Below are 72,089 nucleotides of genomic sequence, written 5' to 3' on the forward strand. Positions count from 1 at the left end.
AGGCTGCTATAAATAGCAGCCTGTGGGTTTGGCCATTGTGGAGGATTATCTGATCGTTGTGTTTCGTGACTGCTTTGCTGACTTTGACCTTTGTGTGCTGATTTTCCCCCGCTTTGAAACTAAACCAGAGCAAAGGTTGTTTCACTCTGTGAAAGAAGAAGGACTGTGAATTGCCTCACAGCTGCAAGCTAAGTATCACAGAACTGATAAGGGACTTGTACAAATTACCAGTTTGTTTGGGGACGAGTGCTCTTTGCTATACCAAAAGAGTGCTTCGTTTATTTGCATTTTCGGTATAAAGAACATTGTTTTGAATTTTCAAACCTGTGTGTGTCTGAAATTGTATATGTGCATTTTCGGGAGGATTCTACCGGAGAGCTCGACAGAACAGTGTGTGGCTACTTATGCACCCTGAAGCACCCATCTGAGATCTAACATGATGAACTGAACAGCCTTAAGGACTGAAAAATCTGATCAGGGTGTCATTTTGGGCTGCCTTTGATGAGAAGTCTTTCAGATAATATGTTCCATGAACTCTATTTGTGCTTCTCTAAAGGATTTGATTTCAAATATTCAGTGTCTGTTTGACCCCGATTTTCTTGGGTTATTTTGAATATACATAAAAGAAAGTAGCTACATAATAATGGTCTATTATTCTGCTGCATAGCTCTCATTTCCATCAGTAAATGGAAAAACCTTCACAATAATGATTTATCTCCTGGACCCATTCATGTCCTGAATAGATGTGCTTTTCTTGGACTGTTTCAGACAGCTACATCTATTGCCATTGAAATCTCTCAGCTCCAGTTTATTAGAGAGCTTTTCCATAAAAATACCCCACATGTGGCATGTCAGGTATATTCTTTCCTTCTATCTAAACTTCCATATCCTTATTCCTTCTTTTGGATGGGGTGGCCACACGAGTACATTTTATGATGGGCAGAAATATATGTTTGTGTGCATTTGCCATGCCACAGGGTATTTGTTCTTGTATATTCATATTAATGGGCATAGAAAGAGTACTTCAGAGCTTATGATAAATAGCTGCTCATCAATATGTAGAAGTGCTGCATAGTATAATGTTTCATTCCTTTAATTTCCCTTTGGTAAATAAATCTGTTCTCTAAGTAGACAGCAGTTCTACAATATTAATGCTGCTATGTGTAAAGGGGGAGGGATTTTCAAGAACTATGCTGGAAATGGCATTTATTCAGCACTCAGAAAAAACTTCTTAGGCAGGAAAGTTTTATTTATCTAAGTAATTTCAAATTCTGGTAAAATTACTGCTTTAAAAACCTCTTGCTAAATTAATTTCAGCTTGTCAAATGTCGTTATACAATAGACTAGTCTTCAAACAATTGCTGCCAACCTGCCTTCCATTGAGGACCTGTATACTGCACGAGTCAAAAAGAGGGTGGGGAAAATATTTACTGACCCCCTCACATCCTGGACACAAATTGTTTCAACTCCTACCCTCAAAACGTCGCTACAGAGCACTGCACACCAAGACAACTAGACACAAGAACAGTTTTTTCCCGAACACCATCACTCTACTAAACAAATAATTCCCTCAACACTGTCAGACTTTCTACTAAATCTGCACTTCTATTCTACTAGTTTTTCTCATCATTCCTATCACCCATTTCCTCCCATGTTGACTGTATGATTGTTGCTTATATCCTAAGATTTTTATTAATATTGCTTCTTCATTGCTTATTTGACCCCTATGACAATCATTAAGTGTACCATATGATTCTTGACAAATGTATATTTTATTTTATTTTATGTACGCTGAGAGCATATGCACCAAGACAAATTCCTTGTGTGTCCAATCTATTCTATTCTATTCTATTCAAACTCAGGGTTTGGATTGCAATATTATTCTTCATCTTTGTTTCACATTATCCATTGTGCTGCTTATTCAGGCTTGTGATCTCCCAATGTCAGGCCCTTGGTGAGAACAGAATGATCAATTTAATTTAATTCAGTACAGTAGATTAGAATAGAATAACAGAGTTGGAGGAAACTTGGAGGTTGTCTAGTCTAACCCCCTGCTTAGGTAGCATATCCTACACCGCTTCAGACAAATAGTTATCCAATCTCTTCTTAAAAGCTTCCAGTGTTGGAGCATTTACAATTTCTGGAGGCAAGTTGTTCCACTGATTAATTTTTTTATCTGTCACGAAATTTCTCCTTAGTTCTAAGTTGCTTCTCTCCTTGATTAGTTTCCACCCATTGCTTCTTGTCCAGCCCTCAGTTGCTTTGGAGAATAGCCTGACTCCCTCTTCTTTGTGGCAGCCCCTGAGATATCGGAACACTGCTATCATGTCACCGCTAGTCTTTCTTTTCATCAAACTAGACATACCCAATTCCAGCACCCGTTCTTTACAATTGTTTTATGTTCATAAACCAAGCCAAATAGCATTTTCTTATACACATCTGATCAGATATTTTCCTATTGAGTTCAATAAGGCTGATTCCCCTGGGTTTCAATATTTATTTACCTCCTGCTTTTCTGTAGTTGCAAAGTAGTTGAAATCAGTTAAAATGAACATAACATTTTAAAAATTAAGGATTTGTAAAAATAATTAACATTAAAAAAAACCCTGCAAAAATGGGATGGTTGCTCTTCTAAAGGAGAATTAAATAGAGGCCCTACCTAGCACCTGATAGTCCATTTGGAGATGCTGTAGGAAAAAAACTCTCTCACCTTCAGTTAAAGCTGCTTAGTACAGCAAGAGGCATTTTCAGAACCAATTCATTTGCTAAACTTAAAAATATAAGCAAGTTTATAAAGGAAAGGCAGCCCCATAGTTAAGTTCCGTAAGCTTAAGGCTGTAAATTTGTGCATATTTTTTCGAGTCGCACTCCTGAATATTTAAGTGCATTGGTTAATAAATATTCATTTATGTTTATAATAAATATTAATAAATATTCTTTAGCTCATATCACATATCTCCATATAGTTGTACGTCTACCTACAAACACCTCTACTTACAAACTTTTCTAGATAAGAACCGGGTATTTAAGATTTTTTTGCCTCTTCTCAAGAACCATTCTTCACTTACAAACCCGAGCCTCCGAAACTGTGTCTAGAAAAGGCAGGGAGAAGCCTCCGTGGGGCCTCTCTAGGAATCTCCTGGGAGGAAACAGGGCCTCCACTCTCCCTGTGCTTTCCCCAATCGCACACATTATTTGCTCTTACATTGATTCCTATGGGAAAAATTGCTTCTTCTTACAAACTTTTCTACTTAAAAACCTGGTCACGGAACAAATTAAGTTTGTAAGTAGAGGTACCACTGTACTTACATTTTGTACATTTATATTCCACAGTGAGAAACATTTCCAATATCTATTCTGAAACAAAGTTGATAGCAGACATGTTTACCGAAATAGGAAATTATTTCCTAATCAATAAGCTTAGGAGGTAACAACTTAGAAGGGGAAAAAAGTTAAAAGTTAGAAAAATACGAATGTGCACAGAAATTCTACACAGAAATCTCAGCTATAAAGAACTACATTGTAAAACCATTCTCAATTCAGATACAGTATTTTGAAATTAGTTCCACTGACATTTATTAAATTACAAAAGAATAAAAAAACCATGTTCTGAGATTTTCCGAAAGACCAGAAAAAGCACTGAGTTTAATGTTCTGGAACTAGTACAAAAATATTGCAAAGCAAAGTTTAAGGGACATGTTAATTATCCAACTTAATTACAGTCAAATGAACAAATATATAAATACAATTTTATTAACACCTTAAATAAGAAGAGAAAAATGAACACAATATAAGTGGGGAAAGAAAAAAAGAAAAAGAATGATCAAAGAAACAACAAAAAGTGCATGAGAAAAGTGAAGAAAAATGAAAACAGATATAAAGAAGTGGGTTCCAAAATTCTTCACATCACTTATAACTACAAATATGTTTTAATCTCCCTCTATAAAATTCTATAATATTACTCTTCTTTCTATAATCTATCCTGTCTAGATTTATCAGAATGATGAATCACATTTTTCATTTTTATGCAAAAACTCTATAAGAGTCTTTCAGTAACCAATAAATGTAGATAATGTCTTTTCTCTAATCAAAGAAACCAATTTATCCACTTCTGCAAAATCGGTCATCTTCACCAAATATTTCTCCGTAGCGGTTGGACAGCCAACTCTTTCCATCTCTGTCATATAATAATCTGGGAAAGGTAATAATATACTGAATTAATCCCAAATGCAGGATAAAAAGCTGAAAATGCAAGCAATGTATTTCTCAAGAACATTAAAGTAACAAAATTTAGAAACGAGTAAAATCATATCTGTGATCCCATACATCAAGTTAATTGATAAACTCTTCCATTTATTTATTTATCTAAGACTGCAATGCTAAATTCACTTTCTTAGAAGGGAAAAATAGTGACTATATTGGAATTCAAGCATATTATGCCATGAAAATATTTGGTAAGATTTGTAGCCTTCCAGAAATTCCTGTGCTAACTTCAACTCATAGCAACATAACTAAGGAAGATGGGCCTTGTAATTCAACATCTGAATGATACATGTTGCTTATTCTGTGGGTCTGTGGGCTATCAGGAACCAGGCCGCGCAAGCACAGGATCTAAGTTGCGGTGAAACCATCCTCACCCCCAGTGTGTGAAAAAAAAATCTTCCACAAAACAGGTCCCTGTTATCAACTTGGGGAGCACTGCTGTACAGTATTATAAGCCAGGGGTCAATGTAATGGACTCTAATGAAAAGTCAACATGGTGTGCTTTGATATTGCATTTATTTATCTAATCATTCTTTCACCTTATGAGGTCACCCAATCAACTAGCAATTGGTAATTCAACTGCTATTTTTTTTTAAAAAATAGCTCCCTTCCTTCTTCTTGGAAAGCATCAGATTGGAAAAGGCGGATGCATCTTAAACATAAATTGGCCTGTTAACTGTGGGCTGTCACGGATGTTCCCCGTGGGGTTAATATCTCTATTGGCAAGATAGCTCCTTGTTACAAAAAGATTGACACTTATATGAAGAATATGAAACATCAGTGATATGCACCTGCCCTCTACATAATTAAAGGAATGGACTTGTCATTCTGGGACTGCAGCGAGCCGCTTTGTTCAATGTGAACTGAAGCAGAAACGGATAATGAGAGTTTTGTAGCTCTCCATCCTCAAAAAATATTCTCGGTCAAGAAAACATTTGGGGGGGGGGAATCCTCAACCATTTTCATTCAGAGATATTGCATTGCATTATAAATTTGTAATCAAATTCCATAAATGTCTTCAAGTGCCTTTAAAATGCCTTCTTAATTCTTATGTTAATGAACAGTCCATTTTTAAAAATGTAATTTTTCCCCAATATTCCTGTAGCAAATTATTGAAAGAAGTGTTTATAAGTAAAAGCCTCTGTATATTTATTCTCTTATAGGGTAACAGAATTTCATGGAAAAATTATTAGCCATTTATTTATTGGCAACAAAATGAGGTGTGCTTTTGTCTTCTTTTGGGATGCTTTTTTTTAACAATTCCTAACTATACCAGTAGTAGGTTTCAAAACCTGTTGCTACAGGTGCGTGCATGTGCTTGTGTGTCCACGCAATGGTTCTGCGCATTCGCCAGAGGTGGTATTTAGCAGGTTGCTAAATACATACCAGGTTGAGTAGTTTGCAGAAGTGGTAAATACCACCTCTGACTGGCCCCGTCCCTATCTATTCTCTGCCTCTCGAGTCCCAGCTGATTAGGAGGAAATGGGGATTTTGTAATAGCCTTCCCCAGGAGAGGGGAGGGAATGGACCATTCATTCATTCATTCATTCATTCATTCATTCATTCATTCATTCATTTGACTTCTATGCCGCCCAATCCCGAAGGACTCAGGGCGGCTTACAACAGCGGTACAAATATAAGAATAAATACAAAACAGTAAAAGAAATCGGAATAGTTGCCTGAGATTAAAATATAACAAACTGTCATCTGGCGGGACCCAGGAGAAGAGCCTTCTCTGTGGCGGCCCCGGCCCTCTAGAATCAACTCCCCCCGGCGATCAGGACTGCCCCACCCTCCTTGCCTTTTGAACTTCTGAAAACCCACCTTTGTCACCAGGCTTGGGAAACTGACATACCCCTAGCTGTTCCACTTCAAGCTCAAACTCAACCCAGACAAGACGGAGTGGCTGTGGATCTTACCTCCCAAGGACAACTCCATCTGTCCGTCCATTATCCTGGGGGGAGAATCACTGGTCCCCTCAGAGAAGGTTCGCAACTTGGGCGTCCTCCTCGATCCACAGCTCACATTAGAGAAACATCTTTCAGCTGTGGCGAGGGGGACGTTTGCCCAGGTTCGCCTTGTGCACCAGTTGCGACCCTACTTGGACCGGGAGTCACTGCTCACGGTCACTCATGCCCTCATAACCTCGAGGCTTGACTACTGTAACGCTCTCTACATGGGGCTACCTTTGAAAAATGTTCGGAAACTTCAGATCGTGCAGAATGCAGCTGCGAGAGCAATCATGGGCTTCCCCAAATATGCCCATGTTACACCAACACTCCGCAATCTGCATTGGTTGCCGATCAGTTTCCGGTCACAATTCAAAGTGTTGGTTATGACCTATAAAGCCCTTCATGGCACCAGACCAGATTACCTCAGGGACCGCCTTCTGCTGCATGAATCCCAGCGACCAGTTAGGTCCCACAGAGTGGATCTTCTCCGGGTCCCGTCAACTAAGCAATGTCGCCTGGCGGGACCCAGGGGAAGAGCCTTCTCTGTGGCGGCCCCGGCCCTCTGGAACCAACTCCCCCCAGAGATTAGAACTGCCCCCACCCTCCTTGCCTTTCGTAAACAACTTAAAACCCACCTCTGCCGCCAGGCATGGGGGAATTGAGATCCACTTTCCCCCTAGGCCTTTACAATTCTATACATGGTATGTATGTATGTATGTTTGGTTTTTATATTAATTGATTTTTAATCATCAATACCAAATTACTATTGTACACTGTTTTATTGTCGCTGTTAGCCGCCCTGAGTCTCTGGAGAGGGGCGGCATACAAATCCAATAAATAAATAAATAAATGTATGGTTTGTCTGAACTGTATGATTGTTTTTTATAAGGGTTTTAAATTGTTTTTAATATTGGATTTGTATCTCATGTACAAATATTGGATTTGTATCTCATGTATTATTTGTTGTGAGCCGCTCCGAGTCCTCAGAGAGGGACGGCATACAAATCTAATAAATAATAATAATAATTATTATTATTATTATTATTATTATCATCATCATCATCATTATTATTATTATTATGTCAGTACAACACAGCAAACGAGATCACTATGCTGGATTTCGTATTTCATCACCAGTCGGGCGCTTCCCAAGCACCTAGGACTGCGTGATGTAGCCGCGAATTATGTTTGCCGATCGCAGTAAAGCGGCCTTTTGCAATTGACAGATGGAGATTTTGTCAATTCCGATGGTTTTCAAATGTCCGCTGAGATCCTTTGGTACTGCGCCCAGCGTGCCAAGTACCACTGGGACCACTTTCACTGGCTTATGCCAGAGTCGTTGCAGCTCGATTTTTAGATCTTCGTATTTCACTAATTTCTCTAGCTGCTTCTCAATTCTGCTGTCTCTTGGGATTGTGATGTTGATGATCCATACTTTCTTTTTCTCCACGATCACAATGTCTGGTGTGTTATGCTTCAGAATTCAGTCAGTCTGAAGTCGGAAGTCCCACAGTAGTTTTGCTTGCTCATTTTCAACCACTTTTTTGGGCTTATAATCCCACCAGTTTTTTGCCTCTGGTAAATGGTAGTTCCGGCACAAGTTCCAGTGGATCGTCTGTGCCAAAGCATCATGTCTATGCTTGTAGTCAGTCTGTGCAATCTTTTTGCAGCAGCTGAGTATGTGATCGATTGTTTCATCTGTTTCTTTACAGAGTCTGCACTGAAATTATTATTATTATTATTATTATTATTATTATTATTATTATTATTAAAAAACCCATAAAAGTTTTAATAAAAAAAATACTTTTACCGTATCCTTTCACTGCTACGCCTACCAAACCATGCCTACCAAGCCACAACACAGAACAGGTAGTAAAAAAAAAATTATCCCACCACTGGCATGCGCAGAAGCATCCCAGATGAATGGGTGGAGCCTGCTGCCATCAGTACTGGTTCGCAAAATCGGGAGCAACCCACCGCTGAACGACACCCTATATGTTTCCCATCTGTTTTTGACCCTACTCAGTTTTTTGTAAATCAGCCAAGATTGAATAAATAGTTCCTTTTAAGTGGCTAGCAAGAAAAAACAACAACACTGCTATTTGGAGTCCACACATCAGATGAGAGCTTCCAGTTTTGCTCACCATTAACCAGGCTGACTGAAGATAGGTTGCACATTCTGAGAAATGGTGAGACAGTAATATAATTAACTTCCCAAATAGCTTTTTCTCTTTGAGTTTTATTAAGGAACTTATTGATTTCTTCTTGATGAAAAATAGTATTTTAACAGAAAGAAACAAAGTGAATATGCTGAACATTCGGGAAATTCTGTGGGTTGTGAATCCATCATAGAGAACATTGAACAAAGATTACATTTTCCAGTTTCTCCAGTTCCTAACAATTTCTCATTCTACCCTTTCAAAATCGACTCTATAGCTTTCTCTTCCTTCCCAATTTAAGCACATAAAGAATACAGCAATCTTTCTGCAGGTGTTGTGGCAGGAAGCCCCCACTGCCATTGCTTTAATTAGAGTATAAAATTGCTTATAGTTGCAAATCATTAGGCTATCCTTGTGTAGTTTCCATTGATCTTAAATAAACTTCAGTAGAACTATGCACAGAATGGAAGCCGACAGTTTTAATTGTTGCCTGGGGTCAGGTCCAGAATTTAACTGTTGCTTATTAACACCAGCAGAATAAACGACTTTGCAGTAGGAAATTCAGCAAAAGAATTCTAATTTCTTTCTCTCCCCCACCCCAACCCCCGTGAAGAATGCTTTTAAATTTAGCCTAGTACAAAAATGGAAACAAGGGGGGCTTGGATGGCATAACTGGGTTACTAATAAAAATACAAATGTTCCACTGTGCCTTTTCCTATTGTTTTAATTGATTCATTATATTTTAGCCAATGCAGAAAAACACTGCAGCTGTGAAACAGATGGTCCTGTTTTGGCTGGGCATGAGACAATAGAGATAATAGAGCTGTAGCCAGCAGCAGATTCAAATGGACTGAATGTATGGCATGAACATGTACAGCAGAATGCATAGATTATGGTAGAAAAGGGGAGATTTAGCACAGCTCACCTCTGGATATTAGTGAACTCTGATTATGCTACTTTATGCTGTTTGAGCACATGGAAGGATGAGGCCAGCACCAAAAAATGTAAGATGTGGAGACTAGTAGAATTAAATTTATTAGAGTTCCCAAGAATGTCCATTTTAGAAGTATGCACTAAATCACTTAGAGTAGGGGTAGGCAAAGCTGGCTCTTCTATGACATGTGGACTTCAACTCTCAGAATTCCTGAGCTAGCATGATTGGAGAAGGAATTCTGGGAGTTGAAGTCCACAAGTCATAGAAGAGCCAACTTTGCCTACCCCTGAGTTAGAGGAACAATGTGAGTTGCAATATAAGCATAGAAAAAGACAGTGATGATGTACCACAGTTGAAATGATTATAGCTTTCTGTGGTATGCAGGTTTTTATAGAAAAATGTTTCATTCTTTTGTATCAATTTGCAGAAATTGTATTTATTTGTCTTCATAAGGATATAAAGGTCTACAATAGCAATAACAATAGCAATCAGACTCGTATACAGGCACTCTGAGAGGTTTACAGAGTCACCATATTGTCCCCTCATTTTACTGACTTTGGAAGGATGGAAGGCTGAGTCAACTTTGAGCCAATCAGGATCAAACTCCTGGCAGTGAGCAGAGTCAACCCGCAATAGTACATTTTAACCCCTGTGCCACAATTGGCTCATAACAAAAATAGAATATACTCTGATCTAGAAACAAAGGTGCTATATTTTTGCTATACCTCATTAAATTTTTGACTCAATAGTGTCTGCAAGTTATGATCAAAAATTCAAGACAGTGGCCAGAATGGTGTGATCAAAACTTTGCTCTACTTTAACAATATGCACGAATCCCAGCGATCGATTAGGTCCCACAGAGTTGGCCTTCTCCGGGTCCCGTTGGCTAAACAGTGTCGTTTGGCGGGTCCCAGTGGAAGAGCCTTCTCTGTGACAGCCCGGACTCTCTGGAACCAGCTCCCCCCAGAGATTAGAACTGCCCCCACCCTCTTTGCCTTCCGTAAACTCCTTAAAACCTACCCGAAGCCGAACGCCAAACCCGAACTTCTGCGTTCGGCGTTCGGAGAATGCTGGGAAGCCGCGCGGCTGTTTTAAAAGGTGACAGCCGGGCTGGGGGGCTTCCCAGCAACCTCTCGAACCCGGAAGTTCGGCAAAAGTTCGGGGTTCGGGAGGCTGCTGGGAAGCCCCCCAGCCTTGCTGTGACCTTTTAAAACAGCCGGGCGGCTTCCCAGCCGTCTCCCGAAGCCGAACGCCAAACCCGAACTTCCGCGTTCAGCATTCGGAGGCTGCTGGGAAGCCCCCCAGCCCGGCTGTCACGTTTTAAAACAGCCGCGCGGCTTCCCAGCAGCCTCCGAACAGTTCAGAAAAAATTTGCCTCTTCTTACGAACTTTTTTCATGTTACGAACGCCAAACCCGAACTTCTGGGTTCGGTGTTCGGAGGCTGCTGGGAAGCCCCGCCGCCCGGCTGTCACCTTTTAAAACAGCCAGGGGGCTTCCCAGCAGCCTCCCGAACGCCGAACCCAGAAGTTCGGGTTTGGCGTTCGTAACACAGAAAAAGTTCGTAAGAAGAGGCACATTTTTTCTGAACCCCGGGTTCGTATCTCGAGTTGTTCGTAAGACGAGGGGTTCGTATCTTGAGGTACCACTTTATATGACGAGGCATTTGTAAGACGAGGTATCACTGTATACTGTAGCATAAACTAAGGGCATGAATATACAGTATATGTACAAACTATTTTTTCGGTTTTCCCTTTGCATAGAGTGAAAGATAACTTTTCATTGGTCTTTGACCTGTGGTGTCTTAAGGAGAACATAATTTCTGCTCCATCTCATAAAGTTGAAGTTCATCATGGATCTTCATTTTATTTTTGAGAGATAAAGTAGTAGAAGTGATGGTAGTGGGGAATGTCCTTCAGCTAAATAAAGCAGCCAGTGTGAGTTTGGTCATGCTAATTGTGTCCTTTTGTTGGTCAAGAAAAGATAGAAACATAGAAACATAGAAGATTGATGGCAGAAAAAAACCTCATGGTCCATCTAGTCTGCCCTTGTATTTTATCTTAGGATGGATTGATGTTTAGCCCAGGCATGTTTAAATTCAGTTACTGTGGATTTACCACTCATGTTTCCAAAGTAAGAAGTTACAAGAAGGAATTGATATGAATAATTAAATAAATACGAAACCTGCAAATAGCTAAATGTGAGCTCTCAACAAGAGCATGGGAATACCCATGGAAAAAGAATCAGTTGTCAGCATAACATGCTTCTTGATAGCTTCACATTTTTAACTAATATTTGTAATGCATATTTTTTAAAATTTATTTCAAAGAAAAACTGACTGGCATTTCAAAAGAGAGGGAGGGAGGGGAGGAAGAGAGAAAGAAAGATAGAAAGAAGGAAGGAATGAAAGAGAGAGAGACGAAGGAAGAAAGAAAGAAAGAAAAACAAAAACAAAACACATTTCCAGTGTTCTTGACTTGGATAAATCTTCCTGAAATATAAAGTAGATCTATCAGCCAGCTGAAAATAAGGTGTGATATTTTCATTCCATGTGTGACAATTAAAGTAACACTGGGAAGAGCCCATCTGCTCAGTGACTGATATCAACTATCGGAAAGGTGTAAATAGACTTCTGGGGCTCAAGCCATGAAATAATATTCTATTGTACCCAGTGAAATATATTCTGAAATCTTGGGTGTTTGGACATAATCTGCTTTACCTGCTGCCATATTATTTGTTTTATATTTTCATTCCTTGATCTATTGCTTTTATTAGAAAATTACAAAGCTAATAAATCAGTTCAGGCTGCAATCCATATTATTAGAAATAAGTCTTTAATTGGGATTATTTTTAAGGAAACATTTAAGATCATGCTGCTAATTATTTTAAATTAATAGATATCATTTTATACCACAGTTCTACTAAAGAATAGGTACCCTTTAGTCATGTCACTTGTTTAGTAGATATGTCACATATTCATCGGTAATGTATAGCAGAGGTCCCCAACCTTTTTTGCACCAGGGACCGGCTTTAAGCTACACCAATTTTCCACGGCCCGGTGGGGGGGGGGCTTTGGTCATATGGGGGTGGGGTTATGGAGGGGTGGAGCTTAGTGACGCAGCCCTCCACACTTCTCCACAGGGCGGGGAGAATCAGGAGGCTCCTTTGGCGGCTGGGGGCTGCCTGGCTTTGTGATTTTGGCTGGGGAGGGAGTTAGGAAGGTCCTACTTCTCCACCCCCCAGCCAAAAATTCAAAGCCTATCTGCTGGATACGGGCGATGAGTGGGACAGAGCGGCGCGGAAGCTTCTTGCAGCAGCTGCTACAGCCACCGGCTTCTGCGCCGCTCGTCCCACCCATCGCCCGTATCCAGCAGAAGCTGCTGCCCGAGTGCTCTTGGACGGCGGGATTCAAAGTGCTGGGGTGGGGGGTGTCCCGACAGCCCCCCCACCCCAGTGCTTCGCCTCCCGCTGGGACAACCCCCACCCCAGCACTTTGAATCCCACCGGCCAAGAGCACTCGGGCAGCAGCTTCTGCTGGATACGGGCAATGGGTGAGACGAGCGGCGCAGAAGCCGGTGGCTGTAGCAGCTGCCACAGCCACCGGCTTCGGCGCCGCTCGTCCCGCTCATTGTCCGTGTCTGGCAGAAGCTGCTGCCCGAGTGCTCTTGGCCGGCGGGATTCAAAGTGCTGGGGTGGGGGGTGTCCCAGCGGGAGGCGAAGCACTGGGGTGGGGGGGCTGTCAGGACACCCCCCACCCCAGCACTTTGAATCCCGCCGGCCAAGAGCACTCGGGCAGCAGCTTCTGCCAGACACGGGGAATGAGCGGGACGAGCGGCGCCGAAGCCGGTGGCTATGGCAGCTGCTGCAAGAGGCTTCCACGCCGCTCTGTCCCGCTCATCGCCCGTATCCAGCAGATAGGGTTTGAGTTTTTGGCTGGGGGGGGGAGAAGTAGGACCTTCCTAACTCCCCCCCAGCCAAAATCACAAAGCCAGGCAGCCCCCAGCCGCCAAAGGAGCCTCCTGATTCTCCTCGCCCTGCCCGACGCCCCACCCTGTCCTGCATAATGTACTCTGCCGGGAGGGCAGCGCCGCCGCGGACCGGCTGGAAAACCCCAACGGCCCGGTCCCGGTCCGCGGACCGGCGGTTGGGGACCTCTGATGTATAGCATATACTATATGGTATTTTATGAGATTAATTTTTTTTGTAAATACATGGAGGTTTTCAGATAAACTATAATAACTTCTGTTGTAAAGAACAATACAAATATATAAACTGCTTGCAGATCCAGAGCCTCCTTTTTCTAGCTGAATTTCAGAATGTGCAGTGCTTTTGTTCTGGTTGAGAAATTTTATTGTAGAATATGGGAGTTCAAACACAAGAGCTACCTATAACTCATTAAAGGAGTCTCAGCTCTAACAAAAACTTTCCTTGGTAGAAAAATTTGAGAGCCTGTTTGCTAGTGTGGTTCGGGCATTGTGCTATAAATGAGGAGATCTTGAGTTCTAGACTGAGGCACACTGGATGACTTTGGGCCATTCACTCTCTCAACCCTAGAAAGAAGGCAGTGCAAACCACTTCTGAAAATGTTGCCAAAAAACTGCAAGGTTTGTCCAAGCAGTTGCCAGAAGGCAACACTTGACTTGACTGTGCGTGTACATTCACATTCAATTCAATTCAATTCAATTTATTAGATTTGTATGCGGCCCCTTTCCGAAGACTCGGGGCGGTTCACAACAATAATAAAAACAGTATAACAATGGAACAAATCTAATAATAAAATTATATTTTAAAAACCCAACAATTTAAAAACCATACAACACATACATACCAAACATAAAATATAGTACAGTATAAGAAAGCCTGGGGGAGATGTCTTAATTCCCCCATGCCTGGCGATATAGGTGGGTCTTGAGTAACTTGCGAAAGACAAGGAGGGTGGGGGCTGTTCTAATCTCCGGGGGGAGTTGATTCCAGAGGGCCGGGGCCGCCACAGAGAAGGCTCTTCCCCTGGGGCCCGCCAAACGACATTGTTTGGTCGACGGGACCCGGAGAAGGCCAACTCTGTGGGACCTTATCGGCCGCTGGGATTCGTGCGGTATCAACATAATGTTGAAATCTCACTATCCAGCTAATTTCTGCATTTTTAAGAGTTTTTCCTGACAAATAAGATATAGATGCCTACAAGTCCTAGGCCAGTGATTGCAAACCTATGGCACACATGTCAAAGGTAAACAACATGATGTTTTGGGTAACACAAAATGATTCACCAACACCTGACATCAACTATTCTCAAAAGCTTGCTCTTTCAGCAGTTCCATGGAAGTTCTGCACCCCAGGACACTAATTTAGAGATGACAGAATTAAATGAAATACTGAAGGAACGGATGAAAGACTAATTTAAAAATTATACAATGTATTTACTTCACATTGACTTAGAATTGAACAAGTGAAAGAAACAATGATAAAATGGGCAAGGAATTTTGGCCACACTATAAAATTAGATAATTGACAGTAACTTTAGGAAAGAAATTATAAATTAACTATGACAACAGCATAGAATATGTATGAAATGTTTTATAGGTGGCACATGTCATCAGAGAGGAGAGCTAAAATGTTTAAATATAAATGTTGGAAATATCAGCAAATACCATGCTCTTTTTATCTTATGTGGTGGACATGTGCAGAAGTCAAAGAGTATTGGAGTCAGATTCAAATATGGATAGAAACAACGCATTGAAATAAAACCAGAGATATTCCTGTTAGGTATTTTACCAGAGAAATTTAACAAAGAAGATATATATTTAATTGATCATGTGGTCACCGCAGCTAGAATTGCATTTGCACAAAAATGGAAAGCAGCAAAAATTCCTTCTGGAGAGGTAATTTAAAAAATCTTGGACTGTGCAGAGATGACAATTAAAGACAAGGAAGATACATATATACATGTATGGGTGAAATTTTATGATTGGATAGAAAATGAATATATACAGAAATTAAGTTTATTTATTTATTTATTTATTACTTAGATTTGTATGCCGCCCCTCTCCGAAGACTCGGGGCGGCTCACAACACGTGGAAACAAATCATAAATAATCTGACAATTTAAAATATTAAAGATTTTAAAAAAGACCCCATATACTAACAGACATACACACAAGCATACCATATATAAATTAAACATGCCCAGGGGAAGATGTTTCAGTTCCCCCATGCCTGACGGCAAAGGTGGGTTTTAAGGAGTTTATGGAAGGCAGGAAGAGTAGGGGCAGTTCTAATCTCCGGGGGGAGTTGGTTCCAGAGGGCCGGTGCCGCCACAGAGAAGGCTCTTCCCCTGGGGCCCGCCAACCGACATTGTTTAGTTGACGGGACCCGGAGAAGGCCCACTCTGTGGGACCTAATCGGTCGCTGGGATTCGTGCGGCAGGAGGCGGTCTCGGAGATATTCTGGTCCAATGCCATGAAGGGCTTTAAAGGTCATAACCAACACTTTGAATTGTGACCGGAAACTGATCGGCAGCCAATGCAGACTGCGGAGTGATGGTGAAACATGGGCATACCTAGGTAAGCCCATGACTGCTCTCGCAGCTGCATTCTGCACGATCTGAAGTTTCCGAACACTTTTCAAAGGTAGCCCCATGTAGAGAGCATTACAGTAGTCGAACCTCGAGGTGATGAGGGCATGAGTGACTGTGAGCAATGAGTCCCGGTCCAGATAGGGCCGCAACTGGTGCACCAGGCGAACCTGGGCAAACGCCCCCCTCGCCACAGCTGAGAGATGTTTTTCTAATGTGAGCTGTGGATCGAGGAGGACGCCCAAGTTGCGGACCCTCTCTGAGGGGGTCAATAATTCCCCCCCCAGGGTGATGGACGGACAGATGGGATTGTCCTTGGGAGGCAAAACCCACAGCCACTCCGTCTTATCCGGGTTGAGCTTGAGTCTGTTGACACCCATCCAGGCCCCAACAGCCTCCAGGCACCGGCACATCACTTACACCGCTTCGTTGACTGGGCATGGGGTGGAGATGTAAAGCTGGGTATCATCCGCATATTGATGATACCTCACCCCATGTCCTTGGATAATCTCGCCCAGAATGAATAACAGTTAGAATGAATAACAAAATTACACCCAGGTGACAAAGTTAGATTTTGAGGAGGCAGCATTAGATTAGCAGTATATACCTAGAATAAAGTGTTATATGTATAAAAAATGAGATTAGAAGGAACACTGAATTAAAAGATGTATGGGAATATGTTATCAGTCTGTTAAATATAAGATGAATTATGATTAGAGTCACTGAGGAAAAGGTTAAGAGGGAGAGAGAGGAAGTAGAAAGGGAAGGGAGAAGAGGAGGAGTGGAGGGAAGTAGGAAGGGGGAGAGAAGGAAAAAGAAGCTACAAGGAAATAGTTATAGTTATAGTTTATAGTTTATTAGATTTGTATGCCACCCCTCTCCGAAGACTCGGGGCGGCTCACAGCATAGCAGTAATACAATACATGGCAAATCTAACAATAAAAAATTAGATCCATTTAAAAGATATTAATAACATAATAAAACCCCTAGCTATGCAATCACACACATTCAACCTAATCTATCATGCAGTAAGGCCAAAAATATAATAAAAAGGGGGAAAGATGGTAATTATCCCCATGCCTGGCGACAAAAGTGGGTCTTGAGCATTTTACGGAAGGCGAGGAGGGTGGGGGCTATTCGAATCTCTGGAGGAAGTTGATTCCAGAGGGCCGGGGCCGCCACAGAGAAGGCTCTTCCCCTGGGTCCCACTAGCCGACATTGTTTGGTCGACGAGACCCGGAGAAGGCCCACTCTGTGGGATCTAATCGGCCTCTGGGATTCGTGCGGCAGGAGGCGGTCTTGGAGATATTCTGGTCCGATGCTTTATAGGTCATAACCAACACTTTGAATTGTGACCGGAAACTGATCGGCAGCCAGTGCAGGCCGCAGAGGTTTGGTGAAATGTGGGCAGATCTTGGAAGCCCCACGGTGGCTCTCGTGGCCGCATTCTGCACGATCTGAAATGGAGACAGAGGGAGGGTAATGTAAAGAAATGAGGAAAAACAGACTGATGAATAGCAGTATATTATTCAGGTTACCCTGAGGCAGTGTGGGTTGCTCCCGGTTCAGACCAATTCTTAGAATTGATAGTGGTGGGGATGGGAGACTCAGCCCACCCACCCGGGATGCTTCTGCGCATGCGCAGAAGTATCGTGTGAGTGAGTACACGATAGCAAAATTATTTACAACCCACCACTGCCTTGATAAACCTCCAAGCAGCCTCAATGACTTTCAGAGAGACAACGAGATGACTACGAGAAATATAAATCTTTTCATTCTCCACCATCTAGTTAAAAATGAAGAAGCTTCTCGGATGAGAATTGAAATGTCTTAAGGTGGGGGGAACCCTCAAAACAAAGTCCAGTTACCTTTTGAAAAAGCACTTTTGGGATAACTATGATCTGGACACCGAGAAGTCCCATAAATAAAAGCATGCTCTATTCTTGCACAATGTTTGGAAGCTGCAAAGGTAATGTGAGAATGGAGAGTGTTTTCATGCAGCCTCAACCTTCCCCCCTCCCCAATGAATTTGTTTTACTCATATTCATTTTTGTAAATGCCATTTCTTTATATAGCACATAGTACCACAAATGGTTGGAATTCATTTTTTTTAATGAATGTGTGAATAATTGTTTCTCTGTTTGGGGGCAACAGTGACACGCCATCATAGTCAAATTAGGCATTTTTCAAATTTTTGACATGCTGAGCCCCAAAAATTTGCCATCATTGTCCTAGGCACTTATTAGGAACATATTTCACTTCCAGCAGCTGTGAGAGAAATAATGTGTGCCTTCTTATGGAACTGTCACCCTTATAATTCTGCCACCCTATTAAAAAAAAGTTCCCATGGCAGAGTTATAGAGGTAGAATATTATAGATATTATGAAACTGCTAGCTGGGCATAACTATAAATAGAGATAATTATTCACATACCCAAAGTAGAATTTGCAAAATAAGAGTCATTTTTATCTACTTGGAACTGACTGGAGAGGAATATTTGGACTTAACTAAGAGGTCACAGCATGTCATCTACCTGTCCATTATTCTTAGCTTGAAGTTTATTAGCTTTTTTTAAAAGTAGAGATGTCAGCATTTGTGTTTTAGGAAAAAAATATTTGCCCAGTCGGTGATGCAAGGCACGTAGGTTATGGCTTAGGGATAAGAAATCAATTTAAGATAAAATAGTATCTCTTATTTTGACAGTAAAGTTTTTATTGTATAATCTTCTCTTTCTCATCAATAGGTGCAATGAAATTCTGCCTCATTCAATGGCTTTCTTTTGGATAGAACAGGGGTTGGCAAAGTTGGCTCTTCTATGACAGATGGACTTCAACTCTCAGAATTCCTGAGCTAGCATGATTAGCTCAGGAATTCTGGGAGTTCACATAACATAGAAGAGTTTACATGTCACATGTCATAGAAGAATCCACGTGTCATAGAAGAGTTGCCTACCCCTGGGTTAGAATGAAACAAACTAATAAGCAAACCCTACATTCTATCTCTCAGATTGAGAAATACAGTAATACCTCGTCTTACGAACTTAATTGGTTCCCGGAGGAGGTTTGTAAGGCGAAAAGTTCATAAGATGAAACATTGTTTCCCATAGGAAACAATGTAAAATGAATTAATGCGTGCAAGAAAAAAAATGCAAAAAAACACCACTGCCTGGCTGTCACCTTTTGAAACAGCCGGGCACTTCTCAGCATTCTCCCAATGCCGAACCCGGAAGTTCAGCAAAGGTTCGGGTTCGGGTGGCCGCCGAGAAGCCCCACCGCCCGGCTGTCGCTTTTTGAAACAGCCAGGGGGCTTCTCGCCGTCCTACCAAACCTGAACGCCAAACCCGAACTTTTGCCGAACTTCTGGGTTCAGCGTTCGGGAGGCCGCCGAGAAGCCTCACTACCCGGCTGTCGCCTTTGAAACAGCCGGGGGGCTTCTCGGCGTTCTCCCGAACGCCGAACCCGGAAGTTCAGCAAAAGTTTGGGGTCAGCATTTGGGTTCAGGAGGACGCTGAGAAGCCCCGCCGCCCAGCTGTTAGCTTTTCAAAAGAGCCGCGGAGCTGTCGGGCCGGTCGGGAGGCTGGAAAGGAGGTGGGGAATCCCAATAGGGAATTCCATGGACGGAGCTTTGACGTCACAAAGACGTCCTTCCTAGCCAGCCGAAACTACTTCCTGACCTGATGGTCTTACTATCCATTTGATGGTATGCTATGGTAGACAATTATGAGTAGTCTCTGGTCATACAAACTAACGATGAATTCAACTATATTTAACCTATATTTTATCACAAGATTAGTTCGTGTATAATTATTTACCCGAGTTATTAGCTCTCTTGATTCCAGGGGACTCTGAGAAAGATTATCCAAAGCTTTGTTGATTCTACTAATCCAAGGATGCAGCAACATGTGTTACCATGGTAGAGATTTTATGATACCTTACAATAATTGTATTCTTCATATTACATTAAGTGAGTTCATTATTAAACCAGTGATTATTGATAAGACTAAAATAATGGATTCTCTCGCCTTTATTCTTAGCCAAACCTTCTCAACACGAATTTTACATTGCGGTTCATAATTTGTTGTTCCAATATTAGGCTTTTTGTGTCTAGTGAAAGATTCTCATTCTCTTTCCTCCCTACCTTCCTCCCTCTGAATGAGCAGTCCTCCCTCCTGACATTATTTTGCCAGTGCCAACCTCCTCCTTTGCTCTGGTACCACTCCATTTATGTCCTACGTTGTTGGCACCAATCCTTAGTAAACATATTCACTTCTGGGTTTCTGCCACCCCACCCATTTGCTCTAATTTACTCTTTATCTGGAGCAGAATTAATTGCTCAGGTCTAAGGGATAATCTTACTTCCACAGCCCTTAGATTTCCATTCATTAACTGATACATGCGTAATAAGAGGAAACAAACTGAGAGCAAGCCAGTGTTTAATGTAATCACGCTAGAGAAGTAATTCCTTTGTATGTGCTCTGAGATAAAGAATTGTCACTTACAAACACACACCCATACCTGCCTACAAAATACAGCATGTGATGGTAGTACTCATCTCTGATAACAGTCTCCTACATGTTTTCCTCCCTAGCTGTAATCCTAAATGACTTTATGTTCTCTGCAGATGCAGTCAGTGACAGAATTTAAAACCTTCGTGAGAATTATAGCTCCATATATTTCTTTTCCCGCCCACATACCATTTCTTTCCCAGAGACAGGGATGTATAGCAGCTTTCCATTGAGAAACAGGTACATAACTGGCTGTCTTTGCCAGATATATAATTGATTAAGGAAAGCAATCCCCTTAATTTCACAGTTTCTTTTTGTTACTTTCATTGCCTCGTTGTGGGATAAATAGGCAAACAAATGATTACTATACATTTTACATGTAATATTTTTTTTAGGAAAACAGCACTTAACATCAGCAGTTGTTCTGTTGAAAAGCCTTCAACTGCATTCGTATTACCATGTTTTCCCAAAATTAAGACCCTGTCTTATATTGTTTGGAACCCTGAAATAAGCCCTTGGCCTTATTGCCATGCACTCAAAAGCCCAATTGGGTTTATTATCAGGGGATGTCTTGTTTTGGGGGAAACAAGGTATTTTTAAAAAAATTATAAAATGCACTTTGTGGCATGGATTTTGCAAATGCAGAAAAAATAATTTCAGCAAAATGTTTCTTATAAATAGGTTCAATAAGTCTTTCCAGAAGTAGACTGACTCTTAATTGAATAAATATATTGTTGCCTGAATTGGAGAAAGAAGTATGTTTTTTCTTAAAATGATGATGATGATAATGATGATAGAAACATAGAAGACTGACGGCAGAAAAAGACTTCATGGTCCATCTAGTCTGCCCTTATACTATTTCCTGTATTTTATCTTACAATGGATATATGTTTATCCCAGGCATGTTTAAATTCAGATACTGTGGATTTACCAACCAGGTCTGCTTGAAGTTTGTTCCAAGCATCTACTACTCTTTCAGTGAAATAATGTTTTCTCAGGTTGCTTTTGATCTTTCCCCCAACTAACTTCAGATTGTGTCCCCTTGATGATGATGATGATGATGATAATAATAATAATTATTAGTAGTAGTAGTAGTAGTATTAATTAGACTTGTTTGCCACCCTTCTCAGAAGACTCGGGGTGACTAAGATGTAAGTCATGATTGCAGGATTCAGCCCACTGTCATCCAGTGCAAATGCCTGTCAACTGAACAGAATTTTTAAAACTAGCAGCGTCAGTGGACTAAAGCAATAATTCCTTTGGAATAATTACTGCTGGATGCAACTGGCGTATCACAACTAAAATGAGCACATCATGTAGCAGTAGACATGTCACGCGAAAAGAAATGAATCAGTTTTCCTGTGTGTGAGAATTTCCAAGGACTTCTAGATATAGAAATAGATGCTACTGATTCTTTGTCTTCTGTAGCTTCTGTTATGTTTGTCTTTAAGGTTTACAGGCTGATTGAGAAGCTAAAGTCTACACATCTTTAATCTGCCAAGGTTGAGAAACACAATTTGTAGAATTTGAAAACCGTGTCCATGTGAATAAATGTATTCAAACACACTCCTATATCTAGATATATTCACATATTCACAAGCAACAAAAACACAATTGTTCATGGCATCTAGATGCAAAATTCATAAAAAGAAAACTATATGAGATGAAATTTGGGTAGATCCATTCCTTCTCAAAACAGGTTCATAGTATAATAATTCTACATCGTTTTCTAACAAAAGAAAGAAAGAAAAGTTCCCATGCAGAGGTTTTGAAGAAAGGTGAGCGTCTATCAACTTAAAATCATGTGACTTGAATGCTTGTAATATTGTCTTCTTCACCTGATTACTCCCCCATCTTATTGCAATTTAAGGGTAATGAAATAATCTCCTCGCTCAGACAATACAGTAAAATAACCAAATACAGTATTTAGTTATTTTGTTTGATCTATACATAGTCTAAAATTCCCAAATCAGCAGAATTTCAATAGAAATAATAGTACTGTAGATTATCAATATGAAATAGAGTAAATCCCTGCCTGGTTCATCTGTGTTTTCCACTGATCACCATGATAGAAGCTGTGCTGCAGATAATCAAGGCACAATATAGTGACCTGCCCAATTGTTTTAGAAACATAGAAACATAGAAGTCTGACTGCAGAAAAAGATCTCATGATCCATCTAGTCTGCCCTTATACTATTTTCTGTATTTTATCTTAGGATGGATATATGTTTATCCCAGGCATGTTTAAATTCAGTTACTGTGGATTTATCTACCACGTCTGCTGGAAGTTTGTTCCAAGGATCTACTACTCTTTCAGTGAAATAATATTTTCTCATGTTGCTTTTGATCTTTCCCCCAACTAACTTCAGATTGTGTCCCCTTGTTCTTGTGTTCACTTTCCTATTAAAAACACTTCCCTCCTGGACCTTATTTAACCCTTTAACATATTTAAATGTTTTGATCATGTCCCCCCTTTTCTTTCTGTCCTCCTTTTAATGAGAGATATGACATACTTCTCATTTTTATTATATTCTGGTAATGTAATTCAGTAATAAATATAGTGAGGGAATAGTTTACACTTTAAAAAAAAAGAAAAGAGCATATGATAATTTTGCTTTTGACCATCTCATGTAAATAATACCAGCTTCCTTAGCTTAATACACTTAATTAATACACTGCTTAGCTTCACGTTTGTTGGTAGATTTTTAAACATTCTGCATGCTCATATTGTCTTCTATCCATATATATAAGGGAAAAGCGCAATCTGCAGAAGAATGGAGATTAGTTTTAATTGTTCTCTAGAGACCCAGAATGTCTTTTCATTTCTACATGTTTGATTTTTCACAAATTAGTTGAAGGCAAACACAGCATCTCATCTTTGCACAAAAAGCATGCACCTCCTGAAGTAAAGTTGTAGCAAGCAGCTTTCTGAAACTATTAATCCTTCCTAATCCTTCATTTTTATCAATAGAATTAATCATTTTCAATTTATTTTATTGGTCAAATTTTGAAATGACCATTTCCCTCCCAATGACTCTTGTAGACATCTGTTAATAGAAACATAGAAGACTGACGGCAGAAACAGGTCTGTTAATAGAAACATAGAAGACTAACGGCAGAAAAAGATCTCATGGTCCATCTAGTCTGCCCTTATACTATTTCCTGTATTTTATCTTACAATGGATATATGTTTATCCCAGGCATGTTTAAATTCAGTTACTGTGGATTTACCAACCACGTCTGCTGGAAGTTTGTTCCAAGGATCTACTACTCTTTCAGTAAAATAATATTTTCTCATGTTGCTTTTGATCTTTCCCCCAACTAACTTCAGATAGTGCCCCCTTGTTCTTGTGTTCACTTTCCTATTAAAAATACTTCCCTCCTGAACCTTATTTAACCCTTTAACATATTTAAATGTTTCGATCATGTCCCCCCTTTTCCTTCTGTCCTCCAGACTATACAGATTGAGTTCATTAAGTCTTTCCTGATACGTTTTATGCTTAAGACCTTCCACCATTCTTGTAGCCCGTCTTTGGACCCGTTCAATTTTGTCAATATCTTTTTGTAGGTGAGGTCTCCAGAACTGAACACAGTATTCCAAATGTGGTCTCACCAGCGCTCTATATAGCGGGATCCCAATCTCCCTCTTCCTGCTTGTTATACCTCTAGCTATGCAGCCAAGCATCCTACTTGCTTTTCCTACCGCCTGACCACACTGCTCACCCATTTTGAGACTGTCAGAAATCACTACCCCTAAATCCTTCTCTTCTGAAGTTTTTGCTAACAAATTAATATTAATAATGAAAGCAAAACTGGAATCAAATTCAGATACATGTGTTCTTCTAAAAGTATGGGTTGAACTAATTAACAGACAATAAATATGTGCTGTTGGGGGTCATATATATTAATTTTCTGCTAGGGTAAAAGGGTTCCAAAAGTTCTATTTTATGACGTAAACAAGTTTGGCTTACTCAGTCTATCATACAATTTACAGACATAGCAAATTCTGCAATTAATAAGTAGATAAGTATTTTTTTAGCCTGCTTCAATAAGTAGCCCTGATATTCATTCTTTTATCAAGTTCAAAATGCTTGAAGCCGTCCCCATTTTGGGCAAATTGAGATGAAAACAGCAAGGATGGTAGACCTTTTAAAGAACAGTATACCTGCCAGGTTTGAAATCAGTGCTGATAAGGATTATACTGCAATACTTATTTACACCCTATGACAAGGAGTGGGTTCCACTTACCTTTTGCTACCAATGCGCATCACACTTCCACGCATGCACAGAAGGACATTTGAAGCCTAAACACAGCTGAGGAGCTACTCAGCACTGCTTTGGATGAAGAAATAAAGGTCGGTATTAGCACAGGAGTGGGTGGGAGGGCTTTTTTAAAAAGAACATGACGAGGAGAAGCCCTCCAAACCAGGAGAAAAGCGCCAAAAATTACAAAAAAGGATGGCAGTGTACATGGACTGGGAAAGACGATACCAGAGCCGTCACACCTAAATTACATCATCACCGGGCTGCTATCAGACCGCCTGCACTGGACTGCACTATTAGGAACCCAACCCTGCCCTATGACAATCATTAAGGGTTATAATAATTTATAATAATAATAATAATAATAATAATAATAATAATAATAATAATATATTAGATTTGTATGCCGCCCCTCTCTGAGGACTCGGGTTGTACTTCATGATTCTTGATCAACATATCTTTTACTTTATCTACACTGAGAGTATATACACCAATGACAAATTACTTTTGTGTCCAAAGAAGTCTAGTCTATACTTTTTTTAAAAAAAAAAAGCTTATTAAATGAACTTATTTTAAGATGTATATATAGCTAGATTGAGCTGGAGGTTCCATTTATCAGCCGCTACCGATACACTCTCCGGGATCGTTGTTGGTGCGCACGCGTCCGGCGGGCATGCGCATGCCCATCGGTGTAAGATTTGGCTTCTGTGCATGCGCAGCAAGTGAAATTTCCTGCAAAGACACTCGCATGCACAAAATTTCACTGATTTTTGGCGCTTTCTTTGCTTCGGCACATGCGGAATGTATGCGCATGGAGATGTATGCGGCTGCAACCCATTACTGGCTAGATTAAGGAAAATAATTCAACCTCTCTAAATCAAGGTATGACTACAGAGAAATGGTCAAATCAATGAATGTCATTAAAAATCCGATATAAATTTGAGATAGAGGAAAGATTTCAGTTTGTATAAAAGTAAAATTCAACCCAAGCATTAATACTACTGAACCGGTTAGCCTTAAATCCATATTGAGAAGTGAATTAACTCCCAGTTAAATCATAAGACCCAACAGTGAGATCTATTATTTCCATTAATGCAAGAGAACAGCGAGTTAAAATTTGTGTTTAGCTGTATCAAAGAGCTGAGAAAATGAATAACACCCAAAGCATTTCTACTCTTCTTGCCATCCCATTTGCAGCCTGGCTCAGCAATTCACACAGACAACAAAAATCCTGGCCAATGATTTATACATATAATAAATCCTAGGTTGACATCCTGACATCAGTAGTTTGTGTGGACATACAGTATAGGCTACTTCATATGGCTCCCAGGAAGATGCAGCTCTCAGACATAATAAATGAGAATGCCCTTAAACCCCAAAACTGCAATTGGTAGAAATGGAATAACTGGCCTTTTAGGAGATAAAAATCTGTTACAATCATGTAAAATCAGTGTTGCAGAATTTGCACTGGTTACTATTCTGTCGGGCTCTCTGGTAGAATCCTCCCAAAAATTCACAGGTACAAATTTCAGACACACACGCGTTTGAAAATTCAAAACAATGTTCTTTATAATGAAAATTCACTTAAACTAAGCCCTCTTTTGGTATAGCAAAGAGCACTCCTCTCCAAACAAACTGCTAATTTATACAAGTCCATTATCAGTCCTGTGATACTTGGCTTGCAGCTGTGAGGCAATTCAAAGTCCTTTCACAAAGTGAAACACACTTTGCTCTGGTTTAGTTTCAAAGCAGGGAAAAATCAGCACACACAACAAGTCAGTCAGTAAAGCAGTCATGAAACACAACGATCAGATAATCCTCCATAATGGCCAAACCCACAGGCTGCTATTTATGGCAGCCTCACTAATTACCACAGCCCCACCCAACCACAGGTGGCCTCATTTTCTTTGATAATAATCTCTTAGTTGTTGTTGCCTATGCATCGCTCTCCGCATGCGTGGCTGTATCATTAACTCTTGTTCCGAATCCAAGGAGGAGCTAGATAATTGATCTCCTTCTGAGCTGTCTGCCACACTCTCCTCCTCCCTGTCACTCATGTCTTCTTGGTCAGAGGAGCCTTCATCAGCAGATTCCACCAGGGGCAAAACAGGCCTGCAGCATGTGGATGTCTCCCCCACATCCACAGTCCTTGGGGCAGGAGCTGGGCCAGAGCTAACCACAACAGTTTCCAGTAGGCTTCTTGGGTACAATCCAAAGACTGATTCTAAGTTATACATTGCTCAGCTCCCACGACTCCAGGATTTTCTACTTTTCTTTTAGTAATCACCACCTTTTTGCCTTATCTACACATTCCAAATGAGATCACAAAACTCATAAACAAGCGTGTAGATTCACTGGACATGCTATTCATTATGTTTGTCTATTTTCCGCTTATCTTAGCTGAAAGCTAGTTTATCTTAACTGTATTCTGTTGTGGAAAATGCCTCAGAGAAAACACCAACATTAGGTTGTACTGCATTAAAAGTACTTCTATGTAATTAAGTTTTAGAACTGATTTCATTAATAATTTTTATGAGATATTCTGTCTGAGCTTAATAACCGTCTTCATTTTTAAATTAATAAGCAGTCTGAAATAAACTTCATCTTTATGCCTGCATTTAATAGTCCATGCACAGATTACGATTTCAATTATGGGAATAGGGACTATCAGTAAACAGTCATAATTATTTAAAACATCACCTTCATAAAGGGCATATTTGCATCTTATGTTGGTTGGATTATCTGAGCAAGCAAATGCTACATGAAAAATAGAGAGAAAGACAGGCATTACAGCACCAAATCACTCTTGCCCTGCCATTCATAAACAAATGAGAGGCTGCTTATTTGAAGTGACACTTCATCAGAAAAAGAAAGGAAGACACAAAACAAATGACATCGCCTCTACACATGCAATGCTGAAAACACAGACCCATTCTCTCTCACACACACACAGATTGAAATGTGCAAATTTAGAATTGTTTCCAGGATTTTTTTTAAAGTAACTGCTAACTGCTAATTACTTCCATGCCTAGTCTGTAAAAAAAAGAAATGAAAGAAAAGCAAATAGGATATGCCTAAGCAACTCAATATTATAGCTGTGCAAATCTTTGCTTATTCTGATGGCATTCAAGTCAAGTGTTCCTTTGTCACCAAGGAACCCCCAAAGATAGACATCTAGGTAGGAATATACTGTAAATACGTAACTTACCATATTTTTGAGATTATAAAAAACACTGGAGTATAAGACGCATCTTAATTTTGGGGGAGGAAATAAAGGGGGAGGGAATGTGCTCCTGCCTCCCAGCAATTTGCCTCCTAGCAAACGGCAAACGGCACAGATGATATACACTGTTTGCTCTGTATTTCTGTGCATGTGTGACTGTACATTATGGCAGTATATTAATGCCAGAACATTTTCTTAAATGTCGTCACACTAACTCTTCCTAATTATTTAAATAAATCTACTCTAAACATGACTAAGTCAGGGTTTAATCCAGCTGCCTTACCTTAATATTAAATAGGACACTGCTACATTATACTTGTGGAGATGGGGCTATAAGACACAACCAAGTTTTCACCCTCTTTTGGGGGTTAAAAAGGAGTGTCTTATACTCTGAAAAATGCAGTAATTTTTATTCATTTATTAATTTATATGCAGCCTATCTTATGGTTCAAGGTAATTCTGGGCAGCAAGTAAATACTGTAGGAGTGTAAGTAGATAGATAGTAGAAGATTGAAGGTGAGAATGAGTGAATGGAAGATGGATAAGCAGTTTAGACAGTAGATAATTATCAGGAGAGACAGGTGTGACTACAGCATTGATTTTCAGCCCCTACTTCCAGGCAAACCTATTTCAGAATTATTTCTCAGGGCTTCAAGGGTGTCAGTATCCATGTAAATAAATCTAGTTCAGAAACATGTCTGTTTATTTTTTATTATTTGCATCTCTCCCAAAGAAGAGAAAGCCTTAACATGGTTTGGGTGATTTGGACTTAACAAATAGGAATCTACCCATTGTGTTTTTTAAAACAATATAGCTTGTTTAAATAAACCACTATTAAAAAAAATAGCATGAAATATTAGAGCCAAGTTTTATTATTGATCACTTATGAGATATCACATATGAAGAAAAAACTCACGAACAGCCTCTTAGAAATATGTGTTGGTGCCATTATTTTTTATGTGTCTATAAATGTTTGAGAGTGGAGATGAAGCCCAAGACAGGGTATAAATTTCTCAATCTCTCCCTCTGCCCCTCTCCCTCCCTCCCTCTCTCTCTCCCTCCCTCTCTCTCTCCCTCTGCCCCCTCTCTTAACTTCCATGTTTCCAGTATCTTTTTCCTCACTTGGAACTGAACCTAGATGGACAATTCTTCCAGCAGTACTCATTTAGCAACTACATTTGGGACCCACATGCTGGTCATTAGATGAAGTGATCTCTAAGTAAAACCATGACTGTATTTATAATCTTACTTCAGTTTTTCTTTGCTTTATAGACCTGTACAAACCTTTGAAAGTTATAAATACAAAGATTAGTCAAAGATTAGTCAAGGATTTTCATCATCATCATCATACAGTAACTGCGATCAGTTACTAATTGAGGCAGTCACTAAACATGGGCTGGAAATAAATCCAATGTAACTGCCAACAGTTTCATAGCCTATATATATGCAGGCTATGATAAGGTTATCCTCTGCATGCCGAAAAAACTGTATTAGTGAGACATGTTTGGTAAAATCTTTCCTGTGGATGTTAACAGTGAATACAGTTAGTCTTCAACTTATAACCACAACTGAACCCAAAATTTCTGTTACTAAGCAAGACAGTTGTTAAGTTTTGCCCCATTCTATGACTTTTCTTGCCAAAATTATTAAGTGAATCATTGCAATTGTTAAATTAGTAACACAATTCTTAAGTGAATCTAGGCTCCCTATTAACTTTGGTTGACAGAAAGTCACAAAAGGAGATAACATAACCCCGGGACAGCTATCATAAATATGAACCAGTTATCAAGCATTTGAATTTTGATCACATGACCACAGGGATGCTGCAACGGTTATAAGTGTGAAAAAGGGTCATAAGTCATTTCTAAAGTGCCATTGCAACTTCGAATGGTCACTAAACAAATGGTGGGAAGTCACAAACTACCTGTATCTGGTTATTCTTAATGAAAATGGCAGTCTGTCATATAGTCAATTCCTCAGCTGCTTAAAGCTTTAATAGTCAGTAGTATTGCTTGTCTGTCATCTTCAATAAAAATAAAGGAAATGGAAAGGGAATGAAAATGAAGAGGATTTAATTTTCCGGGTATTTTAAGAACTACTCAGAATTACAAGTTTATAGACTTGAGGATAAAAATTGTCCTATTGGGAAAGGTAATAGAAGGCCAAAAAAACCCCATTAAGTAGTTTAATTAAAACTTTCCAATAAAAAGAGGGGTTTTTTTATCTTCTTAAATGAAAAAATATATTTTTAAAATTACAGTTTTAAATGTAAATATATTTACATTTTAAATATATTTAAAATTAAATAAAGAGGTTTAAATAAACTACATCAGCATTTCCCAACCGGTGTGCCGCGGCACACTAGTGTGCCGCGAGACACGGTCAGGTGTGCCGCGAAGCTACTAGGGAAGCTCCAGCTGGGCGGGGCGCTGCCGGTGCTTCCGACCTCCCGGCTCCTGCCCGATGCCGTGGTTTCTGGCGCTCTCCTGCTGGGCCCCAAAGAAGGAAGGCAAGAAGAAGGAGAGCTTCATTCTTCACGCCTTTTTCCCACCTTCCTTCTTTGGGGCCCAGCAGGAGAGCGCCAGAAACCGCGGCATCGGGCAGGAGCCGGGAGGTCGGAGGCACCGGCAGCGCCCTGCCCAGCTGGAGCTTCCCTGGCGTCGGCGGCAAGTGTCCTTTGGGGCCCGGCGGGAGGGCACTGGCGGTGGGAGCGGGGTGGGTGGGTGGCGGCTGCAGCGGCACAGGCAGTCACGGGGAGATGGCGGTGGGAGCGGGGTGGTGGCGGCTGCAGCGGCGCAGGCAGTCGCGGGGAGATGGCGGTGGGGGTGGGGGGGGTGGCTGCAGCGGCCGCAGGCAGTCGCGGGCAGATGGCGGGGAGATGGCAGCAGCCGCAGGCAGTCGCGGGGAGAGCTCCAGGGTGCAGGCACCGATGGTGGCAGTTGGACGTGCTGCTGGACGCTGCGTCCAGCAGCACGTCCAGCTGCCGCCGTCAGGGCTCCTGCTTGCAGTCAGCTGAGAGAGAGAGAAAGAAAGAGAGACATATAAGAGAGGCACAGAGAGAGAGAGAAAGAGACATAGCAAGAGAGGCAGAGAGAGACAGAGTGAGAGACATAGCAAGAGAGGCAGAGAGAGAGAGAAAGAGAGACATAGCAAGAGTGGCAGAGAGAGAGAGAAAGAAAGAAAGAGAGACATAGCAAGAGAGAGAGACATAGCAAGAGAGGCAGAGAGAGAGAGAAAGAGAGAGAGAAAGAAAGAGAGAGAAAGAAAGAGAGATAGCAAGAGAGGCAAAGAGAAAGAAAAAGACATATAGCAAAAGACAGTGAAAGAGAGAGAGAGAGCAAGAAAGAGAGAAAAAAGCAAGAAAGATAGCAAGAGAGAGAGAGAGAGAGCAAGGGAGAGAGAAAGACATAGAGGAAGGGAAGGAGGGAGAGAGAAAGAGAGCAAAAAAGAGAGGAAGAAAGAAAGAAAGAGGGATGGAGAGAGAGAAAGAAGGGAAGGAAGAAAAAGAGAGAAAGAGGGAGAAATGGAGCGAAAGGGAGGAAGAGAGAGGGGTTTTTTGTCCAAACTTTTCTTTAGCCCGCCCCCCCCCGCCCCCCCCTTCGATGTTCCCCAGGATTTTGAAAATATGAATAATGTGCCGCGGCTCAAAAAAGGTTGGGAAACACTGAACTACATGGAATGCATTGTTGGAAAAAGATCACAGAACTATGTAAGATAATAGTTGTAGAGAGAGAGTTTGAAGAGCTGAAATAAAGACGATTTGCAAAAAAGAAAAAAATTCTACACTTTGAGTGCACTCTTTGAGGAAAATTGCGATATTTAAATAATATTAAAATGCTAGTGATAATGCGAGCAACAGCAACCGCCTACTGACAAATCAGAATCAAACAATCACTCTGGAGTGTTCTCCAAGAATTCAAGTATAAAATTGTAACACCTGAAGACACTGAACATCTAACAAATGGATAACTAAAATTAGCTGTGTACTGAAAAGGGCCCAATATACATGTACGTATGTCACTAGCTACGTTGACGTCCATGAATTGATGGAAAGTGTGATTACATTAATAGTCAGCTGTTGTTATGTATCTCATGGATTCATGGCAGGCAAGGGTTCCCCCTTGCCTGTGCTCCCAGTAAACGGCAATTCAGCGATTCCCCCTAAAATGCCAAAAATCAGCGAAATCTCGCATGCGTGAGAGTACTTGTGCAAAATTTGGCTTTCTGCACATGTGCAGAAGCCAAATCTTGCACACACGCGCCCACCCACCAGTCACACGGAACTGCATGTGCAGCCTCCATTTTGGCTACCACTCTATAGAGTGGCCAATACGGGCTGGAACCCATTACTGATTCATGGTTTTGTCAATGATTTGTTGAGCATGAAAGTGGTAATTGGTATTAAATATATCAGGACAGAACAGAGCTGTAAGGGAAGGGAGAAAACTCCAACCCACTTTAAACTACCTTAGCTGGAGAAGAAGAGTGGGGAAGAACATTTTATAAATGTTTCTACATGGAGGTTAATAAGAAAAGGATTCTTAAATCTGGAAAGATTTAAGGATTTTAAAAATGTAATAATCATAATAAACTAAAGTGTACAATTCAAATTTATATTATGTAATTTAAATATGATATATTATACTGTATAATTATGTATAAATTAAAACAATTATATCATATAATTTAATCTAACCTTATCCATACAGGCTCACTATGAACAGATAACCTCTCTCTCAGACTAGCCTCAAGCCTCCCATAGGGCTTCCAGTATTGGAATAAAATGAATCTAGGTCTCAGTATCAGCAACTACAAAAAAGTTTGGATATAAATCTAGTACACAATAAAGATAATTCCAATTCTAATGTTCATTCTTTGTGGGATGTGTATATCAAATGACAGTAATATCAAATAACTGCTAAATTTACAAAATGGACCTACATGGACTTTATTTTGTTAATGGGCTAAATGTTTCCTTACAAGTGATAACGTTTATAGTCAAAACTCTTATAAATTAAGATTATCAATCAATAAAAAGAGTGTGGTTGACTGTTAGAAGAATTTTCTGCATCTCATTGCTGTCATCTAGTGCTAGGATACCCAACCTGTGGGCTGTGGCCCACTACAGGGCCACGGCCTATTTGGGCTAGTCTTGTGCAAGGGGTGAGTGTCTGTGCTTGCAACTCCACTTGGATATGCCCATCACACACACAAATCAAGCTGTGTGCATATGGGCCTGCCCCTGGCACTCAACCCCTCTCTTCCCCCCTCTCTTCCTATGCCAGCCCCCAATGTGGAAAGTTGACCATCACCAACTTTTATTCCATTGTCCCTACCATCCCTGCCCTACTGTTCTATTGTCTTCTATCATTACTTTTTATCATTATCATTTAGAGCCGGGGTGGTGCAGCAGGTAGAGTACTGTACTGCAGGCCACTGAAGCTGACTGTAGATCTGTAGGTCAGCGGTTCAAATCTCATCACCGGCTCAAGGTTGACTCAGCCTTCCATCCTTCCGAGGTGGGTAAAATGAGGACCCGGATTGTTGGGGCAATATTCTGGCTCTGTTAAAAAGTGCTATTGCTAACATGTTGTAAGCCGCCCTGAGTCTAAGGAGAAGGGCGGCATAAAAATCGAATGAATGAATGAATGAATGAATAAATAAATAAATAAATAAATAAATAAATAAATAACTTTTCTAATGTTTTATTTATACAATTTACCATCCTATAATTGTTTGACAAATAGAAAGAAAGAAAGAAAGAAAGAAAGAAAGAAAGAAAGAAAGAAAGAAAGAAAGAAAGAAAATTTGAGGGATGCTTATCTAATGGTCATCTGGATCTTTGCAGAGAAGATTGGGAAGCCCAATCTGAGCTATATAAAGGAGAAGCACACACAGACCCTCAAAGACTTTTAAAATTATTTATAGCGTGACTGGATAGAGTGGGCCTGGGATACCCCTTTTTTCTACTTGAATGGATAATATCTGCAAGGATGGAGCACCAATTTGATTCATTACTGAGCAGTTGAATGTTTCCACACTACCTGACTTTAAGAATCCTAATAAGGTGGTTTTGTTGACAGTATAATCAAACACACACACATATACACCATCTCATCCTGAAATAAAAGAAAAATGAGCACACTACTGGGAAAGAAAGAACCAGGAAAAAGGTGAAAACTGACATTAGAATGGGAGTTTCATTATGCAGAGGAGTAGAGGTGAAGGTGTGAATGAGACCAATGCCTGTTGACACTTCTATTCTGCATATACTGTAATTCTTACATTTGAAGCCCAATTCCTGTACGCTGCGAAACAATATTCAGTCATGTACATAATCTAACTGTAAGTCTTCCAAAGGGAAGCTGAAATATTTATGGTTTCACAGTAACGTACTATGTAAACATAATTTAATAATCCATTAACCTTTAAAGATTGTGAAGAGCATGTTTTGTACTTTTTTGTTTTGTTTAGTTTATGAGCATTATATTATCATTAAAACTTAATAAAGATTTACTGCCATCTAGTGGAATGTGATAAATTCTCATTACCTCTGCAAGGCAAGCTGTTTTGCACTCGGGTCATTTTCTCTGTAATTATCTAAAGGAGACATTCCTTGAAGAGGCCACATTCTAGCAGAATGAGACAACCCCACTTCTATAGACCAGAGTTAATGGGGAGTTTACCATTCTAGAATGTGAATGGATTTTAGTAAGGTTGGTAAAGAATTGGTATTTTTCCTCGCCTCTTTTAGAAAGTGTAGTTGCAATTAGTATTGAATGCTACAGACTAACAACAATAACAACAGAGTTGTTGGTCTTCTAATCCAACCCCCTGCTTGGGCAGGAAAGCCTACACTACTTCAGACAAATGGTTATTCAATATCTTCTTTAAAACTTCCAGGGTTGGAGCATTTACCACTTCTGGAGGCAAGCTGTTTCACTGATTAATTGTTGTAACTGTCAGGAAGTTTCTCCTTAGTTCTAAATTGCTTCGCTCCCTGTTTAGTTTCTACCCATTGCTTCTTGTTCTACACTCAGGTGCTCTGGAGAATAATCCCTCTTCTTTGTGGCAACACCTGAGATTATTTTATTTTATTTTATTTATTTATTTATTTTGTCCAATACAAATTGAAAGTTAAAGAGAATAAAAACGTGTAGTAGTAAATATCAAGGAAGGGATAGAAGAAGATATATGAGAATCGAATACATCAATGAAGAGTAGGGGAAGGATATATGAATGGGAGAAAAGATATATAAAATATAGGAGAGACAATTGGACAAGGGACAGAAGGCACAGTAGTGCACTTATGCTCGCCCCTTACTGACCTCTAAGGAATCTGGAGAGGTCAACCGTGGAAAGTCTAAGGGAAAAATGTTGGGGGTTGGGGGTTGACACCACGGAGTCTGGTAATGAGTTCCACGGTTCAACAACTCAATTGCTAAAGTCATATTTTTTACAGTCAAGTTTGAAGCGGTTGATATTAAGTTTGAACCTGTGTTATTGCGGTTGAAGCTGAAGTAGTTGTTGACAGGCAGGATGTTGCAGCATATGATGTTATGGGCAATACTTAGATCATGTTTAAGGCATTGTAGTTCTAAGCTTTCTAGACCCAGGATTGTAAGTCTAGTTTCATAGGGTATTCTGTTTCGAGTGGTGGAGTGAAGGGCTCTTCTGGTGAAGTATCGTTGGACCTTGTCTAGGGTGTTGATGTCCGAAATTCGGTGTGGGTTCCAGTCAGGTGAGCTGTATTCGAGGATGGGTCTGGCGAAGGTTTTGTAAGCTCTGGTGAGTAGTGTGAGATTGCCGGATATTGGAACACTGCTATCATTTCCCCCTGGTCTTTTCATTAAACTAGACATACCCATTTCCTGCAACCGTTCTTCATATGTTTTAGTCTTCAGTCTCCTAATCATCTTTGTTGCTCTTTCTAGAATCTCAACATCCTTTATACATTGTGGTGACCAAAACTGAATGCAGTATTCCAAGTGTGGCCTTATCAAAGCATTATAAAGTGGTATGAACACTTCACATAATATCAGAAGTGCAATTTTAATGAATTAATGGTACGACTGTGCATATGTGCATTTCATTTCTTTGATATTATGTCTAATTTCCAAGAGGAAGTTTCTGAATCCTGAAGATCTCAGTGGTTTAAACCCAGGTTTTATAAAAATCTGTCACCATTGTATCCAAACTACATATAATCTCAATCCCATCAGCCAAGATTCATACCAGGTGTCTGCCATCTATTGATTCCATCTTATTGAAGACTGTGGTGGTCAAATCACTAAAAATGTGAATAAATCTCATGATATGCCATTAGTTTCTTTTAACAAACTGGCAATTCATGACAATGTTCTCCCACAAGAAAGATGATCCTGAATTTAAAAAGAATCCTCTCCCTTAATAAATGAGTAATCTTTATAAATTGCTATGACAAGTCCAACTATTTCCTGAATTTGAATTTTATCAGTAAAGCCATCATATTTGTACCCTAGTTTTATTGACCTACAGTAGTTCAAAATAATGTGGATAATGTAATAATGGTATGACAGAGCACTGAAACAATTCTACCTGCTCCAAATATTAAACAGAAAGGAATCATTTTCCTTTTGAACCATTTCTCCCTCTCTTCCAGAAAGCAAATGTCATTGTGGATAAGAAGACAAGGTGTAAAATAAGGGAATTAGTAGCATCTTTTCAAGCCCCTTGGTGCTAAGCCAGACCTATTTCAGTGGTTCTTTTAAAGAAAAAGATACGAAGGTCACCCAGAAAGTAATGCACCACATTTTTTTCTTCAACAATTATTGAACACAATGAAACTTATACACAAGAAAGAATGATGTTTCTTCTACACTCCCTATTTTTCCATGTAATCTCTGTTCCGTTTTATGGCCTTCCTACAGCAAGACACGGGGGTGTGTATGACCTGTTGGTACCACTCCTTGTTCTGGTCACAAACTGCCATTTCTGCACTGTGTGAATCACCTCTTTGTCATCCTCAAAATGTCTTCTGCAAATGGTAATCCTTTAATGGCCCAAACAAGTGGAAGTCTGAAGGAGCTAGGTCAGGGCTGTAGGGTGGATGGCGTAACACTGTCCAACTCTGTTTAGTGATGTGTTACGAAGTCCTCAAACTTGTGTGAGGCCGAGCGTTATCATGTTGAATCAAACATTCACCTGGGTTGTTAGGGCGCTGGAAGCGCTTCTTGAGTTTGGTTTATGTCTTCACATAAGCTTCAGAATTAATGGTACTGCCTCTTCGCATGACATGAACGAGTATGACACCCTCACAGTCTCAAAACACAGTGATCATGACTTTACCGGCGGAAGCAGTTGATTTGTATTTTTTCTTCTGTGGAGATTGAGGATTGACTGTCGTTTTGTTTCGGGCTCAAAATGGCGAACCCAGGTTTCATCACCTGTCACAATCCTGGACAAGAATGCTTCCCCCTCAGCTTCAAAACGTTTCAGCAGCTCAGAAGAAATGTTTCTTCTGAGAGATTTGTGATCCATCGTAAGACAGCATGGAACTAATTGTGCACACACTTTTGAGTAACCAAGAGCACGGATGATTGCATCCACACTTCCTTTGCTGATTGACAGCTTCAGTGCCAACTGCCAAGTCGTTATACATCAGTCCTCGCGAATGAGCAAATCTGCAAGCTGTGTATTGGTCAAGTGTGACAGCCGTGGCTGGCCACCCCAAACACTGCAAATCTTGGAGCTCTGCCGAACTGTCTTCTAATGGCCTCACCCTCTGTGCCCAGCGACTAACCGTACTTCTGTAGACTGCAGATTCTCCATAAACTGTACACAAACATTTGTGAATGTTCCCAACAGTTTCTTTCTCCGCAGTGAGAAATTCAATGACGACACGCTGCTTGTAACGTACATCACTTACAGACGCCATTTTGAAACACTGCTGCAGCTACACTATCTGTTTGAAGAAACGGAAAATTTACAAACGCACTCCTGACAATTCAAATAATGTATATCTAAAGTTTCACATTCGTACCATTACTGAAGGCTGAGGGGAAAAAATTGTGGTGCATTACTTTCTGGGCGACCATCGTAGCTCTGTTTGTCCATTAAAATCTATCAGACTTAATTTTTTTACATGCATTAGCCCTGTGTATTTCAATAATGTCTTTTTAAAAACACATATACCTACTGCTTAATTTAATTATTCTTGATTTTGACTTTTATCTCTTAAAAGACCTAATTGGAATGAATTAAGCATTCTTTAAATGCATCTTTTAAAAAATAATAATTGCTGCTTCGCATTTCTATTTGCTATAATGCTGTCCAACGTTAACATTGCTGTAATTCCAGATCTGTCTGTCTGTCTGTCTGCCTGCCTACCACTGGACAATGTCACACAAACAATATTTCTGCTTGTATACATTTTTGATACAGTGTTATACTAATACTGCATTTTGGAGCAGTATCGAATAATGCATTTTTCTTCTAAATTAAACTTTAATGCAAAATCCAAAAAATTAAGATTCAATAATATAGTCAGTGTTGTGTAGTCAATGTCCAAATAAAAACTTCTGTTCTATAGAATGAAATATTTTCCCAGTTTTACCAAAAGATATATAATATCTAATCATGACATGGCAATTAACTTCCTCTTGTTCATTACAATCTGCACCCAATTTGCATTTTAGAACAAACTAAAATAAATTTGTCAGTATTATAAACTCTGGTATATGTCCTTTATGCAGTGTTAAACATACATATAGATGTACTTTTGTGATTGCTTTGCAGAAACATGCCCTAATTTACATAAAGCACTCCTTTTCCCCCCAGTTACAACCTTGAGAAATTCTTCAATAAAATATTATTGGAAGCTGGTAGTATCAATTGTGAAGCTCTTAACTCCACAATTTGATAGAAATTTTATGTTACTAGCATAAATTCCTTGATCTGGATAATTGACAGTTGCCAAGGTTCACCTATTAGTTTCTCAAGACCCAGATGTCTTACAAATACATAGATTTAAATCCCTAGAATGCTTAGTAATGGCCATGCTGGTTGGAAGATTTTTGGAATAGCTTGCATAAATCAAAATTTGCATGTCGCAATATTTTAATCTGCAGTCAGTCAAACTATTTATACATACCTCTTGTCTCAACTATAAATTGCTTTCCCTTTTGGGATCAATCAGGGCATTTTCAGACATAATTATAATACTGTAATAAGCAGCAATAGGCAGTGAACAACTATAAAACTGTAAGGGGAGATGGGAAGTTTCTTTTGATAGATGGGTGGGTGGACAGAGACATACAGACAGAGACAGACAAACAGATCAGTTGAATGGAGAATTTGAATAGAGTAGATTGACTAGAAATCTATGAAAATTCCATTTTAAAAAATAAACTTGTAGAGTATCAATTCTATTTGCTTGCAGGCTTGCAAATAGAAGTATTCCACATCTGAGAACCCTTCAAATACCCAGGGACAATGCCGTTTGGCGGGCCCCAGGGGAAGAGCCTTCTCTGTGGCGGCCCTGGCCCTCTGGAATCCCCCCGGAGATTAGAACGGCCCCCACCCTCCTTGTCTTTCACAAGTTACTTAAGACCCACCTATATCACCAGGCATGGGGGAACTAAGACATCTCCCCCAGGCTTATTATATTTCACGTTTGGTGTGTATGTGCTGTATGGTTTTTAATTGTTGAGGTTTAGACTTGTCTCATTGTTATACTGTTTTTTATTGCTGTTGTGAGCTGCCCCGAGTCTTCGGAGAGGGGCGGCATACAAATCTAATAAATAATAATAATAATAATGACTCCAAGTATCAGAATTTTTAGCCAGCATGATTTCTGCTGGAAATCCAGTGTGAGTTCTCTATGCAAAGCAGGATTCTCTTCCTTTCAGAATAGTAGAATAAGAACTTTTGGAAAATATAACCAGACATTAGAAATATTCTATTGTAATCCATTGTAAAATAATATTCATAAATATGTGTGCAGCAGGTAGTGGTACTTAATTGAATTTGGCTGATGTGAAAAAAGAAGCTAAAGTGAGTTGTGCCTAATTAATCCCAGGAAGTCTCAGAGATATAGCCTGAAATTTTAAAAGTAAAATCCTGAAGAAGAAAGTTGCATGCTCTCTATTGTTATCAAGAACATGGGCATGTTAACAGAGTTTAGGTTTGACTCTCTTACAATATCAAAATTAATCTCATCTACAGCATTTGCCCAATATGTAAGTGGGTACAATCGTCTCTCACCCCCCAAAAAATCTTAAAACAGGTCACGATTTGCCATTTTTGATTTAAAACAGAAATAAAATCCAGAGTTATGTGAATTAGCTTTTAACTTTCATTGAAAGGAATATTTGTTTCCTTCTTCAGCACAGGGAATTATTTGTATAAACTGCTAGATCCTAAAGATTTTTCCCTTAGTTGTATAAGATCAAACATGCTCTCAAGCACTGAAGACATGTCAAGTGTTCGAGCCTCTTTTTATGAGTAGATCAATAAAAAGTACTGCAGAAATGGTGCATAAGTGTGACTTATTCATCTGCTGCTGTTGTTTTTGCAAAGGCTGTAATTGAACTTAATTTTTTTAACTGAATTACTTCACTTCATTTTTGCTAAGCATAAAAAGACTTTGGATGTATGGTCATTGTGATCTTGAAGAAATAATCCATAAGAGAAGATGGGATTTAAATCATTGTGAATATTGCATTGTATTCAATTAATAAGGAAGGATACAGTGTTATGCTTTGTTTGCATTAAGAATGGTATCAGCTGCCATGGTAGTATTCAGCATCTCATAAAGATTTTGCAGTACATACAGGATTGTAACTGTACATGACTTTATTTTATTTCTGCTAACAAAAATAAGAATTTCCTTTGCAGAAGCAGATAAGGATTGTTTTTTATTTACAGTGTTCCCTCGATTTTCACGGGGAATATGTTCCAAGACCGCCCGCGAAAGTCGAATTTCCGCGAAGTAGAGATGCGGAAGTAAATACACTATTTTTGGCTATGAACAGTATCCCAAGCCTTCCCTTAACACTTTAAATCCCTAAATTGCAATTTCCCATCCCCTTAGCAACCATTTAGATTATTACTCACCATGTTTATTTATTAAATTTTATTTAAAAAAATATTTATTAAAGGCGGACGAAAGTTTGGCAATGACATATGATGTCATCGGGCGGGGAAAACCGTGGTATAGGGGGGGAAACTGCAAAGTATTTTTTTAATTAATATTTTTGAAAAACCGTGGTATAGATTTTTCGCGAAGTTCGAACCCACGAAAATCGAGGGAACACTGTATACTAATTGGATTGGGTTGATTTATTAATGTTCTTTGTATATGTTATGAGCTGCCCCGAATATTTATTTATTTATTTATTAGATTTGTATGCCGCCCCTCTCCGCAGAATTCTCGGAGAGGGACAGCATACAAATCCAATTAAATAAATAAATAAATAAATAACTTATAGCAAAACAATAAAGGGTTTTATTTCTTTTGCAAAATAAATTGCTCCTGTTTAAGTGCCTAATCTGAACGGATTACTTATCTCAGCATTATTGATGCAATGAAAAAATAAACCCCAACAACAACACACCTTGTTATAAAACAGCAGGCAAGATATGAAATAAGAACTATTGTCACATTGGTATGAGAACATGGGAATTCAAATTATTGGGAATTTTGGGCTAAATAATTGAGTTAAAAGAAATATTTGAAACTCTTTGGCCTCTGTTCATCCAGTTCGGAACAATAAATAAAGCACTGGAGACATCCTGACTACATTTGGTAAGGCCAGAGGGTTCACAATTCCTTGCAAACAGACAATGTTGTCTGTGTTTTACAAAATGTAAAACCAAATAAGAAAGATTCAGTAGCTGGACAGCAGTGGTTCACAGAAAGAAAGGGGGAAAAAGAAAGAAAGATACATTCCCTGACAGACTCCAGCTTGGCATTTTTGCAAATGAAAAACGTGGATATTAAGCCAGAGATATTAATCTAACCCTTCTTTCTAACAATCATCTAACTGTTCATAATAAATAGTTAAGCAATTAACAGTCTAATAATCCTCCTGTTAGTGGGCTCCAAAACAAATGAAGGCAAGTGTAAGTTCTAATATAATCCTGTTCCAAGGGAATGGGCTGAAGTTCTTTAGCAATTATATGAGGGTCGCCCATAAGATAATGCACCACATTTCCCCCCCCTCAGACTACAGTAATAATATGAATGTGAAACTTTAGATATACATTATGTTGTGGTTAGCTCTGCCCCAGCTCCTGCCCCAAGCAATGTGGAGGTAGATGTGGGGGAGACATCCACATGCCGCAGGCCTGTTTTGCTCCCAGTAGAATCTGCTGATGAAGTCTCCTCTGACCAAGGAAGCGTGAGTGACAGGGAAGAAAAGAGTTTGGCAGACAGCCCAGGAGGAGATCAATCATCTGTATCATCCCTGGATTCTGAACAAGAATTAATGACACATCCACGCATGCGTAGAGTGATGCATAGGAGACAACAACTGAAGGATTATTACAAGAGAAAATGAGGCCACCTGTGTTTGGGTGGGCCTGCTGTAATTAGTGCTACAGATAAAAGTGCAGCCTGGTGTTTTAGCCTCATGGCAGTTTATCTGATTCATTGTTTCGTCAAGATCGTGGTTTTTGCTCTTCAAGATTGTGTGTGTGGACTCTGGACTTTAGAATTGGACTCAATTTCCCAGTTATTGGGTGAGCAATTGGACTGCATTTAACCGGTGCCTTGTGTGTACCAGAAAATCCCTTTGACATTTAAAAAGGGAGCTGTTTCTGTTTTTCTGTTTATAAAAACTTTTGGGTTTTCCTTTTATCTTGTGGTGTGTCTTCCTGGACTAATTACCCTGTAATTACGGGCGGTTGAGACATGCCGGCAGAACACATTATTTGAATTGTCAGGAATGCGTTTGTAAATTTTGCATTTCTTCAGACAGATAGCGTAGCTGCAGCAGTGTTTCAAAATGGCGTCTGTAAGTGATGTACGTTACAAGCAGTGTGTCATCGTGAATTTCTCACTGCGGAGAAAGAAACTGTTGCGAACATTCACAAAAGTTTGTGTACAGTTTATGGAGAATCTGCAGTTGACAGAAGTACGGTTAGTGCGGAAGACATTTTGAGGTTGACAAAGAGGTGATTCTCACAGTGCAGAAATGGCTTCATGACCAGAATAAGGAGTGGTACCAACAGGGCATACATGCCCTTATGTCTCACTGGAGGAAGGCCATAGAACGGGATGGAGGTTACATGGAAAAATAGGGAGTGTAGAAGAAACATAATTCTTTCTTGTGTATGAGTTTCATTGTGTTCAATAAATATTGAAGAAAAAAAAGGTGGTGCATTACTTTCTGGTCGACCGTCGTATCTTTTTCTTTAAAAGAACCACTGAAATAGGTCTGGCTTAGCACTAAGGGGCTTGGAAAGATGCTACTACTGTAATGCTCTTATTTTACACCTTGTCTTCTTATCCATAATGACATTTGCTTTCTGGAAGGGAGGGAGAAATGGTTCAAAAGGAAAATGATTCCTTTCTGTTTAATTCTGTAGTTAATTCTGAAATTCTGCTATTTAAGATAAAAACAATGCACAAGTCAGTCATAATGATTTTAGTAATAATTCTTTCAACTGTAGGCCACATATTTTGTCTTTTGTAGTGTAGAGCCTACAATTAATGTAGATAAAAGGTAACACTTATCTTTTTAATGAAATAGCTCTACTTGTGTATTTTCTCTTCAAAGATTTCATTGAAATTCATATATGTCATATTTCTGAAGTACACCTCCAGGCTCTGGGAACTGTTAGATGGACAATTAAAATGCATATTGAGAGCTTTCTTGATTGAAAAATAACTGCATTAGAAAATTGCAAAGACAAAAACCAATCCGTCAGTCATTTTAGCTACTCATGGCTTTACAAAAAAAAGAATACTATATTTGTAAAGTGCACTAAGCCCAAAATATACTTTTGTCCTCTGAGAATAGCTATCAGTTACATGGATTTTCAGTAATTTCTGTCTCTGAAATCCAAATTACATATAACCAGATTTTCATTTTGTTCTAAGTAGAAGGCAGTGTGTTGAGGCTTTAGCAGGAAACAAAACAAAGTTATGTGTGTATTTTTAACAGATGGGACCCAGGTATATGATTATGATGGTGTAGAAAATAGAAGATGGATAGATGGATGGATAGTGATCCAATCTCTTCATCCAATCTCTTTATATTTTTAATTGTAAAAGTAAAAAAAAATGCATGAGAAACATGTATAACAAAAATCAAATTTGGTTCTATTCCTGTATAACTAAATAAAGTGATGACTAAGGAGAAAAATGTGTTTTTAAACAAGTCATGACATGGAATAAGATTGGATTGAGCATATACACTAGAGATTTTACAGGAAATAAAGAAGTATAAGTTATTCCAACACTTTAATGCATGGTGGGGAAGCTTCTTAGTTTTGCATGCCAGATGCAAAATTGCAAATGTGTGTGTATAGTATAAAAATGTTAAAAGTATGCAGTGTTCATGTGGGACATTTTCTTGTAAAAAAAAAATCTTCAATTGCAAACTTTTGGTCTATGGCTCAGTTTCCTTTCTCAAGGACACCCACTGGGAGGTTGGACTTGGCAACGTATATTTTATATGGTGAGGCAAAGAGTCAAGAAAAAGAGGGAGGGGCGGAATGACACAAGGCAACTTGCACTGAATCTATTCAAATAGGAATAATGCTAGAGGGATGTGCATCATTTTCATTTTGCCTTAGTGTTTTGTAGCCATTCAATCAAATGAGACATAGTTAACATTTGAAGCACAAAATACAAGGCTATTACCGTGATCGTTCTAAGCTCATTTGCCACTCAGCCTCTTGTGCCAGGAAGTGCTTAGAAGGTTCCATAGGTATAATTTTTGTCTAGCAATAAAATGTTTCATTTCTAAGAAGGCCAAGTTAAATTAAGTTCTGTCTTTATTATGGATCATTGTTCAGAAGAAGCGATGCTTGGGAAGGAAATGGTAAGTAAAATGCATGTAGAATGAAAATGTTTTCCTGTAAGTCTAAAATATGTAAAGCTTTAAGCCTTTCATATGAAACTACTTTTAAAATCTTAAATCTTTCTTTAATGAACCACATTTCTAGTTTTCTAAGCATTTGTGTAACAAATGAGTCCTAGTAGCTTAATTCAGCAAAACTGCAAACAAAGTTTTCATTGATTTTGAAACATTTTGTGGAGAATGGATACTTTGACAAAGGGTTATAACAGTTCAAGAAATTGTTTTTGTGCTGAAATTCAATTCAGTCTGACATTTACTTTAGTTATAGAAAAATGAATAAAATTGGGAAATGAACTCATTGTAGAAATTAGTTCTTGTGGAATTAAATTTGTTTTTCTGTATCTCTGCTTCAGTTTAAATGTTTGTTGAGAACCTAATCTCATGCCCAAAAAATATAATTCACTGTTTCTAAATGTTCTAAACTTCATAAGAAAGAAATATGCCTATTGTTAGTAATATTTGTTGAATCCAAATGTTTATCTTCTAAAGACTTTCACAAATCTAGCATTTTACATAAATTAATACCAGAGTATATATCTCATCAAAGAAGGATGCAAGATTGAATATTAGTCATATATTGTGAATTTATTCATTGTAAAACGGAAGGAAGGAAATGTAATGGAAGAAGAGCGAGATTATAGAATGAGCAATATCTTTTCTTAGTAAAATTGACTAGGCATGTTACTGGATTTCTCTTTTAACATAAATACTGTCCAGGTGCAACAGTTTGCAAGATGGGGCTGCATTTTAGCCAAAGAAATGAGATGAGGATAGGCTATTAATGAAAAACAAGTTGGGTTGTTTGGAATCATGACTTTGTATTATGATAGAGCACTTCAACAAATTATTAGAAGAACATGAAGCATGGAAAATCAATGCAGTTTAAAGTTGTCTAATCTGGCCTAAAAGATATTTAAAATTTAACATGATTTGTTGTTTCTTAAATGCTTTGTGTAAATAAAATGGGAACAAGCTCTTGGGAATATGCGTTGACTTCATTTCTACTGAGAAGCTACAGTCACAAATTATAGAAACAAATAAGGCATTATCCCAGTACTTTAAAGAGTAACCATTTTATTGATCATGTAAACTTTTATTATACCAAAGTGTTTATTGAGTGGAGAGAAGGAAAAGGGGTTGAACAGAGGAGATAAATAGAATTGTTTTGAAAACTGCAGGCAGCAAGACATACTTGCAGTTAGAATATTAAGAGAACTTGTTTTTGAATAATTGTCCTGGTTAGAACTGTGCTGAGAAAAAAAAATCATTTGTTTTTTAAAGGCCTTAGAAAAATGTATGTTTGCACAGTCGTTTGGGGAAATGAAGAAGAGTGGAAAAAACTGCATTTTAAAACAGCTATTTGGAATGTCATAGATATTATTATAGTGAATGACTAGTTCAAATGATAATGCAGGGGAAAGCGTCAAATCCATAATCTATCTGCCTGAAATGCTTTTCAGTTTCTCTAATGAATTCCAATTTTTTGGTTTCAGATCCATTTGATCATTTTCTCAAATACCAATTCTTTGAAGTGAGAAATTGTACATTCTGTGTAACTTAAAAACATCCCTAGTTTGGAGACACTTCGGTTTAAATACCATTTCCAAGTTTATGGCTAGTGTTTTGCTAAGATTCCTCATGTGGTTATATAAGTATCGAATAGCACTGTCCCAAATCAAGTTTTGTTACAACAAAAAGAAAATACAGTATTGGATATGAGTATATATTTTTTCTGATACAATTTTCTTTGGATATTGCCTAGCTTTAAGAATACATCATGCTTGGAAAATGAGGGAGGGAGGGTTAAACCTGGACCTTTTAAAATACATGAAAGAACCCAGTTCTTTCAACAGCATTATGTTGCCATGCATTCTCTGGGGTCAGAAAACAAAGAGTTTGGAAGCTGAAAGATAACCACCAGTTCAGAAAAGTAAGAAAACTTTGGTGTACCTCTTCCATTTGCAAGGCGAAGTCTAAGCTGCTTATGTAGTAGAAAAGCTGTTTTTTCAGTAGACAGGGCCTGGCTTGACTTCATCATCCTGATTACAAAGCTTTTTGTTATTATATTATTTCTAAAATAATGGTTGTAATGGCAAATGGCATAGCCTTCCCCTTTGCCTTGCTCATTTTTTCCACTCTTTTGATTCCATCTCTGTGTGGTCTTTTGGATCTGTGCTTCAAAAACAGATTTCTCTTTTGTTTGGGCCTCAGGAGACAGCCGAATGAAAGTTCCACTCAATGGCCAGTTCTGAAGTTCATGTTCAGTCATGACGGAAGGCTTTATGTTACGTGCTTGCCCTCTATGAGCAGATTATGAGTTTGGGCTGAGACATGATGATCTTCACAACTTGCCATAGGTGATGGTGGATTCAGGAGTGTGCAATGGGATGCATTATCAAAACCAAATGAACCCATTAAGCAAACCTAATACCTTATAAGTGTTCTGTATTCTAACTCCCATAAACACAGATCAGCAAAATAGATCTTGTCAACTTTCGCTTATGCTGCCGCATTCTTTCGCTTGGTTGTCAATAGTTGCGGGGTGGATTAGAGATAACGGTGTGGGAGGGAAGAGCACAGGAGGAGAGCTAGGTTTCATTTTCCTAGGTACCAGGAGGAGACTGTTAAAGGAAAATTCCAGAAGAGTGACGTGAGGGCCAAGATGTATCCACCTGATGTTTATGGACAATGGGGATTGGGCATTGTCCCAAGGGGGTTGGAATAGGGTTTTGATATAAGCTTATGTCACGCCATTTTCTCAGACTTTTCTTTTCTTTCGATGCTTCTAGTTCTGATTTTGATAAATTCACTTTTGAACTTTTACAAAAAGGACTCTGAGTTTTATTTGTCTAAATTCTGACTGGCAGCTTGACAGATCTTCTTCTGGGGAAATGCTTTTCTTTTGTAATCTGTTCCTTTGATCCATTGTTGGAAAATTCAGTTTCAAGAGATGGTTTAGATATTTTGAGACTTCATTGGATAATAAAGGAACTGAATTATCTTCAGCTAACTATTGACTCACTCCCATAATATTGTTTTTCTTCTGCGCTTGAAACCATACTTCAGTAGCAATACTTTTCTAGCACTTTATTTATGGGAAACGGTTGAATGGTGTCTTGAATTGTTTGCTTCCTTTAGAACTCATAATTTTCTTCATTTGCTTAAAAATATTCAATCATATCTGGTTTGGATACTGTATTCTACATTCCATCTGCTTTCTCCTCACCTACAATTTCTGTGGTGTCTTATGGGTTAACCTCTAACCGCAGAGGTTAGATTGATGCATGTAGATTGTTGTCTCAAACAATTTTTTTCCTGCATATTTTGCAAGATCTTTGTATGATCATATGAAGGAAAGGTCATATTTTGATATGCTTGCCTTACAATAGTAATTTTTCTACCATGGTTCAGAAAAGCATTTAGTGAAACTGCATGTTTCTACCGGTAGTAAATATTTAGCTGAGAGACAGTCCAACAGTAATTCAAAGGGCTATCCCCTTTTTCCTTTAATTAACATCAGTAATAAATTATAGGAGAGTATATCATATGCATCCTTTAAGTATACATTACAGAATTAATTTGCTACCAAGGTATTTCTTGACATTTAAGAAAAAAAGATGACCAAAGAAAAAATGGTAATGGTATGTTCTTCCGCACTTGGTCTGTTGTTCACTCCTGATTAGATACTGCAAATGTTAAGCTACTAAACATGTGGTTTTGAGGGCAGGGAGAGGAGCCAGACTACAAATATTTATTTTTGCTCTCATAGTGAATATGTGTCACTTAGGAACTGAAATGAAGATCTGATATTTATATAATAGTTTGGAATTGGAGGTGGTTTGCCAAAATAGCTTAAACAAGAACTTGCACTTAAAGTAATTTTTCCTTGTAAAATTGCATATTTGTTTTGCTCTTCATGCATGCAGATAACCCCTTTTATTTTGGCTATTAATGCTGATGTTGCCGGTGATAATCTCTGAGGATATGGCTAGAAAACTGAAGGGGGAAAAAAAGGCTTGAGAACTCTTCCACCCTCCCTTTTGCTAGAGCTAGGGGGGTTCAGTTCTATACCTGACTAATGATTTAATTGACCTCATAAAAATCCCATGCACAGTTTCACAATCTTAGGCTACTAATTTGGCATCATATTTTATGCAATCAGCAATTAATCTGCAAAATGATGCAGTCGGTGCAGAGCTTTCAGTAAGAAAGGTCCTGGAGAAAATCTTTATTAACTCCTTCCTTTTTCTATCAGAGAGTCTGTTCAGTTTTGCTGTTCAAATATCTTCAGTTCTGTTTTGTTTTGGAAGTCTGTTCTGTTCTTAGTCCAATCTGGTTTCACAAAAATTTTCTGAAAATATTGCTGCCTAGTTTGTTCATTTATTATTTTTACAAATAACAAATAACACCTTCTTCCTCCTTTTTCCCCAACAACATCAACCCTTTGAGGTGATTTGGGCATGCCTTTTCTGAAGTCTAATGATGTGATAATCGTCTAAAGAAAATTGTAAACATTGACAGCAATTATATTCATACTTACATTTGGCCAGTGAATACTCAGTATAATTAATCCCATGGCAACTGACTCATCTCACTTTTTGTTATCCTGACCCATACTCAGCTTCCCACATTTCATAACTTAAGGATAACATAGATAGATAGATAGATAGATAGATAGATAGATAGATAGATAGATAGATAGATAGATAGATAGATAGATAGATAGATACATAGATACATACATAGATACATACATAGATACATACATAGATACATACATAGATAGATACATAGATACATAGATAGATACATAGATACATAGATAGATACATAGATAGATACATAGATACATAGATACATACATAGATAGATACATAGATACATAGATAGATACATAGATAGATACATAGATAGATAGATAGATAGATAGATACACACACACACACACACACACACACACACACACATACATACATACATACATACATACATACATACATACATACATACATCTGTCGAATCACCCTGGTGTGCCAAATATGGGAGGGAGCATACTGCTTCCTTTTTGCCCCTCGACCTCTCCAGCGGCCATCCAGGCAGTTAATTTTATAGCCGGCGACAGACTATATTCTATGTGTAAGATACTTTTGCTGATGATGAAAATGAAGGGAGACTAGTATAGATCTATTTTAAGCTATTTAGCTCTTGCCAGTTAGCCATACCTTTACCGGGATTTGAACCAGGGCAGTCTGCCTATAAGGCAGTAGCTTTTAACCTCTAGGCCACAGATTCTCCTCCTGTCTCAGCTTGTACCAGGGAAGAGTTATATATGGGGTTTCTTTCTGTCGAATCACCCTGGTATACCCAAATATGGGAGGGAGCATACAGCTTCCTTTTTGCCTCTTGACCCATCCAGGGGCCATTCAGACAGTTTAATTTTATAGTCAACAAACTATTTTATATGTGTAACATATTTTTGCTGATAATGAAAATAAGGGGAGACTAGTATAAATCCATTTCAAGAAAGCAGTATGCTCCCATATTTGGGAATATCAGGGTGATTTGACAAAAAAACATTTATAACTTTTTCCTGGTACAACTTGAGACAGGAGGAGAACCTATGTTTCCCAACCTTGGCAACTTGAAGATATCTGGACTTCAACTCCCAGAATTCCCCAGCCAGCGAATGCTACGCACACACACACACACTGTTGTGGTAAAAGCTTGATTGATGAGGACACAAGAAGGACCTTCTCAATGATTGTACTCTGAGGAACTCTTTGCCCTATGAGGCTTGATTAACTCCTCCTTTTATTATGTTTCACCAGATGTGAGAACTTTTCTGGGTTTGGCAAGATTATTTTACCCAATAGATAAGAGGGAGCTTCTGTGTAATGCTTCTTTATCATTGCTTAATGAAAAGTTGAAGTATTTAGTAGTTGGTTTTAATTATTGTTAACTAGCATGAATTAGCATTAGGCACTAAAAGAGAAAAGTACAAATCATTATGTAAAATAAATATATTTAACCTATGCCCCTAATGTAATTTTGTACCTAGAATCTCTTGCATAATCTTTTAATCTTCTTCCAGCTTCCCTGTCTGCTGCTGTTACTTAATGATGAATTCCTAGCCTAGTGATGCTAAAACTCTGTTTAAGTCCCAGGCCTATAATTTGAAAAGTTAATATGATTAGATATCTAAATGCATCCCTTTCAGACAATTGGTTCACTGGAAAGCAGGCAATATTTTAAAAATTAAGTTGAAGACTCCATACATCCCCAGAGAGAAGTCAACATAGCGATCTGTTTATCCTCTGCAATAATAATATTTGTCCATGTGAGAATTTGCATAGGGCTTCTTGCCATACCATATGGTTTATTACTATTCTCAGATCCAAATTGTAACAGCTGCTGCATTTATGTGAAATGAGTTTTCTCAAATTGGAGATAGGTAAGATGGCGAAGGACAGAATTGTTGTCTCTAGATTTGTTCCAAATGGCATAATTGTCAGCTGACACTTTGTCCCTCATTCTCTTCAGGGTATATCTGAGTGTTAGGTTCTTGTCTATTGGAATAAATCCTGAAAATTGATGTAGGAAACAAGGCAAGTATTTAATAATTTTGAATAAATAATCTGATTAATGTTGAATAAAAGAAAGGTAAGTAGCTTAACGGAGTTGTGAGAGCTCCAGCACTTGAGACTTTCAAAGGGAGATTGGACTACCATTTGTCCAAAATGGTGTAGGGATTCCTGGTTGAGTGGGGGGGGGGTTTCTCTTCCAACTCTAATTATCTAATTTAAACTTAAGGGTTTGCATACTGGTATATCAGAGATTATTATTTTTCTCTGGACTTTTTGTGTTGGGTGTACTCTTAGACTCACAGCTAAGATTAGACCAACATTTGACAGCTGTAGCTAGGGGGATCTTTGCACAGGTTCGCCTAGTGCACCAATTGTGACCCTACTTGGATCAGGAGGCTCTTCTTACAGTCACTCATGCCCTTGTCACCTCATGGCTAGATTTTTGCAACATGCTCTACATGGGGCTCTCCTGCAGAGTGTTTGGAAGCTTTAGTTGGTCCAGAATGCAGCTGCGTGAGTTGTTGTAGGTGCACCTAGGTACATCCACATTACACCAATCCTCCGCAAAATGCGCTGGTGGCATAGAAAAGATAGGAAGGAAGGAAGGAAGGAAGGAAGGAAGGAAGGAAGGAAGGAAGGAAGGAAGGAAGGAAGGATATAGTTAGTGTTAGACTGTCAGATAAGACTTGGGTTTCCTGCTCTTTGGACCACCTTACATCCTGAGGTGAAATTTCTGAAATCAGAAAGTTTGTTAGGAATCTTTGGGCCCAACTCTTTGGCCCAACACAAAGAGTTATTGTGATTATAAAATTGAGGTAAAATTATGTACATATTTGTAATATGGTACCGCACATTTCAACAGTGTGGTTTATCATTGATGATTAATTCCTTGAACATCAAAAGAGGGGACATACTGTGGATCCTATCAGTTAAGACATTTCTGCCAGCTGAAGAAGATCCTTCTCTGCCATGGTTCCTGTTCTTTGGACCATCTTACATCCTGAGGTAAAATTGGTTCCCACTTTCTTGACTTTCCATAAGACCTGGTTCTACCAGATGGCTTGAGGTTCCAGTGGAGTAGCTTCTCACTGGAATTGGGTGATTAATTATGAACTAATCCCACCTCCCTACCTCCCCCCCCCATTTATCCATCTCCTTCCTTCCCCATCTTGCGTTAAATATTTTTTATTGTATTGCCATTTTATTGGGTGAGTATTTATACTTGATAATTTCGAAGTTTTCATACTGAAAGTCACCCAGACTCACTTAAAATGAGATGGGTGGGGAATAAATTTAATAAATAGAATAGTATAACAAAATAAAAGTATTAAAGAACTTTGTGATATTCTGGGCCTTATATAAAACATCTGTCTGATAGCATTTTTCCTATGTATAATATTTTCTATTTGGATGCTTGCACTTTCTCAATGGATCAGATTATTTGAAAGACTGTATTCATTAGGCTATATCTCACTTAGAATTCAAAGAAAAGTGGCAAAGAATATTTTCTGGGTGAAAAAAATTTCAAAAAAAGTTCATGTTTGCAGGCTAAGTCCTCTTCCTTCTCTTCAGCATAACTGTTTCTTTAAGTCTGGCAAAAAGTTGCTGTGAAGGAAAATCATTTCCCCTTAATTTTCTTGGTGATAGTGGATTTGGTTGAATCCTATTTTGACTGTTTGGGATTGATTTTAAAGCCTATTAAGCAACCCGGGATGGCTCTGCTATTCCTAGAGTCAGAGGCAACAAACGCATCTAGCACTATTCTCCGTACTGAAGGAGCGGGTCCAGCAGTCACATGGGTTGCTCATGTCCAATCCGGTGGAACTGAGCCTAGTATTAAAAAAGCTTGCCGGATCCGCCCCTTCCCCAGAATTCGCTCAGTTCGCATATCCTGCGGTTGTATTGTGAAAGCTCGTTCAACATTCTAACACCTTCCCTTCGATCTTTCCTTCAAAAAGTAGTAAGATTTATTGTCTTTATTTATTTACTTGCACTAATTGCGCCAGCCGTTTAAAAGAAAAAAAGAAAAGAAGCGGCTCGGCTTTTTTCCTTGGGAGAAGTTGCGGTTTCGTTTTCCCCCGGCGGTTTTGCCGGTTACGATTCCTGCGGCCGCTTGTGGATTCTTCTAATCCCTTGGCCTGGAGGTCCTGGTGCAAGTATTTATCCATTGAATTATTGATTATTTATTGTATACAAATATTTAAGGGCTTTTAAAATACCTCCTGCGGAGTGAGACGCCTTCTAGTCTCCTGGACTTAGTCGATCGCTTTCCCTTAAGAATTTCTACGGAGCGATTTTTTCGGCGCGAAGGCCTTCGCGCCCTTTTTTTTAAAAATCTAGGCCTCTCGTGTTGGCCTTCTGCCAGCCGCGTAGGCCTCAGTCCACCGCGTGGATCCGGGAGCGGGCCTTGGGGGTCCCAGGCTAAATTCTCCACCGGCTAAGCCTCCAACCAGAGTGCCTTGGTTTACTTAATTGCAAAGTTTAGGGAGGCTGGCCCCGCTGGATTTGGGGGCACGAACTCTGGGTTTGCCCAGATTGTCCTCACGTTTCAGCAGCTTCGAGGCCTCGAAGCAGGATCCATTCCTCTTGGGAAGTCCTTGAAATCTTCTCCTTATAATTCAGTTATTGGCTCAGCCTTGTCTTCTGTTAATTGTCAGACTATGGCTACTTTTCCCAAGAGAGGCACAACTAAAGGTCCCAGAGAGGCCAGGCCTACAGGCGATGAGATTACTAGTATCCCCCAGGCCTCTTCCTCCTCTTCTCCAGGGGCCCGCCCCTCGACCAAGGTCACCAGGGCCGAGAAGAGAAGGGACCTAGCCCTACAAAAAATTCATGACAAATCAGCAAAACGTTTGAAAGTGCAGGCCCAAGTAATCAGTAGTCAAGACCCACCAGAGGCCTCTAGTCTGCCTCCTTCTGGGGTCCCTGTGTTATCTCTGGATGAGCCAAACCTAGACAGACCCCAACCTAACCTATGGGGCATAGGTCCAGAGGAACCAGATATTATTGAAGATTCCCCCCAGCCAGGATCCTCCCAGGCCTTTAGGGATTCTTCTGCCATTTCTGCTGATATTTCCAGTTTACCTCCTGAGTTCCAATCTATTTTTGCTGTGTTGTCCAAGGCCATTGATGCCAAACTCTCTACCATCAATGAGCTTCCCCTACCTCTTCCTCCTTCTCGTTCCTCCCGCCCCTTGGGTTCTTCCCCAGCGGTCAGAGCTCCTATTCAGGATGATTCAGAATCCTCCCAGGATGAATATGAGGATGTAGAGGAGGATGAAGACCCTCTTCAGGGCTTATCAGAGGATGAGGAATCCCAAATAAAGGTCCCTCCTCCAATTACTATTTTCCCTTCTCAACTATTCAAATCTCTCCTCCTTAAAGCTAGAATTTCTACGGGATTAGCGGCCCAGGAGAAACAAGCCTCCACTTCCACTGATCCCCCGGAGGAGAATCTACCTTACTTCACAGAGGAACAGGAGGATAACGAGGTAATTCCTATGCCTAAATTGTTTAAAGATGCCTTACTCAAACAGTGGGATTTTCCAGCCTCTGGCCTTAATCCCTCTACCAAGGACAGAAAGTTGTATAAACTCTCCTCTTCCTATGAAGAGCTTCTATCCTTTCCCAAACCAGATGAACCTGTCAAGATTCTTCACTCGGCAGCGGCGGTGCCAGGCGAGGCGGAGGAAGTCCTCCGCCCAGAGGACAAGCGCATCGAGCAAATGCTCAAAAGAGGATTCACCGCTGATTCCTGGGCCATTAAAAGTTCTGCAGCGGCCTCCTTCTTCTCCAGAGCCATGCTGCTGTGGCTTCGCCAACTTCAACAGCACATTCCTCCTGATGACTTGAGAGGTCAACAAGACTTCAACAAGGTCTTCGCAGCTGCCCAGTACGTGGCTGATGCCACCTTGCAATCTACTAGATTTTCTGCTAAGTCTATTGCAGCTTCTACAACGGCAAGAAGACTCCTATGGATTCGCCCTTGGCAAGCGGGAGTTCGCCAAAAGTGGCAGTTATCCCAGGGCCCCTTAAAGCGCGACCTTCTCTTCGGTGATCTTCTGGATCCACTTCTCACGGAGACCACGGACAAGAAGAAGGTTTTGGGTCCAACCACGAAAAAGGTTACCAAAACGCAGTCCTTTCGTCGCCCAGGGCGCCAGCAAGATCAAGCGGCTTCCTATCAGAGATCTCCAGGTCAGTATTCCCCCCGCTTTCGTTCCCAAGGCAGGAACTCCAGGGGTAGAGGGTTTCGTTTCCAAAGGGGAGCTTCCTCTAACAGGGCTTCAAAAAAACCTAGATGGTAATCTTACCTCCATTCCCATAGGGGGTCGCCTAGCTCATTTCGCCTCTAATTGGCGTCTCACCTCCAAGGACCCTTGGGTCATTGACACTGTTCAAACAGGCCTTCTTTTAGAATTTATTTCTCCTCCCCCAAAACGTTTTATTTCCTGCCCTTCTCCCAGGTCATCCTCAGATTGTAACCGTATGGAGGAGGCCATTTCTCATCTATTGTCCATCAGAGCCATTCAACCGGTCCCTTCCGGTCAGAAGGGCCTAGGTTTTTACTCCATCCTATTTATGGTTCCAAAGTCCTCCGGAGGTTGGAGAGCCATTTTGGATTTAAAGAAACTAAACCTATTCATCAAATATAGGAAGTTTAAGATGCACTCCTTGTCTTCTATTTTGGCCGCCATTCACTCGGGAGATTTCATGGTCTCCTTAGACCTCACTGAGGCCTACCTTCACATTCCTATAGCCAAGTGCCACAGAAAATTTTTACGTTTTTCCTTTCAAGGCAGGCATTTCCAGTTTAGGGCGATGCCATTTGGCCTCTCCTCGGCCCCTCGGGTCTTTACAAAGCTCTTGGGGTCCCTGGCGGCCTATATCCGGGCGTCTCCCATCCACATTTTATGTTATCTTGATGATATTTTAATTCATGGGAACTCCCTAGAGAGAGTAAAAACAGGCCTTTCTGTCACCATGTCAGTCCTCCAGGACCATGGATTTTCCATCAACTTTGATAAAAGTCACCTCCAACCTTCCACTTCCATTTCTCACCTGGGATCCATTATTGATTCAAAATCCTCCCAGGTTTTTCTTTCTCCCGAGAGAAAACTCAGTATAGTGGAGTTAATTTCTAACATTTTATCTAATCCTTCAGTATCCATAGTTACTCTATCTTCCCTTTTGGGGAAGATGGTGTCATGCATAGGCATCATTCCCTGGGCTCGCCTTCATGCTAGGGAACTCCAGTGGCTACTGTTGCCTTTTCAGAGATCGGGGCACAGCAACTCAAATCGACGCATTGTCATCCCACTGAGTGTTCGCAGATCCTTCAAGTGGTGGAAGTCTCCGGCCATGGACAGAGGATCCCCGTTCAGGTGTCCGGATCAATTTGTCATCACCACAGATGCCAGTCTATCGGGATGGGGCGCCCACGCCCAGGGGATGATAGCCCAGGGCACGTGGTCCCCGGAGGAAGCTTCCAGGCCAATAAATTGGCTAGAGTTAAGAGCCGTTTCCCTGGCTCTGAAGCATTTTTTTCCTCGCATTCCCAACCGGCACGTTCTCATTCTCACCGACAACATTGCCACAAAAAGCCATATCTGCAGACAGGGGGGCACGAGATCCAAGGCTCTCATGAGGGAGGCCCTCAAGTTGGGCCTTTGGGCGGAAAAACATCTCCAGTCGCTCCTAGCCGATCACATCTCGGGAAGTCTCAACGTCCAGGCGGATTGGCTATCCCGAGCAACGATAGACCCAGGAGAGTGGAACCTTCATCAAGACCTGTTCCATCAAATCACCCTCAGATTCGGCCTACCAGTCCTGGATCTCTTCGCGACCAATGCGAACGCCCAACTCCCTCGCTTCTATTCCAGATTTCCATCCCCGGGAGCGGAAGCAATCAATGCCCTCCGGAGTCCATGGCCTCCAGGCCTACTCTACGCATTTCCTCCAATTCCAATCCTCCCAGACGTGATTCACAAGGTCCTCACCGAGAGGGCCCGAGTAATCTTAATCGCCCCTCATTGGCCCCGCCGGCCCTGGTTCGCGGATCTCCAACAGCTGTCTGTCCAGGACCCTTGGCGACTCCCCGTTTCGGGGGATATGCTGCGGCAGGGGGCCTCTTTCCATCCAGACCCGGAGTGGTTCCACCTCACCGCCTGGCTGTTATCAGGAGAGATTTAGAACTGCGTGGTCATGACCCCGATTCAGTGGAGGTCATTTTAAAGGCCAGGAGGGGCTCGACCAATCGAATCTACGACCACACGTGGTCCAAGTTTCACCAGTGGTGCCTTCAGGAAGGTCTCTCCCCTCTGTGCATCCCCATACACAGAATTATTTCCTTCCTTATGCAAGGCTTCCATAAAGGACTTTCCACCAGCACCCTCCGGCGTCATCTGGCAGCCATTTCATCTGTCCTAGGGGGTCCCCGCAGACAGCCTCTCCGATCCTTCCCTGAAGTTCAGGAATTCCTCAAGGGCATAGCCAACCTCAGACCCTCCAAGGTCCACAGGTATCCATCCTGGGATTTGCCACGGGTTCTCCATTCCCTCACGCAGGCACCATACGAACCCCTAAAATCGGCGTCCCTCAGGTACCTCTCCTTTAAGGTAGCTTTCCTGGTGGCTATTACTTCTGCCCGACGCATTTCGGAGCTGGCTGCCCTCTCAATTAGGCAGGACCTTTGCCAATTCCATCAGGACAAGGTAGTCTTGCGACTGGACCCCACCTTCTTACCCAAGGTCAGTTCCATGTTCCACAGATCTCAGGATATTGTCCTACCTTCCTTCTGCCTCCAACGAGACCATCCCTTGGCAATTAGATGGCACACCCTGGATCTCACCAGAGCGCTGAGAATATATATCCAACGCACAGGACCCTTTCGGAGGTCAGAAGCACTTGTTGTAGCCTATCATCCCAGAGTCATGGGGGCCAAAGTGTCTTCAACAGTAATAGGCCGTTGGATCAGAGGGACTATATCTAAGGCCTATGAGTCGGCCTCCCTCTCAGTTCCAAGGAACATCACTGCGCATTCCACCAGGAGCGCAGCCACCTCGGCCGCTTGGGCGACTCAAGCCCCGTTGGAGGAGGTCTGCAAAGCAGCCACTTGGGCCTCGCCAAATTCCTTCATCAGGCACTACAAAATTGATTCTTACGCTTCAGCGGACGCTGCCTTCGGCAGAAGGGTACTCCAATCCGTTATCTCACACGATAGCAAGCTAATCCCACCCTAGGGACCATCTATTGGGTATGTCCCATGTGACTGCTGGACCCGCTCCTTCAGTACGGAGAATAGGCGTTGATTGCTTACCTGAACGCCTCTTCTCGTACGGTGAGCGGGTACAGCAGTCACTTCCCGCCCTTGTATGTGTCTTCTTTACCTTTCTATACCTTTCTTCTTCTAACAATGAGAGTTGAACACTACAGAGCTTCACAACTGAGCCTAGTCTATGGATTCGCGAATTCTGGGGAAGGGGCGGATCCGGCAAGCTTTTTTAATACTAGGCTCAGTTCCACCGGATTGGACATGAGCAACCCATGTGACTGCTGTACCCGCTCACCGTACGAGAAGAGGCGTTCAGGTAAGCAATCAACGCCTATTATAGATCTCACTAAATTTTACGAAAAGTGAAGGAAAGTAATAAGTTCTTCTTTAGTGGGAATGAAAAGCAACTGACCCAGTTGAAATACAATAAAACTGCCATGTTTGAAAACATCCAAATGAACTTTCAACTTTCTACTGGGTGCTAAACCAGAGTATGTCTTGCAGATTCAGCGGAAAACTGCACTCTGAAATGTCTCAAATGATTTTGCTTTCTATCCTTCTTTTTTCAAATAAGTAATTTAGTGGTGTATTGTTTTTCTCAACCCATCGGCAGTTATAAATATGTAAAATATCTTTTCATTCAAAAATCTATTTTAAATGTGACTCAAAGTTTCCTCAGCTCTTATATCAAACAAACAAAAACCTTGGATTTGATTATAATGTTTTTGAACTTTGAGCAATCTGTAATAAATTGCTTTCAGGAAATAAAATGATTGAAGATTATGAATGCTGAAAATATGTTTATGTATTTATTTTGATATGCTGCCCATCTCACTATCCAAAGTGAGTCCGGGATGCTTACCATGTCATAAAAGCATAAGTAAGAAAACATTAAAATTAACAATTAAATAAAGGCTAACAAACCAAGGAGATCAACAGGGTGGGGATGGGTTTTCGTTTCTCGCTCAACAAACCATATCCAGCATAGCACAATCCCTTCAGGTTCCCAGGCCAATCAGCACAAGTTTTAAGGTCTTTCTAGAAGGCCAGAAGAATGGAGGTGGATCTTGCCTCCCGCGGCAAGATGTTCCAGAGGGTGGGACTACAGAAGAGAAGGCTCTTCTCCTATAATCATTAATAATAATAATAATAATAATAATAATAATAATAATAATAATGTATTAGATTTGTATGCCGCTCCTTTCCGCAGACTCGGGGCAGCTCACAACAATAATAAAACAATGTATAATGTGACAAATATAATGTTTAAAAGAAAACACATTAAAAACTCAACATTTTAAAACCATGCAACACAAGCATACCATACATAAAACTATATAAGCCTGGGAGAGATGTCTCAATTTCCCGTGCCTGGCGATATAAGTGTGTCTTAAGCAATTTACGAAAGACAAGGAGGGTGGGGGCAGTTCTAATCTCTGGGGGGAGTTGATTCCAGAGGGCTGGAGCCGCCACAGAGAAGGCTCTTCCCCTGGGGCCCGCCAGACCTCATTGTTTAGTCAATGGGACCCGGAGAAGGCCAAGTCTGTGGGATCTTATCGGCCGCTGGGATTCATGCAGCAGAAGACGGTCCTAAACCCCCTAATCAAAATGACTTGAGCATTGGAATTCGCAAGATGCTTCTTCTGCTTGAGTGATGGGGCAGGCCATTCCCATAGAACAATGGTTGCTCAGATAACCTGGCCCCATGCCATGAAAGGTGATTACGAATACTTCGAATTGGAGCTGAAATTAAACTGGCAACCAATGCAGCTCGCATAACAGCAGTGTTATATGACCGGTTTCCGGTCACAATTCAAAGTGTTGGTAATGACCTTTAAAGCCCTTCATGGCATTGGACCAGAATACCTCCGGAACCGTCTTCTACCGCACGAATTCCAGCAGCCGATAAGGTCCCACGGAGTTGGCCTTTCCCGGGTCCCGTCCACCAAACAATGTCGTTTGGCGGGCCCCGGGGGAAGTGCCTTCTCTGTGGCGGCCCCGGCCCTCTGGAATCAACTCCCCCCCGGAGATTACAACGGCCCCCACCCTCCTTGTCTTTTGCAAGTTACTCAAGACCCACCTATATCACCAGGCATGGGGGAATTAAGACATCTCCCCCAGCCTTTCTTATATTTTATGTTTGGTATGTATGTGTTGTATGGTTTTTAAATTGTAGGGGTTTGTTAATATAGTTTTATTATTAGATATGTTCCATTTTTATACTGTTTTTATTATTGTTGTGAGCTGCCCTGAGTCTTCGGAGAGGGGCGGCATACAAATCTAATAAATTGAATTGAATTGAATCATCCTAGGGCAGTGATGGCAAACCTATGGCACAGGGGCCACAGGTGGCATGCAGAGCCATATCTGCTGGCACACAAGTCATTTATTTATTTATTTATTATTAAGATTTGTATGCCGCCCCTCTCCGCAGACTCGGGGCGGCTCACATTGCCCTAGCTCAGCTCCAATGTGCATGTGTGTGCTGGCCAGCTGATTTTTGACTCACAGAGAGGCTCTAGCAAGGTGTTTTTGGCTTTCAGAGAGCCTTTGGGGGATGGGGGAGGGCATTTTTACCCTACCCTGGCTCCAGGGAAGCTTTTGGAGCCTGGAGAGGGCTCCAAGGGGCCTCTGGGAGCTGTTTTCACCCTCCCCAGGGATTGAGTTATGGGTGTGGGCATTCATGCATGCGCGATAGCACCCACCCACACTCTTTTGGCACCTGAAGAAAAAAAGTTTCACCATCACTGTCCTAGGGGCCTTCAGAATTGTCCGTGCTGCTGCATTCTGTACCAGTTTAAGTTCTGAATACTCTTGAAGAATAGCCCTATGTAGAGGACATTGTAGTACAGTGATCCCTCGATTTTCGGGGGGGTTACGTTCCAAGACCTCCCGCGAAAATCGATTTTCTGCGATGTAGCGGCGCGGATGTAAAAACACCATCTGCGCATGTGCGCCCTTTTTCCATGGCCGCACAAGGGCTTGCAGGTGGAGGCGGGGAGCGACGAAAGTTCGGAGGCTGGCAATGGTTGTTTTTAATGTCGGCCACCCCCCCAGCGCCTCTGGCCTCCTCGCTGCTCACTCGCTGCTCGCCCGTTCACCCGCCCACCCACCCGCCATTTGCCCGCCTGCCGCCCCGCTCGCCCGCTCGCCCGCCTGCCGCTCGCCTGCCCGCTCACTCGCCGCTCGCTCGCTTGCCCACCGTTCGCCCGCCTGCCCGCCCGCTCGCTCGCCGTTCGCCTCGCCCGCCACCCACCCGCTCGCCCACCTGCTCGCCCACCCGCCCGCCATTCGCCCGCCGTTCGCCCGCTCGCCCGCCCGACGCTCGCTCACCGCTCGCCCCGCTCGCCGCCCGCTCCACCTCTCTTTCTCCTCTGCTGCAAGAGAGGCGGGACAGGCATTCTCCAGAGGCTGGTGGGTGCACGAGAGAGGGAAAGTGAGAAAAAGAGAGAGAGCAAGAGGGGGAGAGATAGAGAAAGAGAGAGAAGGAAAGAAAGAAAGAGATGAGAAAGGAAGGAAGAGAGTGAGAGAGAGGAAGAAAGAGAGAGAGAGAAGAGTGGAAGGAAGAGAGAGAGAAATGATAGAAAAAAGGGGAGAAAAAAAGAGAAATGAGAAAATGATTGAAGCAGAGAATGACAGGAAAGAAAGAGAAAGCGACAGAGAAGTGACTCTTGGTGATGACGTATGATGTCATCGGGTGGGAAAAACCGTGGTATAGAAAAAAACCCGTGGAGTATTTTTTAATTAATATTTTTTGAAAAACCGTGGTATAGCGTTTCGCGAACTTTGAAGCCGCGAAAATCGAGGGATCACTGTAATCTAAAAGAGAGATGACTACGGTAGGACATGAATGACTGAGTGCAGAGTCTCACAATCTAGGATAGGTTGCAATTGGTGCACAGCGTGAGTGCGCAAACTAGTACTCACCAGTGCCATGAAACATGCCTAGGCCTCCAAGAAACTTCTTAGCTCCCCACAATTCAAAGAGACAAGCTTTAGCCTAGTCAACATGATTACAGTTGGCTTATGTTCTGTTGATGTGGTTTCTGACACTAAACCTTTAGTAGGAGCAAGCTCAGTAATGATCTAGTGAGATTATGTGAGTCTCTGATTCATTCCTCCTGACTTTCTCTATTATGTTTGGCTTATAATTGGCTTAAAGGAGAGCATGATGCTAGCAGACTTAAATTGACAAGTGTGTTAAATAAGCTCTCTTATGAATCTCTTGTTTGGCATTGAAAGAAGCCAATCTATTACCGTAGCTCTTTATTCTACTGCAACGATTGCCACTTATAAACTATGACAGATTAAGATCTTAGAAAGTATTGTGTTCGCTATACTTTACCTGCCTACAGAAGATTAACTACTACTGGAACCTATGAGGTTTTAAAGCAGCACCTGAAAGCTGGGTAAAATACTCCTAAGAGAAAATTGTACAGATTCATTATCTTGTTAAGTACCAATGAAAAGCAAAAATGGCAAATCTTTTCCACTTAATAATGCTTAATTCTTGGCAAACCCAGAAATGGAACTCTTGATACAGGTCCCCAGACTGTAAAATTCCTTCTCAGTTCAGTTACAGCTGGTACCAAAAGATTTCCAAGTTTGGTGTCAAACACCTCACCTTGGCTTTGATTGACTTGCATAGTAAAGTTTTACTTTTGCTTCTGTCCTCTTTTGGCTGCTCCGTTTTTATTTTCTGCCTTAAGGCTTTGAAGCCTGCTAATTTTAGATGGTTGTATATTTTCACCCCATTTGTATGCTACTTGATATTGTTTATTTAAAAGAAAAAACCAAACACTTTTAAAAAAATATCCAGTTATGGCACTGTTATCCTGAACAACCTGAAATATTAAAATTTCCACCTAATATACAAGTAAACCTGGATACAAAGTTTTCAGACTACACTTATGAAGAAACAGTTGCTCAAGCCTTCCATTCAGGTCAGAAATGCTACTGAAACTCCGTGGGCCGATTAGGGCCCACGGAGTTGGTCTTCTCAAGGTCCTTTCAGCTAGACCAGGGGTAGGCAAAGTTGGCTCTTCTATGATTTATGGACTTCAACTCCCAGAATTCCTGAGCTAGCATGGTTGGCTCAGGAATTCTGTGAGTTGCAGTCCACATGTCATAGAAGAGCCAACTTTGCCTACCCCTGGGCTAGACAATATTGGCTGGAGGGACTATGTAGGAGGGCTTCTCTGTGGTGGCTCCAGCTCTATGAAATCAATTTCCGCCCGGAGATCTGCAGAATCCCTATCCTCCTGTCCTTCTGAAAGGCCATGAAAACATGACTTTGTCGGCAGGTCTAGGGCCAGTTAACAATTCCATCTTGCCCCGGCTGAATGGATATGAATGTTTAGCATTAAGGGTTTTTAAATTGTTTCTTACTTTGTTTTATATTGTTGTTCACCGCCCAGAGTCCGGAAGGAGTTGGGAAGCTTATAAATCACAAAAATAATAAATAAATAAATAAATAAATAAATAAATAAATAAATAGGGAGGGAGGGAGGGAGGAAGGAGAAAAGAGGGTTGTTTATATGACAATGGAAATAGCTTCAATTCGAATTTACAAAACTTAACAAAATAATTACTCAATTATATTCCAGGTTTCACATTTCCTAGAAGACATGTTTTTTCGGCAGTGGCTTCTGCCCTGTGGAACATCATTATTAATAGTCCTTGACTTACGATCACAATTGAGCCCAAAATTTCTGTTAATAAGCACGATAGTTACCGTATTTTTCGGTGTATAAGACGCACCTAGATTTTAGAGGAGAAAAACAAGGAAAAAAGTATTCTGAACCAAATGGTGTAGTATTATATTGTTTAATAAAATACCACTGTAGCAGAATACTTTTTTACAACCATTTATACTTTTTAAAACCATGTACACTTTTCACAAACCTCAAACTTGACAGCTTCAAGACTTGTGGACTTCAACTCCAGAATTCCCCCTCCAGTCACGCTAGCTCAGAAATGGGAATTGAAGTCCACAAGCCTTAAACTTGCCAGGTTTGAAGATGCTTGCATTCCTAACCCCAACTCAAACAAACAAACAAAACAAACAAACGAGGACAATTCATTTTGTTAGTTGTTCCTTTAGTCACAGAAATGGCTAGTGATAGAATCATTCACAATTACAGTTCCCTGCTGAGGTTGCCTTCATATTATTACTATACCCCTCTCTTGACTACTCCAACTTTCACAATTGAAGTGCATGGAAATATATGGTGATGATGTCAAACCTAAAATATTCCTTAAAAGGAGTGTTTCTGCAGCAGGGATCTCCAACCTTGGCAACTTTTAAGACTTGTGAACTATAACTCCAAGAGTTCCTCAGCCACTTTTGCTCTCTTCTCCTTTTCTTGCTTTAGCTATTTTTATTAGACCCGGGGGTTTTTTTCCCAGCTTTTCCACATCCAAAGACTGAAAGAAGGCCCTGCCGCAGCTAAAAGCTCTGGGCTGCTGCTGCTTCTTACCGTGCGGAGTCAGAAAGAGTTTGGGAGGCGAGGAGAAAGCTCGCTCCACGCTTTCTCATTCGGGGTGCCCCTTTGGAGGATCCAAGCTGCTTTTCCTCCCCACGGGGGCCGAGTGGGAAACTTGGTTGCTAGGGTCGCTAAGGGAAAGGGTGGTCCCCCAGGACCTGCCAGACTTTTCTCCTTGGCTGAGGAGCCCTCCCAGCAGGCTGAAAAGCAGCTCAGGCGAGCGGCTTCGCCCCACACCAGCAGCAAGGTGGCGGGAGGGGTGCTTCAGAGCCTGGATGAGCCCGTCTCCCAGGACCTGTCACAGGCCACGGGTTTACTGGAGTATCGGCTGAAGCTTCGTTCCTGCCGGCCGTACAGCCAACACTAGAAAGTCGCTTGGGCAGGCCTTTGCCCATGGCCCCTTAGCCGGAATCCACCAGTAATCCCATGGCTGCTGTCAGGTCCTGGAAGACGGGCTCATCCAGGCTCCGAAGCACCGCCGTCACCGCCTCTCCTGCCATGGAAAGGCAGCCAAAGGGAAAAGTCGCAGCAGCAGTTGCCGCTACTGCCTCTGCTTTGCTGCTGGTGTGGGGTGGAGCTGCTCGCCCGAGCCATTTTTTGGCCTGCTGGGAGAGCTCTTTAGCCAATGCCCACTGGCGCCTGGCACCCCGTCCATCTCCGGGGCCGAGTCACTGGCCTCCTGCAGGGGGCTGCCAGGCAGCCTCATCAACATTCAGTGTATAAGACGCACCCAATTGTTAAAGCACTTTTTTGAAGTTAAAAAAGTGTGTCTTATACACCGAAAAATAAAGTATTAAGTGAATTTTGCTCCATTTTATGAACTTTCTTGCCAAGATTGTAAATGAATCACCATAGTCATCAAGTAGCACCATTGTTAAGTGACTTTCCTTGTCAAAAGGTGCTCACAATGATCCCGGAACACTGCAATTATCATAAATACAGGCCAGTTGCCAAGAGTCTAGATTTTGATCACATGATCATGAGGATGTTGCAATGGTCAAAACACAGCTTTGTCACTTTTTTCAATGCCGTTGTAACTTCAAACCATCACTAAGTGAATGGTTGTAAGTCAAGGACTACCTTCATACACACAAACAGACAGACTGAGGTGAGGCCAGCACATCTCTCCAGAAAGGTCTTAGAACAAGTTTTTTCTAGCAACCTTGGGGATCCCATGAAGAGCAATATAATGTTACCGGAAAAGAAGCTTCACAAAATTAGGTTAACAGTTCTGAATGCCTTTTTGGCAATGCTGTTACAGTGAGCTCTGGGGCTTAGATTTGTTTATGCCTTGTTGTGAGCTGCCCCGAGTCTGCGGAGAGGGGCGGCATACAAATCTAAATAATAAATAAATAAATAAATAAATAAATAAATAAATAAATTAGATCATTTGAGATAGAGTGAGGGTCATTTCCGCCCAACTTGTATTTGGTGTTCTGACTTTTATTGCCAGTGTGTAGAACAGAGCATTTATTAGTTGTGATTTGAAGTTCCCAATTGCGCGATCATTCTGGCACACAGTCAAGGTCGCTTTGTAGGGCAACGGCATTGTCAATGGTGTTAAATAATTGTACGTCATCAGCGAATAGGACACAGCTTTTTTTCATATGATCACATAGGTCGTTGATGTAAAGGAGAAAAAGTGTGGGTCGTAGAACGTTCCCTTGGGGGATGCCACTGTTAACTGGTGCCGGGTTTGATAGGGCGCTCCCTATTTTGACTACTTGATATCTGTTTGACAGGAACGCGGCTATCTGTTTTTGTAGGGAACTGGAAATGCCATAAGGACTTAGTTTTAACAGTAATTTGCCGTGCACCACTGAATCAAAGCCTTTTCAGAAGTCTATATAAATTGCCTCTATTGCTTTACTTATGTCATGTCAACGTCAACCTTCAGGCTACTCAGTTTCATACATGCTTCAGCCTCAGGATATGGAAGATGATAGAGAGAAATAAAACATTTTCAAGAATAAATTGCAATTGTAAGTAGTGGCATTATGAGTCACCACTATTATTGAACTGGCCTATTTGTTTATGTAAAATAAATGTTTTGAATTGGTGCCACTAAATATGTTTAGATCAGTTGCCTACCTTGCCCTTCATGAAGAAAAGTAGATGTTTTTTGGTTAATCTTGCCTTTTTCAGTCACATTCTCCGTCTACTTAAGGAATATTTCTTCCTGTTAGTCATCACAATTACATCTTAGTAATATAATCAAGATGCAACTATAACAACAGGTGTGGTCACTGGATGACTGAAGTTGAAGGAAAGAGCTTCCGCCCAATGAATAAGACCTTTCTCTTAAAAGTATGTATGCACATGACTGGACCTGCAAAGTAGTATTAAAGCAGTGTGCAATACTAACTTAAGTAAGGTTTGGCAGCATTCCCAAACTGTCAGCCTTTGTCTTAATTTATACTAAACTTTCTTTAAGTCTCTTGATGTATCTTTTTAAAGTGTATCCTGTTCCCCCTCCCCATAGGGTTTTAAGAGTGGTCTCTATTGGATGTTGTGATTACTTTTATTGCTTTTTTAAATTTCTCACTTTGTAAGCCATACAGAGTCACAACAATGAGATGGGAGGTTGTATAAATTCAATAAACAAATATACAACAAAATGTCTTTAAGAATTTATGCTTAATGCAGGAGTTCATAAACTGTGGGTCATAATTCATTGGACGTTTGCAAACTCTGGGTCATAATTCATGGATGATCATAGGATAGTTGAAGAGAGACTATTTTTAGGTGGTTTGATAGAAATCCATCCCACTCTATCTCGAAGACCAGTGCACACTCATCTGTCACCTTTTCCTCTGTAGGCTCTCTACAGAGAGAAATCATGCCAGCTAATATTGACCCCATTCTTTTTTTTCTGGGTCTATCTTCTCCCAACCAAGCTAGGATAAATCTATGAAGTAGGACAGTCAAAAAAAGCATCTAGAAAATGATCCAAACTGCCCCGTTTTAGCAACCAGGGCTCTACTTATGTTCCAGCTTCCAGGTCAAAGAAGGTCTAGCTGGGGTGGGGAAAGAAAAGGAGAAACATTTTCTAGTCTCCGTTTGTTCTCTTCCTACTGTTACCAGCAGTTTGGCTGAGTAGAAGAGGCAGAAGCAATGGCAGCAGCTTTCCTGTTCAAGGTGAAATCATTAGCAGAGCTGGAGCATTCCTTCAGCAGAAGGTTAGCAACAGAGCATCTTACGTAGGATTGTCTAGATCAGTGAAGGCGAACCTATGGCACAGGTGCCACAGGTGGCACACAGAGCCATATCTGCTGGCACGCGAGCCATTGCCCTAGCTCAGCTCCAACATACATGTATGTGCCAGCCAGCTGGTTTTTGGCTCACACAGAGAAACATAGAAACATAGAAGACTGACGGCAGAAAAAGACCTCATGGTCCATCTAGTCTGCCCTTATACTATTTCCTGTATTTTATCTTAGGATGGGTATATGTTTATCCCAGGCATGTTTAAATTCAGTTACTGTGGATTTACCAACCACGTCTGCTGGAAGTTTGTTCCAAGGATCTACTACTCTTTCAGTAAAATAATATTTTCTCATGTTGCCTTTGATCTTTCCCCCAAGTAACTTCAGATTGTGTCCCCTTGTTCTTGTGTTCACTTTCCTATTAAAAACACTTCCCTCCTGAACCCTATTTAACCCTTTAACGTATTTAAATGTTTCGATCATGTCCCCCCTTTTCCTTCTGTCCTCCAGACTATACAGATTGAGTTCATTAAGTCTTTCCTGATACGTTTTATACTTAAGACCTTCTTGTAGCCCGTCTTTGGACCCGTTCAATTTTGTCAATATCTTTTTGTAGGTGAGGTCTCCAGAACTGAACACAGTATTCCAAATGTGGTCTCTCCAGAGCTCTATTAATTTCAATTGGAATCTGGATGGGTGGGCATTGGATTTGGTATTGTGTACTGTACTGTTTTTTATTATTGTTGTGAGCCGCCCCGAGTTTGCGGAGAGGGGCGGCATATAAATCCAATAAACCTAAACCTAAACCTAAACCTCTATATAAGGGGATCACAATCTCCCTCTTCCTGCTTGTTATACCTCTAGCTATGCAGCCAAGCATCCTACTTGCTTTTCCTACTGCCCGACCACACTGCTCACCCATTTTGAGACTGTCAGAAATCACTACCCCTAAATACTTCTCTTCTGAAGTTTTTGCTAACACAGAACTGCCAATGCAATACTCAAATTGAGGATTCCTTTTCCCCAAGTGCATTATTTTACATTATTTTACAGAGGCTCTGGGTGGATGTTTTTTGCTTCCAGAGAGCCTCCTGGGGGGGTGAGGGAGGGCAATTTCCCTCCCCCGGCCCCAGGTCTGATAGAACTCCATCCCACTTGAAGACTGTGGAGCCCATCAGAAGTTGGGAAACAGGCCATTTCAGGCCTCCAGAGAACCTTCAGGGGGTAGGGGAAGCTGCCTTCACCCTACCCAGGCATTGAGTTATGGGTCTTTCGGCTCGCACAGAGGCTCTGGATGGATGTCTGCGGAGAGGGGCGGCATACAAATCTAATTAATAATAATAATAACAACAACAACAACAAAACAACAACAACAATAATAATAATAATAATATATTAGATATGTATGCCGCCCCTCTCTTGTAAGCCCCCCAGAGTTACCATTGTGGCCAGATAGAAGAAAATAAATAAATAAAGAAATTAAATAAATAAACTAAATTTAAAATCCATTAGAGGGCTAGTTCGTTCATAGTACATGAGAAGATATTTGGCAGGCAGAACCCTGATTTTCTCAGTACTTTGAGATAGTTTTATTTCTGTGGGCTGGGTTTTCTCTTATCTGAATGTTGCACTGGCTGCAATCCAGCGGTGGTTTTTAATTTACCTCGCTGCCAGTTCGCTTCCTCCTGTGCCATCGTGCACGCGCAATGCTGAAAAATTTAAAAATATCCCCCCAAAGCTGAAAACAAAATGGTGATGCATTCACAGTGTGTAAAATTCAGCTTTTGCGCATGTGCGGGGGGGGGGGGAATTCCCCCAACTTTTTTTTAAAAGATGGTGGTGTCCACAGACTGGCAGCAACTGATCCGGTTCTGTGACATCATCATGACATCACCAGCAGGTTGTGTACTGGTTCAGGCAAACTGGTCCGAATCGGGAGGAACCCTCATCTGCTACAGTCCTTTCTCCGGTTGTTCCTTACAGATATTCCCATAGATTTAAAGAGTACAAGAAATGACCACAAGCAAAATTTGGAAAATGAAGCTTGGCACGGAATGCATAGACTTTTGCTCTTCAGCAGACCATTGAGAAATATATGACTATAAGAAAGAAAATTGATATCACTGTTTTATGCAAAGTTTATGCAAATTTCAGTCTTGAAAGATATCTGTATTTGATGGAAGTAAAGCATGTGCGGGAATACGTGCAATATCTAGCGACTGGTTCAAGGCTGAACAGAAAGCCATGGTCGTTCCCTTACGTTACCACTGTATTAATGGATATGTTTTATAAGGACTGCCCTGACATTAAAGATTGGGATATAAATATGTGTATATTTCATGCATGACTGAACTGAATAATAGGTATATTAAATAATGAAATGAATAGTATGTAAATTAATGTATCAAAGATCAAGGTGGCTGCATGACAAGGAAAATTGACTGAATAATTGCAAGTTATGCATAAATAGTGAAAAACTAGGCCAGGAAGTTGAATTTCGGTCCCTTGGAACGTTTTCTAAGGAAAGGAAATATTTATAATGTGCAAATTCCAATAGGAAAATAGTGGGTAATTTGTGGTTCTGTTCCAAAAAATGAACGATTGTTAAAAAATGATTTTTTTAAAAAATGCCTAAATATAAGAATATGATTTTGCCCAGTTAATTATATGGATTTAGATATTAGATGTGTTTTAAGAAAAATACACTGAATGCAGTGCGATGAATTATTTAAGGTGCACACAGGAGAAAAGGATGTCAATTGTATGGGTAATGAATGGATGCAGATGAAATGTATTTTATTATTTGTTTTCAACAGGTTGTATAGAAAGTGGTACCTTTGCAGAAAGGAAGGTTCATAGTGGAGTACCCTGGGACCAGAGCAGGAATCAGCAGGTTACATAGCCACATAGCACAAAGTCTGGAGAAGCAACCATAAAACTCTTAATTGCTTTTAAATACAGTAATTGTATTAGATTTAAATCCTTAAGTAAAAACATATTCATCAGCTGTATCAATATAAATTGTCATCATCAACTATATTTTCAAATAGATATTAATCATTCAGAACCCCAAATGTACAAAAATCCATTATATGTAAAACAGAAATCATTATAAGTAAATCAAATAGTAATCAAATAATCAAATAACCATAGTCAAATATATTCATGTGTGCTAAATTATATATCTAAAACAATCGTCCATTTTCTTGAAGCTTTTCTAAGTTTCTCTTTTTTATTTTTTCCCCTTCTTCTAAAGTTGTAACTCAAAATGAAAATATTGATTAATAAGGTAATATATTCATAAATATATTCCATTAGATATAAAGAACTCCCATCTTCTTCCCCTTTTTTTCTTTTTTCTATATAATAATTGCCTAAAATCTCCCTTCAAGTTTCCTTAATCCCTTCCCCCTGCTAATTTGTCTAGCCCAATGCATGTATCCTAGCCTTTATTTCTTTCTTTCTTTATTGATTTGATTTGATTTGATTTGATTTGTATGCCGCCCCTCTCCGTGGACTCGGGGCGGCTAACAACAGTGATAAAAACAGAACGTAAAAATCCAGTACTAAAACAGCTAAAAACCCTTGTTATAAAACCAATCATA

The sequence above is a fragment of the Erythrolamprus reginae genome, chromosome 1 (assembly GCF_031021105.1).
Source record: "Erythrolamprus reginae isolate rEryReg1 chromosome 1, rEryReg1.hap1, whole genome shotgun sequence".
In the NCBI taxonomy this organism is placed as follows: Eukaryota; Metazoa; Chordata; class Lepidosauria; order Squamata; family Dipsadidae; genus Erythrolamprus; species Erythrolamprus reginae.